At 35.8% G+C, this 72,089-nt stretch overlaps 2 protein-coding genes and 3 long non-coding RNA genes across 10 annotated transcripts; all 5 read right to left on the bottom strand.

The window, feature by feature from the left end:
* Positions 1-16,131: 16,131 nt before the first annotated feature.
* LOC110865586 (EG45-like domain containing protein) lies at positions 16,132-17,814 on the bottom strand. The gene is made up of 3 exons (XM_022114880.2): positions 17,636-17,814; positions 17,124-17,424; positions 16,132-16,318 (listed from the first exon to the last, which is right to left on the bottom strand). The coding sequence occupies exons 1-3, from the start codon at positions 17,754-17,756 to the stop codon at positions 16,312-16,314; spliced, it is 429 nt and encodes a 142-aa protein (XP_021970572.1). The 5' UTR covers positions 17,757-17,814; the 3' UTR covers positions 16,132-16,311.
* An 8,379-nt stretch (positions 17,815-26,193) lies between these two features.
* On the bottom strand, positions 26,194-29,429 carry LOC110865587. 6 transcript variants are annotated; one of them, XR_004861512.1, is made up of 6 exons: positions 29,088-29,429; positions 28,677-28,949; positions 28,441-28,520; positions 28,186-28,255; positions 26,569-26,698; positions 26,194-26,457 (listed from the first exon to the last, which is right to left on the bottom strand). It is a non-coding gene; the product is annotated as an uncharacterized LOC110865587 (long non-coding RNA). The 6 variants fall into 6 exon arrangements; XR_004861513.1 differs by having other exon boundaries at positions 26,194-26,698; positions 28,677-28,766; positions 28,886-28,949; XR_004861515.1 differs by having other exon boundaries at positions 26,194-26,698; positions 28,677-28,766; positions 28,886-28,945.
* A 453-nt stretch (positions 29,430-29,882) lies between these two features.
* On the bottom strand, positions 29,883-31,342 carry LOC110864041. Its single transcript, XR_004861511.1, has 5 exons — positions 30,915-31,342; positions 30,730-30,813; positions 30,495-30,582; positions 30,298-30,374; positions 29,883-30,108 (listed from the first exon to the last, which is right to left on the bottom strand). It is a non-coding gene; the product is annotated as an uncharacterized LOC110864041 (long non-coding RNA).
* A 917-nt stretch (positions 31,343-32,259) lies between these two features.
* Positions 32,260-33,344, bottom strand: LOC118479916. Its single transcript, XR_004861510.1, has 4 exons — positions 33,069-33,344; positions 32,776-32,917; positions 32,430-32,622; positions 32,260-32,295 (listed from the first exon to the last, which is right to left on the bottom strand). It is a non-coding gene; the product is annotated as an uncharacterized LOC118479916 (long non-coding RNA).
* A 5,175-nt stretch (positions 33,345-38,519) lies between these two features.
* Positions 38,520-43,546, bottom strand: LOC110865588. Its single transcript, XM_022114881.2, has 5 exons — positions 43,145-43,546; positions 43,010-43,047; positions 42,208-42,478; positions 41,848-42,134; positions 38,520-39,097 (listed from the first exon to the last, which is right to left on the bottom strand). The coding sequence occupies exons 1-5, from the start codon at positions 43,415-43,417 to the stop codon at positions 38,656-38,658; spliced, it is 1,311 nt and encodes a 436-aa protein (XP_021970573.1). The 5' UTR covers positions 43,418-43,546; the 3' UTR covers positions 38,520-38,655.
* Between the last annotated feature and the right edge of the window lie 28,543 nt (positions 43,547-72,089).

Raw genomic sequence — 72,089 nt, 5'->3', positions numbered from 1 at the left:
ACAGTACATAAGGCTAAGCTTAGGTGTGACACAAGGTGATTGTGAGAGACGTATATAGTCAAGAAGGGATTTGTTCCTCTTATTCGTTGAGAGTAAGATGTCTAAGGCCTGCTAAAGTTAAATCAACAGAGAGTGATCACTCTATGTCTCTGGATTTGACATGACATCTGTAACGAAAGGATAAATGATAGATTCACCTAAATCATTTTCAAGTAAGGGACTTGAAGGGGATGATGTTATTGAATGGGACATATAGTCATACGTATTAGGGGTAGTAAACTATAGTTAGGTGGTCTTTACTACTTGCATCAATCTTCTATGTATCTTGTGCAAGTGGGAGATTGTTGGACTTTGTATGCCCAAGACACATATTAAATTGATGTGGCTAGTACGTTATGATCCAAGTCGAGTCATACCCAAATACAAGCTAGACAAACACTTATAATATTTATTTGTGATATGATCAAACAAATAAATATTAACACTTAGAATATTTAGAAATCGCTTTTCTAAATAATTGCACTTGACAACTAATAAATTATATGGATAATTTATTTTTGAGAGAATATTTTATTTTGTTATTTAATGGGTTAAATAACATTATAAAAACTTGTGAGATATTGTATAAGTCTTATAACATATTTTATAAAAGTTATAAAATATAAAACAAGACTTAATTTGTTATAAAAGAAATTTGTTTTTTTATAAAAAAATCCTACAAGTGGGCCGCCCCCTTCTCTACCCAAGACCTTTTTGGTCCAATGATAAAGCATGCAATTTTGTCATGTTAGATGGATCTTGATTGGGCAAATGGGGTAGCATTTTCTCTCACCTTTATTAAGACTATTTTGTATGAAAAATCAAATGAGATGAACTTGAATGAATGACCAAAAACTCTCTCTAGATTTTCGGTTATGGGGTATTTAATTCAAGGGTTTCAAGTTCAATTTTTCAAGTGTAAGACTTGTTAAAAGATTCTCTAATTTTCGGCCAACATGTGGTTGATCAAGAAGGTTTTTTCTAGTTTGTTTTTCAAGTGCAAGAACTCCATATTTTCTCTCTAAGATTTTCGGCCATGGGTTGTTGATTATGAGGGATTTTTCAAGTGAGTTCATGAGTGTATAAATCCTAGCTAAATCAAAGTGTTTGTTGGAAGGCTTGTGGTATACAAGCTTGAGGTCTTCTACACTTGAAGGTAACCATTCAAGAAGCATCATCATCTTCATATCCTTTACTCCTTGGAAGGTAGTTTTCTAAATACCCTATGGTTGTGTTTTATTTTTGATAGCATGCATGTTCGTATATGGATCCGGGATTGGGTTTTACATATAAAATGGGTTTTATATCTTGAAAGTAAACATGTTTTAAATTATAATTTCCGCTGCGTTTTTATTTTATAAGGATAAAATACTTTGATAAACATGTGAAAAACCCAACAGATAGTACAAGAAACAACCGACAAAATCATTCAAGTCAAGGAACGACTAAAAGCAGCACGTGATCAACAAAAGAGCTATGCTGACAACAGACGGAAGCCATTGGAATTTCAGGTAGGAGACAAAGTATTATTGAAAGTCTCTCCTTGGAAAGGAGTGGTAAGATTCATCAAAAGAGGAAAGCTAAGCCCCAGGTATGTTGGACCTTTTGAAATTATTAAAAGAATCGGACCTGTAGCTTATCATCTACAACTGCCAGAGGAAATGGCTGGAATACATTATATATTTCATGTATCGAATCTCAAGAAATGCTTAGCTGATGAATCGCTGGTAGTACCTCTTAAGGATATAGAGGTGAATGAACAACTTAAATTTGTAGAGAAGCCTCTACAGATTGAAGACAGGAAAGTTAAGAACCTCAAGTACAAGAGATTAGTTCTGGTCAAAGTAAAATGGGACTCCAAAAGAGGACCAGAGTATACATGGGAGCTTGAAAAAGAAATGCAAAGGAAATATCCACACCTGTTCCAGTAGATCTCGAGGACGAGCTCTAATACAAGGTGGGGAGGATATAACAACCCTCCTAAATAATTTTCGACACCCCTAATATATTTAAAGTGTCCTTATATGTATTAAAACATACCCCGTATGCGAAAACCGAGCCCAAACACACTTATATCATTAAAAATTAAATAAAAACAAGATTTTAACCTCGCTCGCGGGTCGCGAACGTGTTGGTTGAGAGCTACGCGGGGTGCGACAACCTTGCCACGCAACGACACCCTGAGTTGCCACGTGGCAGGCTCGTGTCAGGTCTACAGTTGGCGAATCAGCAAGCCTACGCCCTACAACTCTAGGTCACGGGCCGCGTAAGACCTTGGTGTGGTCTTCGCGGGGCGTGACGAAGCTCGAATCAGGCCCTATATATAGACGGCATCGGCTGATCATTCAAACTCGCTCACAATCTTTCTCTCACTCGAAATTCTGTATAATTGAAGTAATATTCGGTTAGTATACCCCCTAATTAGTGAAGCCCTGCCTCGCTGTAAGTATCATAACCCCGGTTACGTATTAGATACGTTGCCCGATTTATCTAGGGTTCCGTAACGGCTGCCGTGGTTCTGCCCGACGTAGTCGTTGGAATGTCGTCTCGGGGAGGGTATTGCTAATGTAAATATTGGGTTATTATACTAACGCGTGTGAATTTGTGTAATTTATAGATAATCACCAAGAAATCCTTAAAGAAAACCCTAAGACAGCAATGTGAGTAATCCTTCTTTTTTGTAAACGTTTTTTGTGAGTAATCTCCTTTTTGTAAACCTTTTTGCAACTATTTTACAAAACCTTTATTTATTTAAATTATAATTAGCAGTGATTGAGTCTTTGTAATTCTTCAATTACTGCCGGTATGTTAGGGTTTTGTATACAAAATGTGGAACACGTTACCATTGGACAAAGAGTTAGCCAATGTGTAATAGGACCCACCAGTCAGGATTGACAGTACTGAATGAGTAATTATGTAGATATAAACATTGTAATCGCTCTAGGTACTGTTAAAAGATAAAACTCTTCTTGATTAAACTGGGACTCACTCACCAGTATTTCCCACTGACAAAATGTTTTAAACGCGTTTCAAGTAACAAAATGTGAAAGTCAAATAGAAGCCAGCTGGACAGCACTGAAGGCTTGGAAAAGTGGCTATAAAAGTTACCTGAATAAAGAAGATGTTTTATTTCAATAAAATAGGGTCCATCCCTATAAATCAGTTTGTAATGAAAACTTGGGTTTTATCCCAATATATTTATTAATATAAAATGTGGTGTTTTACTCTGATAAAATATTTCCTAACTACGATCCTGATGTAATTTCCGCTGCCAAATTGATAAACACCGATACCACCAATACTGATTCTCGCGGCCGCCCGTTCCCGGATAATTAGGGGGCGGGGGTTGTGACATTACGGTAACAGCTGATGTGAAGCACTTTCAGATCATTGGATTGATCAAAATAAATTCCACCTGTATCAGAATTTTGATCATGAATATAATTTAAGTAGTCGTCAGACAAAAGCTTATAGCGCCTGGTAGTTGGATTAAAAAGGATCAGCTCATAGCAAATCCCTTCAATGCAAACTAACAACAATCCATTAAATGACGATATAATACGTAAAAAACTAGGGTGGACATTGTTAGGAAAACTTAAGGTTTTGCTTGTCCCGACATGCAAATTACCAGCTACTATGCTATCAACGACAATTGACGTTTCTTTAAAGGAGGGTAGCTTCTTTTGTAGTGAATCTCCACTTCGGATAGCATGGATCATCCCAAATGCATGACTTGACAGTTCCCTATAAAAAATTTTGGAAAGACATTTCAAACGACCAATATCTTCTGCAGGGAGCCTCGTGAAAATTTCGTCAACACTAATTTGAAACACAATGTTTTCCATTTCGCAGTGAACAAATGCGTGTTTGAAAGCCAAAGAAATTGTAAAGATACTGATAAACAAAAACTTTGAAGATGATTGAGTAGATGGATGAAAGTGACAATAATGAAAGTTGTTTCCCGATGTAGTTTATATACCCAATGAAGGCGGTTATGACTAAATACATCATCAGACTAACTTAGTGTGTAAAGAATATGATGCGACGATGGTTAGGCATTTAATGCAAAACATTTCAAAACTGCATTTCCATGGGAAAAGTATAAAATTAAATATCAAGAAATCCAAAGGACAAATTTTAAACCTTAAAAAAAACAGGTTATCATAATTACACTTAACCTCCTCGTTTACCATAAGACGCCTTTACCATAAGACAGAAGTGACGGAGTGACATGCATTAATTGCAAATTACATATCCCCAGGCATTTTGAATTTGAAATTGCCAGCAATTTCAAAGCATCTGCTAAGTTACACGTTTACCAAAGGAAGGACTTTCAACCTCTGCTGGCTTTAAAGGATAGATATGGGCAGAGGTTTTGAGATGAGGCAGACTTTTAGATATATTTTAAAATAATTTTATATATATTAGGCTTTATGATGCAGTAATGACATAAGAAAAGCATTGTTGGACAGCCTCTCTGGCTGCCACATCAGCTTTTCTTATGCCACATGGGGATTATTTACCATTATCCGCATTTCAAAACTTCAACAATTGTCTTTTAAAAACTCTGTTGAGCAGGATCTAATGTCTATCATCTGTTGTTCTTTAAGATCTGTTGACCCATAGCAGACATTTACTTCTTCAAACTTTCTTCAGACTATGTCTTCATCAGCAGAGGATCACTTGAAACAGATGTTCTCTTTGGGCAGAATTTACCTCTAACAGACATTTAGAGGAGCAGATGCTGTGTATTTGTAATTAAGCGAAAATTCTTCAAAAAACTGCTGACTTAATAGGATTAAAATTAGCAAAAATAAAAGGCTCCACAAACATTAATAGGATTAAAATTTAATTATGGGGATTAAAAGATCAACAATTACATCGAGTACTGCACAACGAAACCTTAAAATCTAACAACACCAAGAAATTTAGGAATCTAACAGCAAAAATTAAGTGCTTTTAGCTTTAACTCCATCGAGTACTGAACTTCTCAAAGTATATCTTTGACAATCGCCATGAACTCCACAACAAAAAAAAAAAACTCTTCATTTAAAGACCAACAGTACTCTACATCCTAAACACATAATTCTACCACTTCAGCGCACACGGATGTTGAGAAGCACTGTTAGGCAACAACAGATGTTGACAACAGTAGCAAGTCAAACAGCCGTTAGATCAACAGATGATGATTTCGAGCAAATGTTCTCTTTTGGCAAACTTTAACTTTGACAGATCTATACAGTGTCAGAAATTGATTCTTTCTAATTCTTCAAAAAATTGTTCAATCACAATTCCACATCAACATAATCTAAATCAAACTCAGAGACAATTTCACATCTACATCAATATCGATCTGCAATACGGAGATGATATAAAAAATTACATAATAATACTTATGCACCTTAAAATGAACAAAAATAAAAGGCTCCACAAACATTAATAGGATTAAAATTTAATTATGAGGATTAAAAGATCAACAATTACATCGAGTACTGCACAACGAAACCTTAAAATCTAACAACACCAAGAAATTTCGGAATCTAACAACAAAAAATTAAGTGCTTTTAGCTTCAACTCCATCGAGTACTGAACTTCTCAAAGTATATCTTTGACAATCGCCATGAACTCCACGGAAGTATTGAAGGCATCACCATCAGGTTTCTGGAAACCAGCTCTCTCGTGAACAGACCAAGATGCAGTACATAACACACTTCTTCAGCTGTTGAAGAGTAGCCCTATCCTCATATACTTAATCCTCAACTTGCTTGATAAAGAGTTGCTTTGAATCATCAGAGCCTACAGAAGTATATACATTCTATACATCAAAATTCCAAACTTTATGCTTCTTTTAATACAAAAAAGGCAGGAAAGAACAAACTGAATCTACTTATATATCTTATTAAATAAAATCTTATCTTACAATAGTAGCAGATCCTTTCTTGCGTTTAGTAGGAACCACTGTGGGTTCTACATCATCATCATCTGCCCAAGTCAGTTATAAACATCATTTAGACATACGCAAAAGTGATTTTAACTCTATATTTAATAATCTTTCTTTGTGTTTAATTTGTTCCAACAATATCCATATTAACATATTCTAAAACCATTATGACTCCACAAATACTTCTACCACTCGTCGCTCGAAGAAAATAGAGCTGGAATATATCAACAGTTTAAAATCCACAAACCTAAAATAACCCGTAGATTATTGTATGAATTTCAAACAACTGTGATTAGACGAAAATATAAAGCGAGAATTAGAGTAGATCACTTCAAAATAAAAAATTCAAGATTTCAAAATTAGAGTAGCTCAAAAAACATACTTTAAGCGATGTTGGAACAATGATGCCGGCAACAACTGTAGAACAATCACCATCATCATCTGCTCAGATCATTCACAATTATCATTTAGTCATAACTCAGATAAAAAAACAATTAGTAAAAATCAAAAACCAAAACAAACATAATTATATATATGACATTACCATCATCAATGCAAACCACATATCCCCAAAACTTGTTTTGAAAGTGGGCCAGAGAGAGCTTCAGTTTTCTCTTATCCTTTATAAACAAATGTCGAGTATTGAGAAGAATGGATTTGAGGGAGAGATACATTGGAAGTGTGGTTTGAAAATTCAAAAGCAGAGAGTGTAAATATGAAGAGTGAAATGAGAAAAAAAAAACTTTTTATATAAGAAGATGATTGACAGAAGTGAGTGAGTGATATGCATTAATTGCAAATTACATATCCCTAGGCATTTTGAATTTGAAATTACCGGCAATTTCCAAACCTCTGCTAAGGTATATGTTTAGACATAAGCAAACATCTGCTAAGTTATACGCTGGCTTCAAAGGAAAGACATGGGCAGAGGTTTTGGGATGAGGCAGACGTTTAAACAGATTTTAAACTGATTTTATATATTAGGCTTTATGATACAGTAATGACATAAGAAAAACATTGTTATACAACCTCTCTGGCTGACACATCAGTTTTTCTTATGTCATTGGGATTTCTCTTTTTATAGAAAGTATAGATAGACTTGTGTGTTACACATAGTTGAATCAATGAAATATCAAATAGTTATATTAGTAAGCAGAAAAACAAAAGAAATAATTAAAAAAGAAATATTAAATTAATAATAGATAAACCGAAAACAAGTCAATATATGTTTTTGAAAAATTAACTTTGATGTACTTATACTTTTTATAACATTTTACGTTGTTTTTTATTTATTATTATTTTAGAAATTTGTGTATTACATAAGTTATAATTTTTTACTTTTTTTTTAATTTATTAATATATTAGAAACGTGTGTGTTACACATAGTTGAATCAATGAAATATTAAATTAAATAGTTATATTAGTAAGCAGAAAAAACAAAAGAAATATTAAATAACTAATTGATAAACCAAAAAAGAAAATATACAATTATATAGTAATAATCATTGAAATTAATATATAATTATATAGTAATAATCATTTAAATTAATATTGATAAATAACCTGTTATACCAAACAATATATATAGATTATAGAGTTAATTGCCAAAATTGTCCCTGAGGTTTGGGCAGGTTTGCCATTTTCGTCCAAAATGACATTTTTGTACCAAATTGCCCCCAATGTTTGTAACTTTTTGCCATTTTCATCCAAACCACTAACTTAGTTTATTTTTCTGTTAAGTTGAGAATATTTGGATGAAACTGACAATATATAAAACCACAAGGACGATTTTGCCAATTTACTCAAACTCTTTTAAGTTTCTAATTTATTTAATTAATTTTTTTACATGTATAATAAAAAAGAATATACATGCAATTTTTATATGAAAAAAATAATAGCTTTGTCACATAATTTTTATAATTTTTTATCCAACCACTAAGTTAATTTTTCTATTGGCGAAGGATGTTTATAATTAAGACATAAATTAATTTCTATTTTTTTATATAGATCAGTTTTATAAAAATAAAATCTACTTAAACCTCTAAATTTTATAGAACTAAAATGCTGGCGACCTTATTGAAAAATGTCAAATAAAAAAATCTTATCATATGTACCAAGTTTGTAATTCATCTTCTACTCTTTTAAATTCGCTCCTAAGAAAAAATAGAAGCCAGTGCCCCCTATCAAACAACGTATTGTTACCAAATTTTAAAATTACCCATCAAATTGTAATTATAATGCTATGAACCAAAAGTTTCTTTACTCAAGCCACTTAGAATAAGTATTAGTTAGTTACCCTCATAATCTTAATTAAATAAATATTTTATTTCTACCAACATATTTCCTAGGTGCTCAACACATTTAAAAAATATGTAACGTTTTACCATTTTTATCTATCTCTACAACTGATAAATACTGAAAGTTGTAATCGATTGTTACGTGTTGCACATATAAAGAAGCTGTAAATTAATTTATGTCTTAATTTATAAAATTTAAAACATCCTTCACCTTAACAGAAAAAATAAACCAAGTTACTGATTTGGATGAAAATTTATAAAAATTATGTGACAAAACTATTACTTTTTTTTTTCTAAAAACTCCATGTATATTTTTTTATTATATATGTAACAAAAATAATTAAATAAAAGAAATTAAAAAGGGTTTGGGTAAATTGCCAAAATCGTCCCTGTGGTTTTATATTTGCCAGTTTCATCCAAATATCCTCAACTTAACAGAAAAATAAACTAAGTTAGCGGTTTGGATGAAAATGGCAAAAAGTTATAAACGTTGGGGCAATTTGGTACAAAAGTGTCATTTTGGACGAAAATGGCAAACTTGCCAAACCTCAAGGACGATTTTGGCAATTAACTCTAGATTATATTATATGACAAAACGATCCATTTGTATTTAGTATATGGATATATTATATACCAACTAATATTTTATCTGATTTAATACGGATAAATAAAGAGATTCATGATCATTTAGAAGTTTCTTAGCTAAAAGGACACAAAAAAATATGTAAATAAGTGAGGATGAGAGGAATTGAAAAGGCCGGTAGAGAATAATGAAAAATTGAATATATTAATATTTTATTTATATAATTTGAAGATAATTTTATATGAAGTTAATAGCTTATTTTTTATATATCTTTGAAAGTTTATAGGAATAAAATAACATATTATTCGTTTCAAAAGTAAAATAGAGATGAGGAACTTTTTTTTGAAACTAAAAAGATGGATAAAGTTTGCAAATATGCAAATCTTGTGACTAAAAATTGATGCTCAATAATAATTATTATTGAATGTTAATTTATTCATTCAACAAACTAATTAGCAACTTTAACTTATGTCGTGAATCAATCAACATCTTAAAACTTAAATTGTTTTTAAATTGAAAACATGGATAAGGATAATCCTACTTTTTGAACAATATCCCGTGTGATTACTGATTAGTGCAACACAAAAAGAAATTAATTATAAAAAATAAGTATTTAAAACAAGTAGGATATAGATAAGTATGAGAGAGAGAAGGGAAAATAAAAAATAGAGTAAATTGCAAGTTTTGTCTTTTATGTTTACATCAAATTTCAGACGTTGTCCTTTTGGCCAAAAGTTTACAGGCGGTGTCCTTAACCTTTCAAAATCTTGCACGTTTTGTCCTTTTGGCCAAACTTCAGTTAAAAAATGTCATGTGAAATGCACATGAGGGTAAAATGGTAATTTCCCTCTCAACTCTTTTAATTCCCCATTTATAACCCACACCAACCCAAATTCATCTCTTTAATTCATCTGTCATCAAATTAGGGTTTTCTTCATCAAATTTTCATGATGGTAATTCTGGTATTTCTGCAACTCGATGCGGCAATTGCAATGCAATGTATTATTCTGGTGTCTCACTACACTTCATTCAAAATTCACCATATACCATCATGTCCCTAAATCACACTCGAGCCCCTTCTCATGTGCCTAATTTTAAGTATAAGTTAGCTGTTCCTTGCAAATGATTATTGAGAATTTTAGAGATGATTACTCAAAATACAATGAATTTGCCTATGAGTAAAATATTTGGTACTTGCGTATTATGTTGATTTAACTATCTTGCATTCATCATCATTAATATTCACTCCTGTTCTTCTGACATACTATTAGGGCCTTCTAGTTTAATACTGGCACAGAAACTAAGCTTCAAATGCACTTATCCTCTTTATCCAGTTACATGATGCCCTCTGTTTTAGTTTATCATTTCACTTTTTGATCTCCAATGCTTGTCAGTTTAGTTAAGGTAACTCATTTGACATGGTAGTAGAATCTCCTTCCTCTTAACTCAGATTATTCGGATGATATGCATCGTGACTTTGTGATTCCTTTGGAAAGCAATAAATGATGGAGGAGATCAACTTCCAAAACTGAAATCCCAGGTAACCATCATGAGAATTTGCTTATTTTTCAGATATCTTTTTAACTTGTGTTCATTTCAATTGAAAAGGGGCGGCATATGTGATAAGAAGATGAATTCAGAGGTTGGTGTGGGTTATAAATGGGGAATTGAAAAGGTTGAGAGGGAAATTACCATTTTACCCTCATGTGCATTCCACGTGATATTTTTTAACTGAGATTTCTAACCAGGTTTGGCCTAAAGGACAAAACGTGCAAGATTTTGAAAGGTTAAGGACACCGCCTGTAAACTTTTGGCCAAAAGGACAACGCTTGAAATTTAATGTAAACATAAAGGACAAAACTTGTAATTTACTCTAAAAAATAAATGACTCAAATGTTCTTATAGGTTTAGTTTATTATATAGATAGATATAGATATAGATTCTTTTTTAACTCTTTAACCAAAAAGCAACTATTATGCAAATTTTCTTGTATATGCATACGGTATCCCATACTTGTCTTATGTGGAACCAATGATACTCAAAATACTTGCAGGGTGAAAAATACAATGTAAATAATCCACCTATAATCAACTGTGAACAAATAGTTTTTATAATTTTTAAAACTCAAATGATAATTTTTTATCTTAATCTTAAACCACTAAACAAAAGAATACCATGGATGGCAATTTATTGACAGGAATATGGAAAACCGTCGAATCATGTATGTGATTAAACAAATAATTACCGACGAATACTTGGCACAGAAACGTTCGGGTTTCGTCACTTTGGGGGGACAAATTACCTACGAAAATCCGTCGGAGCATTTGAGAATAAGATTATCTCTAACTCCTAGGATTAGATGCAAGCCCATACCCGAGGTTAGTTTCTCATGTGTGCATGTTCTACCACGTGTGTACATGTAAAGGTAGTTTATTTGGATTTGTTGCCAAAGTCAGAAATGGAGGGAGTGTGTGGCTGATTTATATAAAACCAGTAAAAGCTTGGGGGAAGGCTAGGCTGACAAACATAAAAGAAGGGTGTTGAATATAAAAGACTCAAGGGTTTGGACTCAGAAGGACTAGACTCAGATGAACTAAGAAGGACTCAAGACTCTTAACAAGACTCGATATTAAAAGTGAGAGAGAAGAGAGAAATATAGAAGAAGATTTTATTTCTTTCCAAGGATGATTTACAACTGAGGGGGAGCCTTCCTTTTATAGACCAAGGAGAGGCCTGATTACATCATCCATGACATGACACATACATCACACTTAATAATACATAGAAAAATCTAGAAAACATGACATAAGCGCTTACATCACTTTAAGAGTGATTAAAGCTTTATTTAGTCCTAAGCACACCATTATCACTTTAAGAGTGATAAGATTTTATTTAGTCCTAAGCACACCATTAGCGAAGCATAATTAGTCTCTTTCTGAATCCGGATCTTCTGCTGGGTCTAAGCCTGATTCCTTGTCATAATCCCATACGCTAATTCATCATTTGTGAGCATGGTAATTCCTTTGGTAATATGCGTTCGGATGTATTCCCTGTGAGCATCATTCCATATTTTTGAGTGTGGGTCTGCGTTTTCCCATGCATTTACTCCATCTAGGACGTCTTTGGGCATTTCTTCTGTCTTGAAACCATTTGCAACAGCTAAGCATTTCCGGATGCTCATCCATTCTTGTTCATTAAAGAGTTTGAATGAGAAAGTTGTGGGCTTATACCTAACCCAAGCATGGATGAAACAAAAGGGGGCATGGTAAATGGCCACTTTTCCGTCTTGGGGAATTGAGGTAGGCGTGAGGTAACATCTGGGTCTTCTGAACACAACGACACAGTACTTTTTGTTAGCTGTTCCTGCAGCCATTTGTCCAGTCCATTGGTGGGCCGGGAGAAACCATTGCAACAGGGTGAATGTATGCTTTTGTTCTTTGGATAATTGATCGAACTGGCTGTCAATCAGGTACTGTAGAAGTTTGGCAGTTTTGAAGGACATGGCAATGGTAAAGGCTTCAAATAAGTACCAGAAGAAACATAGTGCCTCTTTTGGTAGCTTGTACAAATCCCCTATGTGGAAGACATTCATGAAAGGATAATTTGGATGGAAGACTAAACCTTTCATGAACAAGCCATGGTGTTTTAAAGTGATAGTGAGGAAAGTCTTGTAGTTTAAGACTGACCGGTCTTTCAGGGCTTGGTCTGCTATTACCTCAACGATTTCTTCTAGGATCTCCCTTTCTCTGAATTCCTGGTCAAATGGAATGGTTCCTTCTGGGGTGCAGGAGTTTGTGGCTTCCATCATGAAAATTGCTGGTAAGATGTCTTTGTGGTGGGAGTGGTGATGCTGAACCATGTTTGAACCCATGTATTTATAGGCCTTTGGTCTGGACAAAAAATCTGCAAGAACATTGTCCTTGCCCTTGATGTGCTTAACAGTAAACGTCCATTGGGAGAACCAATTTGCCCATCTTAATAATTGCGGTTCTGGAAGCATCTTTCTCTTGAATTCAAGCATTTTTGGGAAAGAGGACATGTCCATTTCAATTAGGAAACTGTAACCGACTAAGTGGAATTGAAATTTCTCGATTCCTTTCTTCACAGCTAAGATTTCCTTGTACGTGGAGTGATAATGCTTTTCTGACTCTTTGAACGTGCCACTTTTGTATCCACTTATTTTCCTGACGCCGTCATCATCTTCTGTAATCAGTACCGCTGCCCAATGTTCATCACTGGCATCTGTCTGTAAGATTCTTTTGTCGTTTGTTGCAGGAATCTTTAAAGGGGGCATCACATCAGCCAGTTGCTTTATTCCCTTTACAGCTTGCGTTTGCTTTTCTGACCATGCTGGTGGATTCTTTTTTAACATGGGGAACAAGTGTTCTGTATGATTAGACAACCTTGGCAGAAAATCTGCCATATAATTGACCAATCCAAGGAACTGTTGCACCTCCTTTTGTGACGTCAGCTTGTCTGGGAAACGATGGAGTTCCTGAGCGATGTGTGGTTGTGGCTGGTACATCCCATTGGTGATTTTCATGCCCAAAAAATCAATGGTCATGACTCCTATCTCCATTTTCTTTTCTGAAAGCATGATTCCATAGTGTTTCACAATGTCATGAAATTTTTCAAGTAACACGACATGTGAGTCTTCATCTTCGGAAAATAGGAGAATGTCATCGATGTATCTTAGGGCATTATCAAGGATTGGTGCAAAGATTCGCACCATTGCCTTTTGGAAAACGGATGGAGCGTTTTTTAAACCAAAGGGCATTACCTTCCATTGATAATGATGGTTTGGGATGCAGAAAGCTGCCTTTGGCCTGTCTTCTGGCTTGATTCCCAATTGCCAAAACCCTGCCTTTAGGTCGAACTTTGATAAGACTTTTGCATTTACCAGCGATTGGAAAAAGGGACTTCTTTTGAGGTAGGGGAAATTTATCATCGGCTAAGAAGTGGTTTAACAGTTGATAATTTATCACTAGCCGTAGTTTTCCCCGGACTTGTTCACTTCTTTTGTTCACATAAAATGCTTCACACGCCCATTGAGACGTTGTCGGCTCAATTAAGTCTTGTTTTAATAGCTCTTGGCATTCTTGTATGGCGAGCTGGGTATGGTCGGGATTCATTCCTGGATGACTGGCTTTTGTCGGGTTTATGTCTTCATTCTGCTTGAAAGGTAGAGAGACAAAGAACGATGGGTTTAGCCATAATGGTGATTTGTGTTTTGTGAGAAACTCTGTATGGCTAGAGGCACAAGATGACTTGATTATTTGCACTTTTATGGTGTCAAGAGAAGTGGGAGAGACCATGTAGAGGCTCGGGAAGGAAACCCACGGGTTTGTGAATTTCTTGTATCTAAGGCCTTCTTCTCCATATCCTAAGTCTCTTAGTCGATATAGTATATCAAAACCAAGTAGCAGGTCTTTTCTATGAGAGTCTGTCCCCAAGAATCTGTGTTTGATTGTGCATGACGGAAATAGCCTTAAGTACACTGGGATACTTATCTTATCTATTATGAAGGGTTCTCTATTGACTGTGTAAAACGTCTGGTTATGGGGCCTCCATTATTCTTCTGGGAGAATAGCAGGATTCAAAAGGGAGGCTGATGATCCTGTATCAAAAAATGCAATTACCGGGATGGGCTTTGCATATGTGCTTGTAAGGAGATGAACTTTTGCGAGAGGTGTCGGTGCCCTCTTGTGTCTTCTCTGGCAGGAGGAGTCTTTGACCATACAGATTTGCTTGGTCTTGCAGATTTGCTTGGCCTTGGTACGCAGACTAGGCACTTTTATTTTTCTTCTCGAGATCTTTATGTGCCGAACCCTTTTCTTTTGTGTTTTCTCCATGTCACACCGTTTTCTTTTCTTCAGAACTGTATCTGGGTCTGTCTCTTGATCTGGTTCACACTGTTTTCTTTTTCCCAGAACTGTATCTTGATTTGATTCTGGATTTGGCAGGTTATCCATAATCTTTCCTCCATTCATTTTGCCTTTGTCTTGTTGGCCCAAAAATTTTAAAAAGGAAGAGGTGTAATTTTCTTCTATTAGTAGAAGAACTCCTGGAGCCTTTGATGAGGCCATGATAGGGCTATCATCAAGGTTCTCTTTTACTTCCTTTTTTGGGCAAGGTGTTTTTTTGACACCTCTGAAGTTTGTGCTTTTCAAGATCCTTTTGGCTTTTATTTCTGCTTGCTCTTTTGACCAAAGGTTTAGAGATGGGGAGTTATGCAGGAATGAGGATGTTGGCAGTGATTGGGGATCAAAAGTTCGCACAAATGGCGTTGTTGGCAGTCTCCATGGATCACCAGCATAGGTGGAAACCCTTTGCTGCTTGTGTTGTCTCTCAAGGTCTGCAAGTTGTGCCTTGAGGAATTTCATTTCAGCTTCTTTTACCTTGTGGAATTTGTGGCCCTGGGGAGTTATGCACTAGTTGGAGGAGTTCATGATGTAGCTCAAGGATTTTGGCTTTGATTTCATAGATGATACCTTCTAGTTCTTGAACTCTGCTTGTTAGATCTTTATGAGCCTTTGTGATATTGTTTTGTTGAGCTAGGATGGTGTTGAGAGCCCTGTTTTGGGCAACAACATTTTCACTTTGCCAATTCAGGGTGTATGCACACGTGAGCACGCATGTAAGGATGACTTATTTGTAGGATGTGGAAACATAATGTAGTTTATGTGTGGAATTTTGATGTAATTTATTTGTAAGAGGTGAAATTTTAATATGAGTTGTTATGATCTAACGTGAGTTTGTGCTAATCCACTAACACGGCAAGGCCTATCAAGACCCAATTGTGTATAGTAGTCATACATATGTATCATGAGGCTTAAAATGCCGAGTATGATTTAATGTGAGTTTGTATAGCCAAAACAACTCACTAACACATGATAAAGCCCAATAATATACAATAATTACACACATGTATCACGAGACTTAAAATTACTTGTTACAACCATATGTGGGTTTGTGTAGCCAAAACAACCTATTGACACATGGTAAGACCCAATAGTGTCTGGTAGTCATGAAGTCAAGATGCACGACAGTCATGAAACTCAAAATAACTTGTTATTAAACGAATCCATTTTGACCATAAACCATTTCGCTCTAAACACATTTTTGCTCAAAATCTGATTGACCAAAATCCGTTCTAACTTGAACCTGTTTTAACCCCGTCGGTCCAATTTAACGCGTGGTATCTATAATTTGGATACCCACTTTTTATAAACACCTCTTAGTCAACAATATCTTTTTTATACTAAACAATATTTGAGATCAAATTGTTTATATATTATTAGGAACAAATCAAGAAATACCATATATCAAATAACCCTTCAAATTTGGACAACTCTCATACATCCTTTTTTGTCAAATATAAATCCAAAAGAATTATACGTACACTGTATCCAAGTAGGCGGACAAAGTCTTCTCTTATCATTTATGGTTTATCAAATCCTGCCAACATTATTTCTAGAAAATTAATAAAAGTCAAATATTTTCTTATTAATGATTTTCCAATTAAAACTTGAGGAAATGATACTTCATATTATAATAATGTATAAGGTTTAAACACAAAGATTTGATAACGCATAAAACGAAAAAAAAATTATAGAGTACGTAATTTTGATTTTCCTTAGGCGTAAATTTTATTTATTATTTTCTTCATGCTAAATTTTGATGTGTAATTTTGATTTATTTCATACGTAATTTTGATTTCATTCATTGGTAACAAGGGCCGGCTCAAAATCTTTTAGGCCTCAAATAACTAAATTGAGCCCCTTTCATATACAATAAAAAAAAAGAATTGCTTTAAATCTTTTTATTTATATATTATCTTTGTTTATGCATAATTATAAATTATAAAATTAAATGTCAACAATGTCAAAACCAAAATCAAATACACATAATTTTCTTTTTTTAGAATTCAGGGCTCTAAAATCCTTACTTTATTTCATTCCTTTTTGAGCAGACCCTGTTCGTAATTACTTTGTATGCTTTATATGTTAAAAATTCTTTGTACATTAATTTATGATAATATTAATAATAATAAGATTTTTCGATAAAAAAAAAAATCTGAACATTTAGTCAATATACTACCGTTGCTGGTAATTTACTAATTTCCCGTTCCACATGTTTTAAAAGAATTGTTTATTTACTCAATTTATATGAAAAAAAATACTTTCCAGGTGGATAAATAAATAAATAATAATATTCTAATAATGGAGGAGAGAGAGAGAGAGAGAGAGAGAGAGAAATATACTGCTGGAATTCGATGTTAATAGAGAGAGCGGTGGAATTAGCGATGGTTCCAAAGGCAGTGTCGGATAAAACCATGGTGGTGCCGGCATACGACGGCGGAGAAGCCGCCGTGAGAGCAAAGTCCACTATTCTTACTTGAATCACCTGATCCGGAACACAAGTCCCCGGCTCAGCAGCACTTATACATTTCACCAAATACTGCCGCCCGCAAGCCGCTCCGTTGTCCCATATCCCGTCCCCTACTGCCGCAAACAGATTGCTCGACGGAAACTGCCCCGGATCATACCCGTAACACGCGGTTGCTGTTTGTTCATCAACACACATCAATATTGGAAAAAAATAAAACAACAATTGTACCCAGTAAAATAATTAAAATAACTGCTATAGCAAAGCTATTAGTAGAGCTTGGGAAGGGTGAGATGTAATAGAAACACAGTCTGCTTACAAGAGATTACGGCTACAAAACTGTGGCCGTAACTATTTAGTTGAATAGAGATAGATGGATTAACTTACGTAAGAATGGTGGGCCGTACTGAGCGGAGGTGCCAACTTCGCCATGGGAGGGGCGGAAGATGGTTAAGAGGAGGAGGAGAAAGAGTAGGAGATACGATGGCTGAAGATGATGATGATTCATGAATTTAGAAGAGAAAGTACGGAGGAAGGATGTAAATGTTTTAACTAATTCTATATATGAGTTGGAGTCAACGGCTAGCTCATTTGTGGATAAATCAACGTATTGTAAGGTTCAAGGAGACTTTTTTTGACGATGAAATGACTGAATTACTTTGATAGAATTATATTGCACTTTTTATTGTGGAATTTTAAGAAATTTTATTAATGATCATTCATTTAAGGGAAAATTATCAAAATAAAGAATGTTAATCTTGTTATGAATTGATATATATTTAGGGGTAGGCTAAACATACTCACTCTTATTACTTTTTATACCTCTCTTTCTATAAAATCACATTAAAACTTTTAATATTTACCCCTATACAAATCATCATTTTAAAAAATATTCTTTTTTGTTACAAAACAAATTCAAAAGTGTAAAAAAAAAATATTACTGACATTTTTTAAAATATTTATTTTTTAATTTTTATTTAAATCATATTTTTAGAAGTTTTGATATATTGTTTCTGAAGACACTTTCTCAAATAGTATTTTTGATTATGTTTCTAAAGGAAAACAAATGGATATGGTTGATTCACAAATATTTTTCTCTTCTTCTTTTAAAAAATATATCAAACTGGTTGATTTCAAAAATATATGTGGATTTTTTTTATAATCAAAAATAGGTCATTCGAAATCAAAAGTCACGTAAAAGCATAAACTTAATTACGAATAATCATCGGTTTTCGACCACGTATCAGATACCCACTTCAAGTCATTCCAAAATAATATAAAAACATTTTAAAATATTAAAATAATAAATATAAGACATTTAAAATACAAACTAGACGAGGAAAAAAAATATAATGTAGACTTTTTTCAAAAAGAAAATTCAAAACTTTTTTTTATTATTGTTTTTATATGAAAAACGTTATTAGTAATTTGTAAAGATGTTCAATAAAAGAAAACACAATCAAAATACTATTTGAGAAAGTGTAAAAAAATATCTGAAAACCTTTTAAAAAAAATATGGTTTTTTAAATAAACATAAAAATAAACATTTTAAAAAAAAAACGTCTATAATATATTTTTACACTTTTGAATTTGTTTTGTAACAAAAAAGAATACTTTAAAAAATATGACTTGTTTAGGGGGTAAATATGACAAGTTTAAATGTGATTTTATGGAAATGGGGTATAAAAAGTAACAAGTGGAGGTACGTTTAGTAGCCTATAAATAGAGGCATATGTAATCCATTTTAGACATCAATAAGATATCCATTTTCCCCGATCTCTATTTCTTATCTCTATAATATTAATAGGCTAGTTGTTACACAACACATTATCAGCACGAATTACTTTTGAAGTTGGACTGTATCAACACAAGACACCATGTCCTATCAAAGTCGGCGAAAGAGATAAAAGACAAAATTGTTGATCTGGTATGAAATCCCTTAATTGTTTTAATTTTATTTCATCTTTTCTCATCGATTGTTGGTATGATAAAACTTGAAAATTAACTTACGCTTTTCTTGATATTTTTTTATTGGTTATGATTTAACATTAAAATCATCATTAACAACATTGACATCATCCTTATTTAACCAGTGTCATAATGTTTTTACTTCTTTGTTTACTTTCCTATGTGTTAACGTATCTGAATAGTTTTTTTTTCACAAACAAACACCTACGAATATTGTAACTAATTTATTACCCCTCTTGGTTATCTCTCTTTTATCATTAAATATTTTATTGGACTTTAAGGGAAGTTTTGGTACACTAAACTGAATAGGTATGTTTCATCAACGGTTTGAAAAGCTGTAGAATCTAGCGAATTTATGCTTTAATTTAGTTGTCCCAAATATGCAATAGTGGAGAGTTCAAATGAGAAGAACTTTTTGGTAAGAAGAAAAAAGAAGAAATTTCAACCAATAAGAATGCTTCATTTTACTTCATTTAATATTTGCATTTAATTTTAATATAAGGGTATATTGGTAAACTTACATAAATCATTAATTTGTATTCTTCCTTTAATAACTAAGTAAATTAAATTTGTAACTCCTTTTCAAAATATATACTTTTTCTAAATTAAAAGAACAAGTTAATTTAAAGTGTAGAATAAATTACTAGTTGTGTAGGATAAATTACGAGTTGTGTAGGATATATTTCGAGATGTGTAGGATAAATTTCGACTGTGTAGGATAAAATTATATAATGTGTAGGGTATATGTAGGAAAATTTTGATATGTGTAGGGTTTGTAGATTATATGTAGGATAATTAATGATTAGTTGACTAATTAATTAAAGAGAGAAAAGTTAATGATATGAGTTATAAATGAAATAGTATTTTACTAATATGCCCTTTCTTCTTTTTTTTCTCACATTAAATTTCTTCTCAAATGAACCTTCCCCATATGCAATATATATTTAAATCTCCATAATTGGTCATTTCGAAACTACTCTAAAGATTTTAATAATATAATTCTACTTGTATGTCAACTAACTCTTGGACGATGTAGTTATGTGTGGTATGTATTAAACGTGAAATTATTTAGATTGGGAATGTGGTATGCCATGATATGCCGTAGTGGATCCATGTTATACATCTTTATAAAAGCTAATAAATTAAGGTGTATATCAGTTTTGGTTTTTGAATTGTAATCAACTTATTACTTGTGAGATAAATTGTTTTTATTATATTTTATGGTTAGTAATTAAATAGCCTTTTATTTTTGTTCTAAATTTTATACAACGAATTACGTTGTTGGGGTTTCAAAGAGACATTACAAATTCTAAATCATTATGTGCTTTTATTATTGTGGTTATGAGTTTTGATATCACTGTGTGCTTTTATTATTATGGTTATGAGTTTTGATTGGTCCTTTAATTAGTTTTGTTATTAGTATTTATACAATTTATGATGAACTATCAAAATACAATTTGTATTACAAGGTGATGTCTAATAGTTCTATTTGAAGATAATCATTAGTGCAATTCTGTTAATGAATTTACAATAATGCACATGTTTATATGATAATAGGTTATAATATGACAACTAGTTAGTTAACTTTGTTGTATATCATTGTTATTGCAATTGTATAAGCCTTCCAATTGTTATTAGATATTTAAATATGTGATTTGATTCTATGAAATATTTGTGTGGTAAAAGATATTATTTGCAAATTAACATGACACTAAAATTCTCAAGATGTCTGTTATATTTTATTGAGCAACAAAATTTATTAGTATAAGAAAGCTCATTTACAAGTAATAAAGATTCATATGTTATTATATGATCGAGAAAGTTGATAGTGACATTTGTTTATGTTGTATACTATTGTGACAAATATGTGTATATATGATATACTTATGATTGGCTATATCATGTTACATTTATGGACAAATTGCATACATTTTCTTACAAGTGATGAAAAAATCTTATTTCATAAGGTTGTATCATAACCTATTTATTTGGTGACATGTTATATAGTCATGCATTGTATAATCTAATGTATATATTATGTTCAAATGTTATAAATTTGGAAGGGGACATCAAAGTGACCAGGGTTGTGGTATATGATCACAAGCTATAAAAACGATTGAATTGTGGTCACGGTTTATATAAAAAGACACCTGGAGTGTCTAACTTCTCAAAGCTTATTATGAGTTTATTGATGCTTGTAAGATTTTGGACTGATAAATCTTAATGATTCGGTCATATAATTGATTTTATGTGGTGAAAAGATTAGTTATACATGTGGAATAAAACAAGTTCCATTGTCAAACATCAAATATGCTTTTATGTAAGGTTTGAAACGACCACCATGAAAGTTGTGTGATTCTAATCAATTCATGAAGTGAATGTGATGATATAATGACCAATATAAGGTCGCGATCATGTATATAACAACTAAGAAAATTGTAATGATGTCACCATGATAGTTGTTTGGTTATAATCCATTCCTTGAACTGAATGTGATGATATAATAATTGGTGCAAAGTTCGTAATCATGGTAATTGAGGAAATTGTTATGATGCTCATGTAATGAGATCAACCATGTTAATAATGTGATGACTATACAATGATCGTTATAAAGGTCATAAGATATAAGATTGATAAATCTTATACGACCCAACTACTTCTCAATTGATGGTAAGCAAAGAGAACATTATTTACAAGAAAAATCGATTAAATTCTTTTCATTTGTCACACTTGAGACCTATGCTACTAAAGTAGCAATATCATTATAAAAGTTATGAAAAAATGAAATAATTTTATACTCATGTGACCGAGTAAATAATGAAAAGCTATGAAGCTTGTTTTGGTTCTACGTCATTCCCAAAAGTGAATGTGATTATATATTAATCATTGTAAATGTAATGATGGACCTAATTGAGTGATGAGATTGACTATAAGAATTGTAATGATGGCCATTTTAATAATGAGATGGACCATCAAAAGTGGCAAACTAAGGAGTGATTGCATAACGTGATGGTTTTAACTTTGAATTATAAATATTCTCTCGTATCATACATTTTGTATTACATACGAGAAAATACTACACATACGATCATAAACCAGAAGTTTATGGATCATAATTATTTAATTAGTTGGCATAACCGGTTAGACCACTCCGAGTCAATGATGATGTGAAACATAATGAAGAACTAGAAGATTCTTCAAGATAATAATTAGCATGTAATGTTTGCTCTCAATGGAAATTATATATTTGCAAAATAAACGAGGGTGTCTATACCTAAATATTCTGGAAGCGATTAAAGGATATGCATATCCCAATATGATACCATTTAGTTTTTTTTTTTTAAATTGATGCATCGTCTAAATGGTTATCAAATCCACAACCTGAAGCTTGTGTGGTTGTGGCTTAGCTAATGTGATAGGAAGTATATTAATCCAGATTAGTATATTTATTTGATAATAGTGAATTTGATTCTCAAGTTATTAACGATCATTGGAATAAGTGTTATTGTTGAGATGATCACTAAACGTCTACTATTGGTTACAAAGCCAATAATCATGAGAAGAGCAAAAGTTCATTTAGGTGCATGTAATTTTATATATAGTACCATCAATTCACATCAAGCCAATAAGTTGTAGTTCTCCCCATACAGTTGGTTTTTGGTCAGGAACCAAAGATGTCTCATCAAAGATTTTGGTTGTGCGACATATATTGAAACTCATCCACCACATCGCACAAAGATGGGACTTCTAAAAAGTTTTAGAATATGTTGGGTATAAATAATCGTCTATGATTGAATGTTCATTGGTTTTCACTTTAGTGAATGAATGTTCCCAACATTAGGGGGAGATAACAAGCATTTGGAAAGTGAAAAGTGAAATGAGTTATCATGTCATCTTGATCCTCAGACTATAAACTATGAATTAGAAGTTCAAAGGTAATTCATTTACCAATATTAAAATACAAATTACCAGACAAGTTCACTGACCTGAATAGAGTGACTAAGTAAGTCACATAATCAACTGCTTATGCTCCAGTCATATTTGTGTCCCAAGATGACAACGACATATTTTTGTAATGAGTCTATTGGACGCCTAAAGCGTGGTAGACTAGTTGATTCCAATAATAAAATTCCTCGAAAATTGGAGCAAGTAATTAAGATGGTCAAGTCGAGGTTATAGTAATATCTCCTGAAGAGACAATAGACATGATGGTTCAAGAAGAACCTCAGGTACCTGAAAATAAAGAGATCTCGATAAGTTGTATCATGTCTAAGATATGTATGGAATCGAAATAAAAATCGACGTCGTTATACTTTTGTATATAATATAGCGCTTAAAATGATTAAATGATAAGGATCAAGATTTAAGATCTGCATATGAATGAATATTAAGAAATGATTGGCCAAAATAGAAAGACGCAAATAAGGCAGAGTTTAGTTCTCTAATGAAATGGAAAGTTTCTGGACCAATAGTCCATACAACTAAAGTTGTAAAATATGTTGGATACAAAAGTGTCTTTTACGCAAATCATGTGAAAATCAAATTAAGTGATATAAGTCAAAATTGGTGGCACAAGAATTTTCACAAAGACCTATGATTGATTATGAGAAAACGTATTATCCAGTGGTGGATGCATTGACTTTTCAATATCTTATTAGTCTGGTAATATATAAAAGAGAATTGACATGCGTCTTAGGAAAGTTATGTATCACTTAATACTAAGTCATATAAAATAAGTTCTCGAGAATATTATGATTATTATATACATTCAGATCTGAATACATATACATGTTTTATATGTTATTGAATTGAATATAATTGGAACTCCCCATGAGTATCCTAAAGCATTTGAGTGCTTAAGAGGTTAATTGAAACGCCTTATGGATGTAATTATAGTGCACAAATACTCTAATAAACATACATAGAAAATATGTACCTGGTTATTATGACATCTCAATGTACACAGTGTACAAACATGGTACAATATGAATTTTGGAGATAAAAGCAAGTGTTCTTGATATTTTTGCATATGATATAGATATCTATGTGTTAAAAGGGCAAGTTTATATAGCAAAACTTCTAAGAGTGAAAGCACATGCATATTTGGATAAGATGGAAAGAATTCCCTCATGGATTGATAATGCTAGAAGCATTAGAGATGTCAAAACCTCAAGAACGTATTATATGAAGTTGACAAAATACGTATGGACTAAATATTCGAAACGAGTGTTGTACAACTCGAGATATTCGCATAAAGAGGGATATAAGTTTGATTAAATTAGCCATGTTCTATGAACATTCTACTTTTAAAAGTTCACTATAATCGCAATTTACAGTAATGATGTCTAGGCATCATTGAGAGAAATGTCGAGCTTTTAGAGGGAGAATTTTTGAATGACCTTGGCACGGTCTAATTATTACTCGAAGTGCAGTTCTAGTATATATGTAATTATATTTTACTAATCCCTCAAGTACATCTAGAAGATGATGTTTGGATATTTTAGTATGGACATAGTTGAACCTTAAAGTATGTTAAAGGTTGTTAAGTCATTTGTTATAAGAAATGCCTATTATCATCTTCTACCAAAGTAGAGATTCTCATTCTAGAAGTACCATCATTAAATGCATAAGTGCATTAATATGTTTTGCTAGCTATGTATGGTTATAATATCTTTTACTTGAGCATATTGTCATGATATAACCTATGTCAAGCGAAGAGACATTGGAATGAGTTCAAACAAGTATTTCAGGTATAAACGATATTTGATTATATTTTACTAACCCATCAAAACAAGTTTGGTTAGTCTTGTAGATGCAGAAATGTAACAAAACACAGTCGTGGACAAATGATAATTTTTGGAAGGAGGCACCTAAAGTCTCGTTAGAAGATTATACAACATTGCTCAACATACAGGATTGCAAATTAAGGGATCAAGCGACAAATCATTCAGCTACAAAATATTTTTCGACTTTCAAGGAAGATGGACACATATCACTTAAAGGATACATGTTAAAATGAGGGGGAGACTTATTCAAGTTGCACTCTTTTTCCCTTGACTAAGTTTTGTCCCATTGGGTTTTCTTAGTAAGGTTTTTAATGAGGTAACACACCTGATCCAAAAGTATCAGGGGGAGAAAATACGCGTTGCACTCTTTTTTCCTTAGCTATGGTTTTATCCCACTGGGTTTTCCTAGCGAGGTTTTTAACGAGGCAGCATCACCAAGCGTATTATAAGTATAATATATTATTTTGTCACGTGGATAGTCAAGGGGGAGTGTTATGAATTATTATATATTAGTATGGTGCCCGCGCGATGCGGCGGGAACGACACTTTGCATTGTGGTATTCGTTTGAGGTAGCTTTCAGATTCGTATGAATGTATTGTAACATCAATGTGATGGATGTACGTCATAACGAAGTCATAGGTTTGTCCACTTTATTGTGGTGTGTATGGTTCGGTCGGTTCGATTATATAACACCTTGACCCAATTAGGGCTGACATGTCTCACAATACAATAAATAAAAGATATTTTAAAACTTATCTTAAATAAACCATTAACTCCAAAGGTTGAAAATCTAAAACCACACAACGGTCTTAATGGAAAAACAATGTGTCTAAAATTATAAAATAGAAATTTATTAAACTCCTTACCAACTCTAGCATTTTAGCTTTCTCTCTTCACGTATTTCCAATGTTCCCGGAATATCTATATCTGTTAAAGAAATAAGTGCAAACAACAAAAGAAACACAACTAAGCCAAATATTAATTTTTTGATATCTTAACTTGTCCTTCCCTATGCATTATAATATGTATAGATTATCATTTGCTATTCATTAAGTTGACAATAACTAATACATTACCACCCTTAGCAATAACAAAAATCAATGTGATATAAATAATTCGCCTACCATATCTCAGATTCTTTAGCAAAAAAGTGTCTCAACAGCTTAATTTAAAGCATATAAGTCTGAAAATGAGATTCTTAAACAATATATACCACACATAATTAAAGAGATCAAGTTGTTACAGAATGAACTAACTAATGAATAACATACTCATACATATGATATTGTGGTCTAAACTTGAGAAAAGAAAAGCATATGGTTAAAACACCGACCCCTTCGGAATACGGACCAAACAACTCCTTGAGATGAATAACATGTGTTGATGCGTTATTTTGCTATGATAAAGTGTATCCAAAAATTGTGTTTGGGTTTTCTTTGCTTCAGCAACCACATCTCAACAGAGGGTATATGTATCAAAGCACCATCAAACAAGATGAATTTAATAGTAAATCTCAAAGATAAAACTCAAAAATAGCAAGAAAACGCAAAAGTAACAATACTCACTTTGTCATAATCATATATGTTATGCAACTGAGACAACATTTGAGAGCATGCTTGTGTGATATCTTCCTTCTAATCCCTAACATCACCGAAAGAGTTTTCCATTGCCCCGCCATGCAATCGCTATTGAATTCTGAAAAATCCCATAACTTGAATGGTTTACTCATGTTATAATTTTGTATCAAACAGGTAAAATACAAATTTACTTAAAAAAGAAATGGGTCAAATGGGTTGAACAACTTCAAAGTTGCTAAAAGTGTACTCCTTAATGCATGATCATCAAAATCATTTTATTCAAAAAATTAGATGCTAAGTGTGTCGATTCATACGCGAGAAGAAAATTTCCACACCTCCAAATACTTAAATAAATCCTGGCCAAGTAAGATGCAACCAGAAAGAAACTATAAAATTATAAACACACATGTTTTATTTAACATAATTTTCACCCAACCCAAATCACCTCACATTGACATTTTCAAATACCGGTCATCATTTCAAAGTCTCTAAAAGCTCAACATTTTACTAATTTAGACTCCTTGTCATTGTCATGGTTTAACTAACCTACCCTTTACAAGGTCGTCATGGTTTAACTAACATACCCTTTGCAAGGTCGTCATGGTTTAACTAAAAGAATTAATAAAACTAAGTGATTGGTTGAAGTTCCACCCCCCACCACACACACACACATTGGCGTAACTCCACCCCATTTGACCTTTCCTTTTTAACCAACAGTTTTGTTTATACCTACTTGTTTGACCCACCTAAATTTACCACCTCTAACCATAACTAATTACTTGTATCTGCTTTAAAAGGCTAGATTTATTTGTTTAAGTGCACCGATAATACATAACAATGCAACATATTATAAGTTTTAAAAAAGGTACTATACCTCACCCTGGCTCTAATGGACCGGTGGCAAAATTGTTCAAGTTTGGGGGACTTTAAATTTTATATATAAGGATAGTCTAAAATATCTAAATTATTAACTTATATTCTTATCTTAAGTTTTAGATGGGTCAAACGGATTAGGTCCAAGGTCCCTCAATGTATATTAGTGAATGTGTCCTCTTAAAGGGCTAACTAAAAACCTAATTTAATATTGTAACAATATTAACTTTTGAAAATCCTATTTAATTCATTATTTATAAAAACAATTTAAGTAGACAAAAACATGGTTTATAAGTCAACCTGACCCATGCCGTGTAACCAACCCGCCTATTTTAACCGACACTTAGCCATACATATTTAAGTAGAGGTGATCTTACTTTGACCTGGTCTTGAATGGCATATTTTAATAGATTTTTGAAGTTTTCAATGGAAATCTCAATCGCTTCTCGACCTAGTAGCTATAGATCCCCATACCCAAATTGCCAATCCCCATTGATCTGAAATTAATAAATAAACTGTTATATACCACAACTGTTACAATCTATCTAATATGTGATGACAAAGATTTAACGAATCTGGACTTTGACTCTAGAGTCAACTATTAGTAGTGCTTTATTAGCTCTGAAAAGAAAATGCTTTAGAGGCGAAAGATTGAAATACGTGCATGTTATTTCACCCAGATCCAGAATCACATTCCAAAATATAACTGGATAAAAAAGAATGATTTGTTACCTCATCTCCCCAGATTAACATGAGCAAATGACTTATCAATTTGGTTACAGTATTGCTGTCATGGAACCATCTGAGATCAAACAAAGGTGGGGAGTGGTTATAACTTGTTGTCGGCAACAATTTGGATTTTCTAAAAATATAGTTAAAAACCAATGGCCAACATTATGTCATGATGGTGAAAAGTTTGGTTACTATACAGATCTAATAATCGCACAAACAAAAACAATTAACAAACGCAGTGATAAACAACCATACCCCATGGATTCTCTTCCCATTAATAGGGCATTATGGTCCACTTGCCCTCTTCTTGGTAGTCTAGTATGTTAGCTTACAACCTATAAAAAACAAACAATAATTCAATCAATTTCCTAACGAATTAATGATGATTAATTCTCAAATGTCCTCTTCTTGGTAGTCTGGTATGATTAATGAATTATTTCTCAAATGCTAAAAAAAGTAACAACAAATTAATGATGATTAATGGAGATTACCAGGGGCTTTAACAACTCGATTTTGATCGGACTTGGTGGATAAAAAAACTTTAGATGAACACGTGATTCCCAGGAATGTATCGATTGACTCTTGATGTTGATTGTGCACAATATCATTGTGAGGTATAAAATAAGATAATAGTAAAAGAACTGTTGTGAAAGATTAAAATATATATAAAAAAAACAACCTTGACTAAATAGATACTTACGTTTTACTAAACCTAACCTGTAATCACTCCCCATGTATACCTGAACTTTCCATCAAGTGTCTTTCTAGGTTGTAGTTCAAGACCAAAGAGAAAAAACAAAAACAAAAACAAAAACAAAATCAAATTTCGAAACCCATAAACCACAAAATGTATAAAGATTAAGAATTAAAACAATCGGTTCAAAAGACATGGAATCCAATACCTTAGAAAGCAACTTTCATTGTCAAGGAATTAAATTCTAGCAGAAAGGGGTGCGAAACCCGGATCGATCGAAAGTTCGATTCTATCTGAACTACTCATTTTCAACTGATGAGAATGGAGCAAGGGGTGGGGATGAATAATTGATTGGAATAAAAAATGAGTTGTCGGATTTTGTTTGATCCGATTTTATGGTTTCCAGGGAGGCTGAAACATTTACCATGGATCTGTCGATGGTGGAAATGTGCAACAGTGGAGATGCGGTTATTAGTACGGCGGTTAGAGATTCCAATGCTTCCTAAATAGAGAGAGAACAAAATAAGAGATAAGATAGGTGGGGTTTGAATTTTAAAATGAGATTTTCTTAGTTAGATGGAAAAGAGGCGTTGAATGGATCTCCTCTTTTGATGGGATTCAAAATGTGAGCACCCATTTTTCTTTCATATGGATTCAAATCAGGGAATATCAAGTGCTTTTTTGACCTTTTTTACTATATACGTAACTAGTCTAAGATCCCGCGAGTTTCGCGGATGGTTTAACACTAACATATAATATCTACTGGCATTGAAGCCCATGTAGATCATCATTTTGTTCTAGGTCTTTCCAAAACTTAGGCTTCACGTCTAAGGGTCGCCAGATAGATACCTTATGCACCAAATATTAAAGCACCAAACAAAACTTTAGAATGAAAAGGTAACATAAAGCATTATGAAGCATGTCGGAACTAAATCACAACATACCACTATATTTTGCGCTTGAATATATGAAAACTCATGATGTATCAACTTAAAATTAGATTTCTAAAATATACATATAAGTTGCCTAACATACAGTAAGTTACCATCCCATTTCAATTTAAGGAGACATTTGTAAACATCATTTAGCTGAATTTGTAATAAACTTATAATAATAAAAAAAACTTTGAAGACATTTGGAAGCTGAACACAAACTGCCGCGCTTTATTGCTCATGCCCACATTTGGGTGAGACTGCAGCTTCTCATACATAGCGCAAGCTTCATTGGATCTGTCAGCACAGGAAACAATTAAATATATGATTCTGACAAAAATATATAAAATAACAATGAGTATAATTAAATATTGCTTAAATGTTATATCTCGATACATAATGAAAGATTAAATAAAAACAAAAAATATTACACCGTATGACGTCTCTATATAGTTGTCACACTTCTAAGCAACACACTTTTCACACCTCCTATTTCTTTGAAGAATATTAATGCACAGATGTGCAAACTACTTCCACCTGATCTTTCTATTGTTAAGAACCACCTGCATCATTTTTGTAAGATTGCAAAGAGCAATTCTAATTGTTATAGCATTCAACTCAAATTTCAACAAAAAATGATAGCTCAATCAATGCATTAGTGTGCAAAACAAATAAACTATTACATGTTATGCTCTCTTACAAACATCAGGATATCAATCACATTGATCTTCGTCCTTTCTTGCTGCTATTAAGGCCAACTATTTCTTGCTGCTATTCAGACCCCATGATGGGCACTGCAACTTCCTAACAGCTGTTAGTAACACCATTAGCAATAATACTTTTCAGCCAAAAAGCTTTAGCAACCGTTAGTAACACCATTAGCAATAATACTTTTCGATGTACTTTCGATGTAGCTACCTTCACAGATCTTAGAGAAGTTTCATATGATTTTGGTGGTTCAATCTCTACTTTAATTCATTCCTTGGGTTTTCCTTCCTACATCTGAATAGTGAATAGAAAAAAAAACAAATAAAAAGTGAATATTTTATAAATTTTACTTAAAAAATATGGATAAATGCAGTGGTTAGGCATATAGACCAAACCTGTGTCTTGAACTAATGTTGTTTTCTTTTCTTGAATTCTCTGTTGACGATGTTCATAGAAATTAAAATCGTCTAACATGCATTGCATGCTAGACTCCTCCTTAAAGATCTTCAACACTTGCAATCCCTATTCTAACTTCAACTAAATAAAATATGTAAATAACCAAACCAAAAGTGGGATTAAAAAAGTCAAAACATCAAACAAATTACACAACCAAATATATAGTCCCCGCTATTGGTAATAGGATTATACTCGTTTTCTAAGGTAATGTGCTTCAACAAATTGTTTGGCAGATCCTTAGCAATATACCACTTAACAGGAAGTCAATCGGGCCATATTATAAGCTTTAGTCAAAATCAACCGGGCCCACCATCTTATCCGTGTGGTACACGGGTTGGACAATTGAAATCGTACAAAACATAAAAATAAAATAAAATACATAAAAATAAGCTGCATATTTAGTAACACCTGATGCTAATGTTAATCTTTTAACAAATTTCCATTTACAAACACATAAAAACACCTAATGCTAAAGATCACTTGCGACTTGTGCATGATAACCAACAAAGGAACACCGAATATCCCATTATATAGATGACCTAATGCTAACAGTCCATAATTTAGTCTCTTAAGACCTAAAATTCAAAGAATTTAACCTCTTAATAATTATGCCTACGCTTTCTTTCATCATAGCCTACGCGTTCTTTCATCATAAGTTAGTTCTTCAACCAATTATCAATAACAAAAACACAAATCCATACAAAATGCAAAAAAAATAGAAGGATATGTAAGAATAACTGATTTTGTAGAAAATGTTTAACAAAAAGTGTGGCGTTGGTCAACCCAACCTATAAGTTTGACAGGTTAACAAACCTCGCCCGTTTTGATCCGTAAGCCAACTCAGCCAGCTTTGACCCGTTAGCCAACACAACAATCTTGCTTAGAGAGAAAAAGGTTAAAGTTACCAAGTTTTAACCCTGAATCATCTACCACTCTTCTTGAACCTTCTGTGAATGCAACCCCATTAGCCACATACGTTCAATAAAATCATCTTCCATGTTTTTTCTTACATATGCATTTGATAAAACCTGAATAGTGTATGAAGTATGAACATATTTTATTAGTAAAAATCAGATAGATGTGATAATAATAGAAAGTAAAGGAGGATTTTTGTTGCATACCTTTTAAGGTGCTAAATCTTAAAATGACATCTTGGTATCTGAAGAGGTTATACATTAATACATTTTACTAAATCAGATTAGTATAAATAAATCTAGTTAAAAACAAATCGTTAAATCAAAGAAATCACCTATGAATACCTAAATCCTTCTATCGGTAACTAACCTGATTTCAATAAGATCAAGTCCAACTGTAGAAGATCTGTAAGAACAAAACAGACTTGTGATAACGTGATAGGATTATCAAAGTCCAACTCTAGCAAATCTATAAGAATGCCGCAAATCTATAAGTATCATTGGATTTAAAAAGTCGGCTAACCTCAAACAACAACTCACATCTTATTCCAAAGGAAAAGTAATCCAAAGTAACTTCATTATGCTTCCACTGATTTCCAAAGTAGATTCATCAACAAACTTAGTGGTTCCTTTAAAAGAGATTGTAGAATACCGTCTTCGGGACCATTTCTACCTCCAACTGTAGTAACAATTATATGTCCAGTTTCAGTTGATCTCCATCCACCATTTTTTCCTACATTTCGTAAAACGCAAGGGAAATCATGTGAGAAACAGAATACAGATCCATTTAAAAAAATATAACATACATTCAAATACAATTTTTTACTAACTCAACAGAGGACAACCTTTTCCAACTTGTCATCTCTAATTTCATCTCACTGATTACCTTTGGTAGTTTGCCAATAACTTCACTAGCTACTGCAGGAATGGATCTTGTTTAGATGATTAGACTTCGAATTCTCACCACCAGTGAATCAGTTTTGCTAATATCTCTTCAAGCTTCTTGGAACTAAAGTGCCATTTTGTTCCTGATAAAGTTATGCCAAACTCAAGTTTTTTTTTTCTATATTTTAATCAAACACAAAGATTTTTATCACACTATTTTACCATTCGGTTTAGTTTGTAAAAGTAAAATTAGAACAACAACCAAAATAAAAACTATACCAACTAAAATTGTACCTTCAATTGGAAACTCAGAGTCACAGAGCATGAAGTTGATATCGACTGGACTATGTCAATAATCAATGTTCGTTGCCGCCAGTGATTCATGGCGGAACCCTAGTCGATGGAAGACAGATCTCACCCTTTGCTGACCACCGATGACAACAACAACAACCACTTTGGAACCACCGCCGTCGCTGGCTACTAAGAAAGCCCTATCGCTGACACCAGTCGTCGGAGAAGATGACCATCTCCCGTCTGCGTCTCTCATCTGCCCCATCTCTCTCTTGTTTCTCTTTTACAAAATTAAATATAATGAAAGCATTAAGATAGGAGAATCATGTAAACCAAAAGACCAAAGAAAACTGACCTTGTTGCTTGAACGGCAGACAACTGGTTTTAGGGTTTCTTTGAAGTGATTTTGGAAAGAAGAGAGAATGAGGGAAAGAGCTATTGACTGAGAATTAAGCGCTCGTGAAATTGAATAAGAAATGAGAGAAAGGAAAATGCCGCCCAAAAAACAATAATCTGGCCAAAGAGCATTGCCACATCAAAGGTCAAAAAGTCAACAATATTTTGCTTTAGTATAAGAGATAGATAATGGGTTTTAACATGTTAATTAGTTGAAAAACTCTTAAAATAATTCTTATTTCAGTCTCTATTATATAATAGTATACATGAATGATTCGGCTTAATTAATTTTAGGTCCTTTGTGGATACAAAAATCAATAAACGATTTTTTATCAATTTGGTTTCCGGTTATTGGTTGATTTAGGTTGGGTTTCGTCTGCTTTCAGTTAATAGTTCAATTATTGTTCACCTCTAGACATTGTTAAACAAACACATCAAGTTTTTATTAATTAAAAAATATAATTATAAAGATATTGAATCCAAATTAAAGAGAATAAAATGCTCATTTTTATGGAGTTCGGTTCGTTTCTTCTGTTTTTGGTTTGGTTTCGGTTAACGATTCAGTTATTGTTTACCGTTAGACATTGTTAATCACGTAACATATCAATTTTTTATTTGAAAAAACTATAGCAATACCGTACTCAAATTAAAGAGAATAAAATACTCGTTTTTATAGTGTAATTTAAAAAAATATTAACATACAAAAAGTTATGATTGTTTAAAAATCGTGAGGGTAGTTAGTTTTTACAGAGGGATAAAATGTAACTACTAATTAGTTATCTATAATTTTGTTAAAGTGGAGGGAATTAAGGGGGTGTTTGGGGTTGAGTTTTGAAAATAGATTATGCGTTTTGAATAATCAGAATCAGATAATTAGCTGTAACAAAACGTGCTGCAGAAAGATAGTGTTTGGATTTGATTATGTTGTTTGATATCACAATAATCAGATAATCAACATTGTTTGGATTTGATTATGTTGTTTGATATCACAATAATCAGATAATCAACTATTTGAGTGTTTGGCAAGTATATATATTTTAAAAAAATAAATAAGTGAAAACGTAAAAAATCAGATTTTGGATTATCACGTTTTCCTGCAGCAAGGGGTGACCTACTTATGGATAATCACGTTTTGAACTCTACAAAACGTAAAAAATCACTTTTTATTAATTTTTTACCACACACTCAAAATAGATTGTTTACGATTTCAAAACACAATAATCAAATAATCAGGCTGAAAACGCAATCCCAAACACCCCCTAAATTGTAATTAAGACGAGGGGATTAAAGTGTAATTAGTGTTTGAAAAGACTAATTATCTATAATATTGTTAAAACCTTAGGGATTTAAGTGTAATAAGTTTAGGGGCTAAAAAATAAATAGTGTTTAAAAGACCAAACTACCCTCATTTTATATAAAGGGGAAAAAGTTCTTATTTTTTGGGTATCTTAAAATGCCCTTGCCTCATGCATTATTTATACTATATTATAATGCATGAGGTAGGGGCATTTTAAGATATCCAAAAAATAAGAACTTTTCCTCCTCTTTATTTATAGAAAGACCCCTAAAATGAGGGTAGTTTGGTCTTTTAAACATTATTTATTTTTTAGCCCCTAAAATTATTACACTTAAATCCCTAAGGTTTTAACAAAATTATAGATAATTAGTTACAATTTACCCTTCCATAACAAACTTATAATTTTTTTACGTATCTTGACATATCTTATAAACTATACTGTTTAAAAAAAATCCAAAGATAGCATGACGACCTACACATTTTTGTCGACGTTTCGGTAGTTGTCTTGTTCAATATCGACGCACGGATTAAAAGGTACAAGTCGATTATGCGTTAATATACAAGTAATTAATACTTGTGATCTAATGTGCCTAATCTACAAAAATGGGCTCAATCTATGCAAACAAAAACAAAAGAAATTAAAAGTACCGTAACATAAAATGAAGATATTATGTGTCACATTTTATTTTATTATATCTTATAAAAACTTAAAACTAACCACAACAAACTTCCTAAATAAAGGGGTGGCAAATCTAAAAAAAATAGTTACTACTATAAATATAGCAGGACACTCCTATATCTATTGCTAAACAAAGTTAAAAAAATGAATCCAGAGTTCTGAATTCAACTGTTGCGAAATGTCAGTTTTGTTATATCGCAGCAGTGAATAATTTTTTTCTTTTATTTACTTTTATGTGAATGTTAACTTATTTGATATTTGCAGATTCAGTTGCATGATGAACATGCCAATTTAAACAACACATTTGTCGAACAAGCTTGTAAGGTATTGATTTTGCTAGTTTTAAGTATTATTTTTGCGTATATCTTTCATATTAACATGTTCGTTATGTTATTATATGTGTGTTTTATTGCAGGATGATGGTGATAAAAGTATTGATATTATTTTTTATGGTGCAATGTTTAGTCCATACAAGTCTAATCTTCAATGTGAATTTAGTGAAGATGTAATTTTAAGGTTTATTTAATCTTTTTTTAACTTTTGTATTCAATTTTTGTCATTTATAGGGATCGGAAGTTTGAGACTCAAAGTAAGAGATCCAAGAGACTCTCTTAATGGAAATAGAGTGAGGTTATTAATTTAGACGATTCTGAGAACAATGACAAAGAAGAGGAATTAGAAGATACAGTCGATTCAAGCACAAACCAGAAAACCCGATTAAAAATACGTCGATTGTCAATTCAGAAACGGACAGATTTCCTGCAGTCTAATATGAAATCTATCAAGTGTTTTTATATATATATTTTTTCATTTTCAGTTGTTATGTTTGACCTAGACGTATGAATAAAGTTTATTTTATATTTGAACTTTATCTTTGGTGTTAATATAATGCAGTTATTAACCATATTAATAAAGTTAATATCCTAAATTTATAAGTTAACTGAACTTATATAAGTTAATATCCTAAAGTTGTAATAAATAGATATTGTAGTTAGATATAGTAAAGCTGAAACTATAAAATATTGCAGTTATTCTTGGATATTAATCTAATAATTTGCATTTTTTAATTAAAAAGTAATAAAGTAATAAATTTAAAGCTAAACTAAAAAACTGAACTTACTATGATATAAAGTTAATAAAAAATAATTATTTTATAAACATTTTTATAACAAGTAATAAAAATAAAATACTCCAGAAATTTACAATCTTTACTAGATAAATTCTAAACTGGGTTGCAAATTTTTAGGAATTATAAGTTCAACTATATTGCTATAGATAATATTAGTCAGTTCTAAAATAATTATTTACCAACTTGACTAGATACATAGTAGTTGATTGTGTCGCATATTTTTAGGAATTATTAGTTAAAAGTAGACTCATATAGATAAGATTAGTTAGTAACTAAAAAATTTGAACTTAGTATGATATAAAGTTAATAAAGATATAAACTCTTATCATCCTATTTTTTATAAAAACAGCTATTAAAATCTTATAAAAATATAATTTTTTTATATTTGTAAAAAAACCGAAATTTAACAATTTAAGTTAAAGCTCTAAAACGTAATTACGAGTAAAATACTATTTTTTATTTTTATAAAAACGAAAATTTTAAACTTAAAGTTTATTCGATGGGTACTATGTGGATATTTAGAAAAAGTTTAACTTTAAAGAATAAAATTATACTTTATAATTTAACCAATAAAATAAACAAACTTTACAATTGTAACAACTTATCTTTTATTTTTTGTCTTTTGATTATTAATTTTTATACAAAAAAAAACAATATTTTTTGTCTTTTGATTATTAATTTATATAAAAGAAAAAAAAATTTACACATGTGTAAACTTATGACATATATCCACCACAATAATGTTATCATAAATATTATACGAATAAGAAAACTACCAGAAATGAGTGTCGCAATGCAAAGTGTCGCCCCCGCCGCATCGCGCGGGCACCTTGCTAGTAATATAGTATAGATTTATTGTGTGACTATCCACTTGTGTTATGACTCTCCATATACTTAACTCTCATCTCTCCATATACTTAACTACCATCTTGTAAGCCTATAAATAGAGGTATATGTAATCCATTTTAGACATCAATAAGATATCCATTTTCCCCGATCTCTATTTCTTATCTCTATAATGTTAATAGGCTAGTTGTTACACAACAAGTCTTGTTTTTTTTATTAAATAGACACATTTTTTTACTTGTCCAAAATAGACTTCGAGAAACCTTGTGGGCTAACTCCAGGTAACCTTGCCGTCTAAACAAAAGGTACCTCCTAAACATGAATTTTTGTGCCAAAAAGTATCGGGTGAGACTAGTGTTTCGCTTTCTGATTGGTCTAAACTTACTAAGTTGAAAAAATATGTCTATATTAGAAAAGTCTTGGTCAACATTACCTATCTTGGTAATCTTTTCATTATTTTATCTTAACATGTTTAGTCCTTGACGTTAAGAAAAGTTAAAAAATCTGTTGACTTTTTGTAAAATGATTGTTATACCCGTTTATTAAGGCTTGACCGCAGGGGCGGACCTAGCATGTTACTAAGGGTAGCCTTCGCTACCCCTTGACGCTTCGGTGGTAGTGTAAATTTTGGAAAAATTTGACGTTTTTTCGATTTCATTACCCATTTTTACATGAAACGTTACCCCTATAAAGATTTTCTAGATCCGCTTTGACATTTGAAAAGAAGAGGACGGAAAAGGATGCCAATACGTTAACAATCTGTTAAGCCTGAACTGATGCCAATCTCGCAGTTGGTGGCTCGGACACGCTACCTAAGCCTCAACTGATGCCAAGCTCGTAGTTGGTGGCTCGGACACGCTACCTTTGATGCAAACAAAGAGACGGATGGAGTGACTTCAAGCAGGGGCGCCCCCCCCCCCCCCCCTCCCGGGTTTCAAAAAAAAAACAGGGGGTCAAGCTTCGCCAATGACTTCAAAAAATAGATTCACATTGAACGAGAGCCAAAGATGATGATGTCCTTATACATCATTGGCTGCAAAATAGATGCCTTTCGTCTCTCTGGTAGCTCATGATTAACTCAAATTAAATATAAATTATTAACTAACATAACAATAACCCTTATAACTTACTAATATTACTAAGTGCAAATATGAACATGATTTCTATCCTCTAAAATTATAAATCTTTTAACTATTCACATTATGCAGTAACTGTGTTTTAACTTTTACATCATGGTGTTCAATCAGCTTAAATTAGAATAATCAACAATATGAAGAGCACCAGATGCAGCTTGTGTAATAAAGTTAACTGTGCTCCCGAAAAAGAGTTCCCAGAACCACAGATCCAACGCAAGAACAGATGAAAATATGAGCAATGCCAGTGTTTGATACCGGTTTAACGGCCAGCCTGAGACTTCTGCCAGTTTCTTCAAGAACGGTAGAGACTTGCTTGTTAGATTTCGGTTCTTGATTGACCAAGCTGTTACCCATTGAACCCGAGAAGGAACAAGGTCGAATTCGTCTTTTAACCTCCTTCCCAAGTCCGGCATGTGCCCGCCACCGTATAGTATGGCAATCTTGTTATGGCCGTTGTCGATTGCGTTTTTGAGTGCTTCTGTTGCAGCCCTGTTTCGCTCACCTATGATCACTGATTTCTCCTCTACATCTGCTGTTACCTGTGTGAAACTGAACACAAAGATAACATTCCGATTAATATGATTACAAGTATTATTATTTCAATAGCATTCTTAACTTACAGACATAATGATATTATGCACTATCAGCTATATTTTATTTCACCCAAGATAAACCAAATCGACCCATTTATCTTAGGTGGTCGGCTCGTATTCTGTTACATTTTGGATGAGACAAAAGGACTACAAATGAATCAGATAAGCTCAGATGTTATATCATATATGTAAAATACACATAACGATTAACGAGCACACCTCTCAATTGCAAAACAAATTTCAAAAGAATGCTAACCATTCCTTTTTGTCATGTGTTCTTGCAGCTTAGGTTTGCTATATGGATGTTAGATGTAATCTTGGTTTTAAATTGCATAATGCGCTCCGATGCGTTTGGTCCAAAAATCTAATGCGTGTGATGCGCTCTTTATAAAATAAATATTAAAAGATTATTTATACATAAAAACTTATAAAAACATACTTAAAAGTAAAACAAATGGTGTAATAAGAAGATAAGAGTTGTGCTTTTGGTTCAACTCAAGCATACTAAGATATTAATTATTGAAAAAAACCGAACACGGTTCATAACATCTGGAAAAAACATAAGAAACAATGTTGCGTGCATCAGAGCGCATTATGCGAAATGCGCGCAATATTCTCGCATCACGTAAACGCAACGCATCAGCTGCGGTGATGCGCTCTCATCAGTGCATCGGGCGCATCACGCATCATACGCACATTTTAAAACCAAAGAGTAATTTACAGTTTCCATTATTAGTACTTGTGTATAGTTGCTTGCGCTGATCTTACATTTTATGTTATATGGATTGCTACAGTCCAAATTGTAAAAAAGAAAAAAAAGAAAAAATTAAAATTGAGTCGGAGATCTCAGCGGGAGCAAACTCTTTATCCATTGTGGGATAGAGGTAAGGTTTGCCCCCAGACCTCTTTATCCATTACGATGAATAGGATTATACTGGTACGCTTGTTTGTTTGTTCTTGCAGCTTAGGGAATTATAAACATAGAACTACAACCGCCCATGTTGATGGTAATGATTTTGGTCCTTGAGATTATTTATTTTGGTCACTATGATGAGAATATTAAGGTATATTAGACTAGACGTCTACTCAGTTGAAATTATTATAGCGTAGAGGGTACACAGTTGAAATTATTATAGCCTATAGGGTTCTCATGTGTAGTATCTAACCCTACACGTACAACCCCATTGTAACCCTTTTATACACAAGTATTAATATACAACAACCCTTAGTGTTCAACTTCGTATCAGAGCCAAGTTTCCCTCATCCCCTAGCCACATAGCACATATACAACCTGCCATGCCATCCCACTGAGTACTAAAATAGCCAGTCCCACCCTATAGCAGTCAACACAGACCGCTTCTCACCATCAAAGATCTAAAACACAACCTTAGGTGTGCCTCAGCTCGCCGGGAAATTAGAAATCCGGCCATAACATAGAATTGTAGACACATTTGATTTTCATGAGACTTTCAGCCATGCAGTCAAATCAACAACTATCAGGGTTGATCTCTCTCTTGCAATAACACATAAACCACCATTTAGGCAATTAGATATTCAGAATGTCTTCCTTTAGAATACCTTCCTTCTCTATACTCTCATAGTTTTATTGACCCATAAGATCATGTTAGTTTCCTTCTCAAGTCCAGTTACAGTCTCCCAGGCTCCGTTTTAATACCTATCTTTGTTGACTTTTTAACACTTTTGTCTATGTCAATGACAACACAGAAGCCATCAACAAGGCCGTTAAACGACCTGGTTAAAGTTTTGTGCCAAAAAACGTCAACTTCCTAAATTACTTTTTGGGTATTGATATTGTTCCCCAAGGTTTTAACATCATATGTTCTCAAAACAAGTACATTATAGAGCTTCTACGCTGGTCTTCCAGACTCAAAGCCTATGCTCTCACCCATGTCTAGCCCACTATCTCTATTTGTCAATGTTGTCTTCTATTATCTAGTTGTTAGTTTTCATCAGTACGTTACACTTTCTCAGGACGATATCGCCTTTTGTGGTTAGCAAGGTGCGTCAATTTATGCATTACCTAACAAAAAAAATATATATCATTGGCTTACAAGAAGGTGCTGATCCACGAAGGGATTAACTATCAATTTGGGTTTTAATCTTATCTCATGGGCCGCCCAAAAGCAACACACAATTTCCCATTACTTCGCCATGTCTGAATACAAAGCTCTTGGTAACACAGTTGCCGAACTTGCCAGGATGTAGGATCTTTTTTATGAACTTGGTGTCGGTGCACCTTTGTCTCCTATCCTATGGTGTGACAATCTAGATGCAGCCTATTTCTCGGCTAATCCTATTTTGCATGCTCGTAAAAGCACGTGAAGTTTATTTTCTTTTTGTTAGAGAAAGGGTTGCTCACAAAGATCTTTGTGTACAATTTATATCCCTAAATGACATGATATCTTCACAAAGTCTTTCCCAACTCCTAGGTTACTTTTTACATTTCTTGTCCTTAGCATGTGTATCCTATGGGGATTAATCGGAATTAATTGGAATTAATCGGGATTAATTGTGATTAATCGAGATTAATCATCGATTAATCGGCTCCTAGTCAGGATTTTTACAACCATGCAAAAAACCTTTTCGGTTCAAATAAGTATGTGATTACTAGTCAACACTAACATTGTTAGAAAGCCATACATTGCAATTGAATGGAGCATCAAACAACAAAGAAACTAGACTTACTCGGCTGTTAATCTTTTTGCCAAAAAGACCTTCATTGCAGCCCCAAAATCAAGCCTCGACAACGCCTCTAGTTCAGGATAATCAGCTGGCTCAGTACCCACATCAGCACAAAGACTGCTGATGAAAAAAAGACCAACGAGCGGCATCGGCAACACACGCGAGGCCCACAACAGTTTAGATCTCCACGGGCCAAGTTCTTCAGGGATTGAAGTGGCTTGCACCAAAGCTTTTGTTGATCTAAAAGTCATATCTCTTGCAAACGTAAAAAAACTCTCACCCTTTTCCATCTGTAAATTATTTACATGAATTACAAATTGCAGCAATGATTGTAAGTTTGTAACTTTATGAACAAGATCAAACCTGAAGTAACTTGAACGTTTCGAAGTCGAGATCAGCATGGTACCAGTTTTCAGGGTCATAATCAAGACAGTCTAATTGAAAATCAAGCATAAGCAGTCTAGCCATCTGGCGTTGGATAAATCCTATGATATTAAAACCCCTTGTCTGTGAGTTTGTGTTTTTCCTTACTGCAGATGGTTTTTTTCGGTTTTCTAAACTTTCCCTGCTAGTCACCATTTCGTAAAGCACACAATCATATGCCTCGAGCTCTTTCTGTAAGGTTGCAAAGTACCTGTTCATAGCATTTTTATCATATTAACTGACATATCTAAAGTCTAAACATTCATAAGTTGAATTTGAAATCATTTACAACTTCCTATTTTGTTGCATTAAGTATTACCAAATAAGTACTACCCACTTTAAGTAGTTTGGGCTTAATTTAGAAACGCGCGAGGCACTCCAAGGCATTTTGGTCCCAAGAGCTGAGGCACGAGTCACACATCTATGTACAACCAAATAAGCTTTATCTTACATATAAAAACTATTTATCAAGTAAACTTTTCATAATTTCTTCATCCAGTCCTTTGACCCAGATCGACATGACGCGCGCCCACGCCACCCCTGACGCGTTTACCTCATCACAGAAATTTAACAACGGAAACCGCTAAACTTATAACAGATAAAAAAAACATCTTTGAGCAACATAACTAATCAGACTAAAGCATACAAAACATGAACACATAATCCAACATCTGATCAACACACTGCATATTAATTTAATATCAAAACATAATTTCTGCATCAACATATCAACCAAACTTACTCTTTATCTGCAATGTGAATAGTAGAAACCAAATCAACCTACAAAACCAAACCAAAACAAAACTCACCATCAACAGGTATGTAAATAGCAAGATGGGTAAACCTTATTTCCGAAAAATCAATTAAAGAAACAGACCTGAAAAAGGGGGTGGAGAAGAGACCAGGGGAACCTTTTCTTGTAACTAACAACGGCGGTTTGTAACTCACCGGAATCTCCTTTCTTAAACCGCATGTAATCTGCGATTGAATTGTTTTGTAGGAATCGATCTGGGGATCCGACATCTTGTTCGATAGATGAAGAAGATGGTGTTGTTGTTGGGTTGAATTTGAGGAGGTTGTTGAGTCTAAATTTGTGGGGTTGAAATGGAGAAGATGAAGATAGTATCGAGAGAGAAGTAGCAGACGCCATAACTGCTAAGGTTGCTCTGCGCAGACCTCTCTCTATGGTGTGTGAGGAGTGATAAGGTAGATGATATTTTGGGGTGTTTACACCATTTTTTTAAGTCCACAATATAAGAATATAACTACCGGCCTCTTTAGTGACAGAAATTTAAAAATGTATATACTAAGAAGGGTTCTAATATTAACATATACCAAAAACTTATTTACACATGGTATATATGGCCCGTATACACCATATGTAAATAATTTGCCTGGTCGTATACAATGTATACGAACGATGTATACGGGCCGTATAACCGTATACGGCCCGTATGAAACGAAAATTTAGATTTTACCCAAAGTATTTAAGGGATTTAAGGTGTCAATCACACGAGACATTTTACAGTCGTTAGGTGGTCAAATTTTTCTAAAAGTAGAAAAAAATAAAACATTAACAAGTAACAAAGATTGAAGAACAAAAAACGTGTCGTATGACTGTAATAAAAAGGAAGGGTGAGGCATTTGATGAGAGTTGTAAGGAGAAGCGTTTTAATCAAGGGTGCCGTCATTACAACCACTTGTTTTCAACGGGGATGTAATGCCATGATTCTGCTAGTGGTCGGGCTTCCAATGCTCACACAGGGTGATAAACAACGCTGATATAAACACAAACCAACTGCTTTGTCTGGAGTCGTCGGGAAAACTTTTTCCTTAGGGGAGGGTGAGTAGTATGAGTCTGAGTCCATTGTGGTTCGTGAATGTTTCGAATCATCATAGAAAACGTGTCGGGTTCTGCTAGAAGAGTATCAGGATTTTGTTGGTTTGTTTCCAGGTAGGGTTTAGAATGTTTGAAGTATTCTTGGTTCAATACCAACTCTTCTGAAAGACAAGAATACAACGTTCATGTATCACAAGGAATGACCGATCTAAGGCAGAGAACCTGATTTAGATACACAAATTCATCACCGGTTTCTACAGCACAAGCACATACACAATTTGTTGGAAGAACCCGACACGTCTTCTGCTAGTTACTCTTTTCTTCGATTTCAACAAATCTTTCAAGGTCTTAAGTGATGGACAATTGGTTAAAAGATGTAGAAGAGTTTGTGTAGAGATCTTTATGTACAAATTTGCATCATCCTTATGGTTACAAATGAAGTATTAAAAGATGTTAGTTTCATTTGAATATGAAGATGAAGATGAAGATGAAGATGAAGAAACGAGGGTTTATTCTTTTTAATCTATTAGAATGATCCTGATTCTGATTTAAACAATGGAATTTGCGGATCAACAGAAATAACTGAAATAACTCGCCATTCTCTTACACCTGTATACGTTGATTGTGGATTTAACTTGCAAGAATTGGGTCTGTCGCATGATAGAAGATACATATCGTCCGTTCAAGTTGAGCTTCCTGACGCAATTTGTTGGAATTTGTGGATTTCGGCTGGTTCAGATCTCGGAAGTACTGAACAACAGAAATAACAGCTTCGGTTTCATCAACCGGTTTTTTGACAAATCATCTGCTTCCTGAATCTGAATCTGAAAGTTAACTAGACCCCTCAAGTTGTCATTCGTAAAAACTAAGCGTCTGGAGAAGAGTATGTTGATATGGGAGAGTTGATGCAATTTTCCAAGCATTTTATCGTGTGTTGTAATTTTAATGAAGCAATGAAGATTGAATATGCAAACCGCATCCGTCTTCTGTTATGATTCGAAACATTCCGAATAACTAGCAGAACCCGACACGTCTTCTGTGATGATTCGAAACATTCCGAATAACTAGCAGAACCCGACACGTCTTCTGTGATGATTCGAAACATTCCGGATAACTAGCAGAACCCGACACGTCTTCATAGCCATATTCCCACTCACAAGTTGTTGATCTTTGGGTAGTGATTTACTCCCGAACAAACCATGCCCACCTTGACCAGAATAGATAAGCGTATCACTCGATCCACTTACATTCGAATAACGCTGAGAATCCACAACGCTTATGGCCAGATTCTTTCCTTCAATCTTGGCAAAATCAATGCCTGCTTGATTTATTATCACGAAAGTACTGAACAACCGAGATAACAGCTCCGGTATTTATCACCAACTCAACTTTAGTAGTGTTTGTTTGAGAACCTGATTCAGATACACAACGGTCTCTTTGCTTCGTCCACTAGAACTATTTGTGTATGCATTCTTTTGGTAGTTAACAACGCTAATTAGAAAAAAAATCTGTAAAATTAATCATATCGACTGCTATAACAGGATGGATGTGACACACAGATAGATAAGCTGTCACAGTTGTCAAGACTGTTTGTCGGGTTTCCAATGCTCAAACAGGGTGATAAACAATGCTGATACGAACACATGTGTTTCGAAATAGGCTTTGTTCTTGGTTTCCCATAGTCACAAAAGATTGTGGTTTGTATTTCGCATAGCCACCATTTCCGTAGTAAAAAAACGGTTGTGGTTTGTATTTCGCATAGCCACCGTTTCCGTAGTAAAAAACGGTTGGGTTTGCACATTCAATCTTCAATACTTCCTTAAAATACCACTAGTAGAAGAACCCGACACGTCTTCATGTTACGGAGAATGTTCTAGAAATTGAAGGAAAAGGAAAAGATTTGTTGAAATCGAATTTGACAACTATGACAGCTTATTAAAAGTAGCAATCACCTCCAATCATTTCCTGGTCAAATCACACACTATAAAGTTTAAAGTTATCGTGTGTTGTAGTTTGGAAAGATGACCGAATAGAGATCTGAATAACAAACTGTGGAGAACTTGTTTGTGTCGGGTTCTTCTGCTAGTTACTCGATCAACGGACTGATCGGTAACGTTACTCTACTTGTGCTCCGATTTAAGCGGCGTGTTCCGATCCACGTTGTTAAAGGTGATGAAGAGTTTAGAAACCCTAGAATGATGGTGTTTTTACTGGAAAAACGTGATACTTGAAAAAACATCCTTATATATGACCCGTATACAGTTATACGGGCCCGTATACACTTGGTAACATCAAAAACCTCCCAAAATAATTCCATTTTTACGTTATACAAATCGTATAAACATGTATACGGCTCGTATAACTATATACGGGCCGTATATAGTAAAATAAAAAAAAAACATTCTCTGCGCATTTTCCTATTCAAAAACATTCTATACGGGTCGTATATTTTGTATACGGCCCGTATACACTAGGGATGTGAAAATAAGATATAGGGGGTGTGGGAACAAGGAGAGCCATTAAGAAACCAACCCAAACCCTCAATTTTTTGATTTATAATACTAATAAAAAATATACTTAATGTCACATCACATTCTCAATCTAAAAGAAAAGCCTACTTAGACTATGGGGTATGGGGCGTGGGTTGGGTACAAACGCCCAAGTCACCACCCCGGGTGGCCTTGGGTTTCGGTGTGGCCCCTTGGGCGGGGGTTAGGGCTGGCATATCGTGTATACCCGTACCCGATAAGACACGACACGATAAGACACGATACACGAAAGGCCATACACGAACACGACACGATAAGATTTCGTGTCCTATTTTTCAAACATGAACACGACACGATATACACGAAAATTACATGTTAATACCTGTTAACTAACACTAAAATAATCACATATTTAGAACCTGTTTAGTGAAACAAAACTCGCCAAAAGTTCACAAACAGCTTAAATAATCCATAAAATACCGAATACTTAACAACTTTAAAACAAAAATCCATAAACGGCAAATCACAAAAGACTTAAATAATTCAATACATCCATTAAAAACAAGTTCAAAGTTTCCAAGTTCCCATGGTTCTCTTCTTAGATCTTTAATTCCAACAATTCAAACCTGCACATAATTGTACTCATATTTAGCATTGACAATTGGACATAAATTGAGTAATTTTAATTTATCAAACATTACTTGAAACATTTGGAGTAAGTACCTTTGATTGTTCATTGTTTTTTAGCAACACTACTCGAAGCATTTGGAGTGGTTACCTTAGAATTGTTCATTGACTGCCTTCTTTTTAAGTTTAGTGAAGTATTGCCACACAATAGATCTTTCCTTTCGTTGTCTCTTTACTCCTGATTTGTTATCATCACTATCCTTTGTATCATCTACCTCCACAGAGTGAACTTCATCATCTTCCACGTCCATATTCATTGAGGTGTCATTTTCTAGATCAACTTTGATAGAATCTGACTCCACCTACAATAGAGAAAACAAATAAAGTTACACAAAAAATAATACCAAACTTGAACCGAAAGCCATAAAAGTTAGATAAACATACATAGGACTTCTTATCCTTCTTCTTTCCCACCTTCCTTTGAGAATCACTCATTCTTAATCTGCAATAAACATAAACAATAAAAGTTCACAATCATTTACAGAAAGTTCACAGTCATTTACAGTCATTTACCATAAAAGTTCACAGTCATTTACAGTCATTTACCATAAAAGTTCACTCATTTACAGAAAGTTCACAGATATAAGCTAAACGGCATCAGTTTAGTAAAGCCAATCTCATATATAAGCAAAACGGCATCAGTTTAGTGCATAACTGCATCAGTTTGTAAAGCCAATCTCAGATATAAGCTAAACGGCATCAGTTTGTAAGATGTGCATACTGTGAAAAACTAAACGGCAATCTCAGATATAAGCAAGATGCCAAGATGTGCATACTGCATAACTTAGTTGTGAATTCCTACTAAACGGCATTCACTGAAACAGATATAAAATGCATTTATTTTAACCAGATATATATTGCATAACTCAGATATAACCAAACACTGAAACAGATATAAACATAAACGACATTCACTCAGATATACGGCATTCACTGAAACAAATATAAAATTACCTTTAAATTGCGTCATGGATGAGCGGCGGTGGATGACTGACGGTGGATGCAGGTGTGGTGGATGACCGGCGTGGTGGATGACCGGCGTAGTGGATGACCGGCGGTGGATGACCGGCGCGCTGGATCTAGATGAATGGATGATGTCGGCTGAACTTGAGAGAGTTAGGGTTTCTTTTTTTTTTTTTTTTTTTGAACTAAAGAAGACAGGGTCGTTCCATACTTCCATCTATATTTAAGTAAATGAGGGGTATATTTTTAATTTAATTAAAATTAAAATCTTAACATGTCTTAACAGGTATATAACAGGTAAACATGTATCTAACCTGTTTAGACACGAAAATTAACAGGTTGTTTCGTGTCTACCTGTTTAGTACACGATACCTGTTAAGGTCATACATGATACCTGTTAAGGTCGTGTAGGTTCGTGTCGTGTATTCGTGTAAAATTGCCAGCCCTAGCGGGGGTTTCAGCCCGGGCGTTGGGCGGGGCTATCAAGATGACATGGCGGGATCTCATTGGCCAAGACAAGTAGCCGTTTGGGCTAGCCGTTGGCCAACGGCTATGTGTAAAAAAAATTATTTTTTTCACTATAAAAACTCACACTTCTATTCATTTTTTTACCACAACTACTCCACCTCTTCTATAATCATCTCTATCTTATTTATAAAAAAAATCTCATCCAACCACAATACGAAAAATAAATCCTCATAATCGTGGTTTTGACCCAAACAATCCGTGGGCATTACAAGAAACACCTAGCCCACCATCCAATCGTCCAATTACTCCCTTTTTAATACACTCCACTATGCCAGATATGGCTGGTTACGCATCGTTTCTCTCGAATCGTTTGTATACTAACTTCCCTCACACCGACGATTCTATACCTAGCCCGATTCCATAAATGCCCATCAACCTTTCACAAACGCCCTTCAACCTTTCCCAAACTGAAACCGTCCCCGAAACTCAACCCCCTATCGATGGTCCTTCCGCATCCAAACCCATCAAGAAGAGAAGTCAGAAGAAAAAAACCGAGGCCGAGAAAGCACTTGAAAGCGCCAAACGAAAACAACAAAGATGGGTCCTTAAAGAAGAAGTTGCATTGGCTAGGGCTTGGATTCAGAAATCTCTACATCCAACTTTAGGTATTTTTAAAAATTTTGTAGCCCTTATTTTAATATTTATGTTTTTTATTAGAGTAAATTACGTTTTTGACCCCTGTGGTTATATCATTTTTACTATATTAGCCCAAAATAAGAATTTTTAACATATATGCCCCCATGGTTTCTATAACTAACCATTTTGGCCCCTAAGTCTAGAGATCATGGGGGCCAAAATGGTTAGTTATAGAGACCATAGGGGCTAAAATGGTTAGACTTATGGACCAAAATGGTTAGTTATAGAGACCATGGGGGCATATATGTTAAAAATTCTTATTTTGGGCTAATATAGTAAAAGTGATATAACCACAGGGGCCAAAAACGTAATTTACTCTTTTTATTATATAACTTTGTAATATATTAAATGTTGTTTTTATTAAAATAGGAAATTCTCAACATAGAAACCATTTGTGGGACGCGATCAGTAAAGCATTCCATGAAGAATTGGAAAGGGAGCTTTATCGTGAAAATGATAGCTTATCCTCGAAGTGGACCGAGATAAGCGGGCAACTCACCAAATTTAGTGGTTATTTATATAAGGCAAAGCAAAACCCAAAAAGTGGTGAAATCGAAGCTGACTTTGTGACAAATGCATTGGTTACATACAAAACGAATGTGGGGAGCGACTTCCGTTTCATGCATTGTTGGGACATTTGTAAGTTCCATCCCAAGTGGGCGAATATCCCCAGTGGTAGGGAAACTAACGCGTCTTCCAAAAGGTCAAAGACACCCTCGTCCCAAGCCCAATCGGATGCACAAGATCAAGAGTTTGAGGACTATGTGGATGATTCGCCAAACCGGCCAAAATACGGAAGAGATGCCGCAAAAAGGCGCGCTCAAAAATCAAGATCGGGTACGCCATCACCTTCAGTTGGGAGTCCGGGCTTGCGTAGGGGAGTATACAGCGATCAGTTAGAAGACATTGCATGCAAGTTAGATACATTTAACGTATTCCAACAACAAAAGGCAGAAATTCAGAAGAGCAAATAAGCTAGGGATGCCCTGAAACAAAGACGAGATGATATGAAATTTCTAGCCCAGTCCGTCGATCACCTATCAGGTGAAGAGTTGGAACTAATGTTGGAGACGAGAGAAGAGATAAAGAAAAAATATTCCAAGCACTAGGAATTTTTTTATGTAATTTCCTTTATTTAAAAAACATTATTAAAAAATTTAAATTTGTTTATAAAAAATATAAATATGGAGGTTTGGGCTGGCCACGCCCCAAACCCCCGCCCAACCATACCGTCTTCAATGTGGGTCAGCCCAGCGAAGCCCACCCAAGCAACGTGTCGGGCCACGCCTCATACCCTCCCCCCCCCACCATACCCCACGGTCTTAATGCCACATGACATTTTTTTCTTCAATTCACTATTATTATTATTATTATTATTAAAATCCTATAAATTAGCAACATAATTATGCTTAAGGTTGTTGTACTTTTAGCTTTGAGAGTTTTTCAAAAAAAAAAAATTGGAATTTTCCTTTTTAACCCTAAAGTTTTAATCTTTGACAATTTAAGTTTAAAAATCTTTGTTAATTTAACCCCTTTGATTAATTTGATTTTTCACTTCTAATTCAAAAGTTTCCATCTTATACAATTTAACCCATTTGGTTAATTTGATTTTTCACTTCTAATTCAAAAGTTTCTATCTTTTGCGATTTAACCACTTTGATTTTTTTTTTTTTACTTTTTGTAACACCCCAGTGTTTCGAAAGTCAAAGTCAAAGTCAAGATTGAAGTCAAAGGAAGAAAAAATCGCTAATTTATTAAAATTAAAATTAATTAAAATCCTATAAATTAGCAACATAATTATGCTTAAGGTTGTTGTACTTTTAGCTTTGAGAGTTTTCAAAAAAAAAATTGGAATTTTCCTTTTTAACCCTAAAGTTTTAATCTTTGACAATTTAAGTTTAAAAATCTTTGTTAATTTAACCCCTTTGATTAATTTGATTTTTCACTTCTAATTCAAAAGTTTCCATCTTATACAATTTAACCCATTTGGTTAATTTGATTTTTCACTTCTAATTCAAAAGTTTCTATCTTTTGCGATTTAACCACTTTGATTTTTTTTTTACTTTTTGTAACACCCCAGTGTTTCGAAAGTCAAAGTCAAGATTGAAGTCAAAGGAAGAAAAAATCGCTAATTTCGATCTGTCTCTCCTTGCTCAATCCCCGTTTTGACTTCTTTGACTTATAGTTAGTCTATTTTATGTTTTATGTTAGTTGTATTATGTGGAGTACTCAATTATAATCGATGTAATCGAATATTATCGATATGAATCGCTTTACGACAGTGAATAATAGGAAGTAACAATGCGATAAAGTTATCTAAATGCTAAACGAACTAATCTAATCAACATCGCACTCGCAACTCGAAACACGCATTTTGGATATTGTTATACGTGTGTGTGTGTGCCTTATGTGTTACTTGTGCATTTTTATTTATGTGTGGTAATCAATCGAATCGCAATCGCAAAACGAATACGAAATAAGGATGTTTGTATGTTGATATAGTATGATAATTAGTGGAGAAGAGATAGTGCGAGATATGAGTAGTTGGGATTAAAAGTAATTTGACTAGGAAACTCCATCGCATCGCACCGCTTGCAATCGAAATCGAAACAGCAAAACTCGTTGCGCAACACGCTCAGATCAACGACTGATCGATCAGGCGACCAGCCAATCGACCAGACGTTCGATCGGACTGCTGTCCAATTGGACAGGTTGTCCGATCAAGCTGCCCAGCCGATCAGCTAGTCCTTTCCTCTTTTGGAACTCTATAAATACCCATGTCACTTTCATTCTTTCCACTTTTGGAAACTCTCTGACCGAACAACACGCTCTCCTCACCTTTTCTCAGATTTCTCTCAATTCCGGTAAGATCTTGTCCTAAATCTTGTACTTTCTTGACCTACACGCACTCCTACACCTTTCTATCTTTTAAATCCTACCTTTTAACCGTGAAATCATCAAGATTCAAGTGTTCTAGAATGATGTCATCATGTGTTCTTGAAGAACTTCATGTTTTGACCTCAATCCACCAAGAATAACTTGGATCTAACCGATTTCTACATAAACAAACAAAGATCTTTCATAGATCTAAACATATTCGCGGTGAAAATGGTTGAAAGATGGTTTTTCCAACTTTCTTTCAACTCTTTTACACTCAATACCATCAAAACCGATAGAAACGGAGCTTGTACCGATTTACTAATCATTCTGGTGGTTGTGTGGCCCAAGATCCAGAATTCTATCCACGAGGTTCACCGATTTTGGGTTAAGCGTGAAACACCGTCCTGAACCGTTCACTAACCGGATTTGGGTGATTCCTGTCCGATCAGGAGAACCAAGTAGTGACGAGGTTTCTGTTGTTTGACTCGTCATTAAAATACCTCGATAAAACGACAAACAATCAAAACAACCAAGTGTGAGACGAACAAGACGACCAGGACAAGGTGCTGTCCGATCGGACTGCTGTCCGAACGAACAGTGAGCCGAACGAATAGTGAACGGCTAGCACTTGGGTCCCACACTTAACCGACTTGTTTGAAGTTTGAGTATTGAACAAACTGCTAACCGATCAGACTACCATCCGACTGGATTACTCTTCGGATCATGAGATACTTGACTTTAACACTTAATCGTTTTTCAGCATGTTCAATGCACTAGGAATGCCACCCGATCGAAATGCCGTCCGATCGAGTGACACCTTGCTGAGAACTTGTACTCACTAAAGTACCTAGCCGAACGGGTTGCCAGCCGACTGAACGATCGTCCGATCGACCGACCTGAAAGGTAAAGATACTTCAATGTTTTCAAAATGCTACAACGAAAACCTCAAAAGTCAAACCATCAGACACAAACACATCCTTTCTCAAAGGAAGAAACAATCCACTCGAATGGCCATCCGATCGGACAGCCGTCCGAATGGATTGTCACCCGCACGGTCAGCTATCTGATCGGACTGCCGTCCGATCGACCAGCTGTCCGACCCATCAGCACTTGTCTCCATTTTTTGCGTCTCTTATTGTTATGCTATCATTCTGATCAGGCTAACCTCACTCTCAAGCGCTCCCTTCAATCCATCAACCGCTGTGACTATACTCGATCCCTTTTTGCTTTATGCACTTTTGGGTGTTACATACGTTACTTATACAAAATCACAATCGAACACACTACGTAATACTTTAAATGCTAACTGTTATTGCATGTTATACGTGACTTAATGAATGCTTGTTTGTTATGTTTACACATGGAATGCTGTCTACCTGCCTTAACGGCGATAGTACTATAGTTTGGACTCAGCACCCGTCCACATGGGGGTAGTTAAGGACAATTATTTGCATGGATTACAGTGGTGATCATGTATTATGAACTGCCTTAGGCAGCCAACCCGCAGTCATTGGTATCGATAGGTTCATGTCGATAACTAACATGCTTCGTTTTCCTCTGTGTACGTGCTGGTTATGCTTAAACTATTTCGAACTCTATATGCTATTATCAAACTTGTATACTCGCCTTTACACTATGTGTATTGAATTTATTTTAACGTATGTGACAGGTGTTTAGGATGCATATCTGCTAGGAAATCGAGGCTAGAATAAGGCTCTAGAGTCCAACAAATAGTTGTCTGTACAAATGAAATCAAGGGTCTCTAGAAGCAGATAAACAATTGCTCTATTTGAAAAATCTGAGTTGTCGGAACAGAATTAATTGCCTAGATTTTGGTCTGTAATAATTTATTTGCCTTTTGAGACATGGTATGGGACATGTTATTTTAAATTGATTGTTAATGATAATTGTTATGGAAACTTCTGGACAATATATTTCCCTCAGTGCCATGCCCCGATGATTCCACCATCGGTTGGGGTGTGACAGATTGGTATCAGAGCCGTAACTATAGGGAATTAGGCAAGACTCGACCTAGTCCGGGTCGATGTCATAGAGACCTAGTCTATAGTTAGGAACCAACAGACCGACTTGTACAAACCTTTAAGAGTTTGATACAAGCTTATGTGCTATATCTCGCTATTCTCGCCTATACTACACTATCACTGCACTCAAATTTTCAAATGAAGACAAGCGCTTAAGTCGAGAATAGGTGTGAAAACCACAAACTCTCGACTAAAGCTTGCTTGATCAACCCGCATTTTTGTTTACCAACGAGGGGAATTATGCCAAATCAGGAGTGAAATCCATATTTTGATGAATAATCTCGTCTATTTTATTAAAAACAAGGAAGAAGTTGTTAAGCCATGGGTGAAACCCTAACCTTGACGACTTGTTCTTGATTTTACAACACTCCCACCAAGGCCTCGACGGACTCCAACGACCTGAACTCACGATATGACTAGAGGGATGAGTGCCGAATGCCCAAGAATCGAGGCAGAGGCCGATCCTAAAAGTCAAAATGTGCATGACAAGTCCTTGAGAATAGTCTAGTCGCTTTGGTTAATCGATGTCTAATAGCCGCTGACAATCTATTTCTCGATTTTTACGTGTTCGATTCTGAGCCTGCAACTGCTGACTCTGAAGACTCGTTGATTTATTATGTACTTACCTGTTTATGTGCTTTAAATTTTGAAACTTATTCGATTTTTGCCCCCACTTCGATCAACACACACAACTCGCCTTGCTTATCTATCTCAAAACGTTAACAAGTCGCTACTACCATGAGGGAACGCCATGCGCTATACTAAACTAATCGCTATGCTAAACGCAATCGCTATATTCGAACGCTCGCGAACTTGGAATAATAGGTTTCTGTATTCTGACTGCCTCTGTGATTACATGCGTATGTGTCTCTGTGCTTCTGTGCCTTACGTGCTTACGTGCTTATGTGCTACTGTGTTATATGAATCTGTGATTTCGTGCCTATGTGTTTATGTGATTATGCGACTATGTTCCCAAGCTTTAGTAAGAATTAACATGTGAGGTGAGATCCGATTATGATGTGTCTGAGACCTATGACAATGTATGTTGCAGACAATGTCAACTGGACCGTCATCAGGATCCCGTCACCCACCACTTTCTCGCCAAGAAAAGAGAGACAGACGCCTTACTGCGATCATCGCTAAGCAAGTAGCAAAGGCTGTGAGTGATGTCTACGAGAACGTCAGCAAATCATCTGAGGAGTCTTGAACCGAAGCTCCTAAAGTTACTACCAAGACTGCTTTCAGCTTCAAGCAGTTCAAGGCATGTGGTCCGAAGGAATTCACTGGTGAAGATGGCCCAACAGCTATGTTCCAATGGTTCGATTCATCGAAGTCACTCTCCGCCAGAGCGGATGTCCTGAAAATCTCCGTACCCTAAACGCTACCGGCGTCTTCCAGTCTCGCGCTCTAGACTGGTGGACGGCCGAAAGAAACAAACGCGGGGATGATGCAGCTTATGAGCTGACTTGGGAAGAGTTGGAAGCCATCATGATGGATGAATTCTGCCCTCCCCATGAACGCCAAAAGCTAGAGGACGAGTTCTGGAATATCAAACAGAAGGAAGGTGACAACGTTGCCCTGAATGCTCGCTTTAAGCAGCTCAGCATTATCTGCCCCGATCAAGTCAAGACGTCTGAAATGGCAATCAAGAAGTACATCCGAGCTCTACCCGACTGTGTTGCCGATTTTGTGCATGCCGCAAAGACAGCAACGATTGAAGAAACTTATCTGCTTGCCGCTGAAATCAATGACAAGTGGGTAAAAGCTGATTTTTGGGATAAGCCTTCCAAGTCTTTGCATCAAGCTACCACCGCACCGACCGCTGAAACCGCGACTGCTTAATTGTCAAAGTACTCACGCCGTAGGAAGAAGAACAACAACAACAGCTCCAGCAACAAGAACTGTGCTATCACTACCACTGCTGCTCCTCTGCAAGCCGTACCGGCTCAGCAGCAGTCCCACCACCGTCCAGCACCAGTCACTCATGCACCGCTAACAAAGCGTGCATACACAGGCCCCCACCCGGTTTGCCCAACATGCTCATATCATCATCCGGTGGGTCTTGCCTGTCGCTTTTGCGTCCACTGCAACATGTACGACCACTTTACTGTCAACTGCCGTACTGGTCCCCGCAACACCGCAGCTCCTGCCACTGCTCATCAAGCTCTGCTTCCAGCCCCGCAAGGCCATCAAGCAGCTCAGGCACCCGCGATCAACGCCCGAGTCTGCTTCGCATGTGGTGATCCTAACCACTTTGCAAACATGTGCCCGAACAGGGTCGTGAAACAAAAGCCCCAGCAGCAGCAGCAACAAGCCGCACGCGGCAGAATGTTCAACATCAATGCGCGCCAAGCCCAGGATGACAACAACGTGGTCAATGGTACGTTCCTTGTGAATGGTATTTATGCGTCATGTTTGTTTGATACTGGAGCCGATAATTGCTTTGTGTCGTTTGAATTCGAGAAGCTCCTTAGTCGTAAGCGTTCCCATCTTCCCTCGACATTCGAAGTTGAAGTCGCTACTGGAAGAACTGTCGCCGTAAATTATGTTCTTCGTGATTGTACTCTTGAGCTCAACAATCACATCTTCCCAATCGACCTTATTCCGATGCAACTCGGAAGTTTCGACGTCATAGTAGGCATGGACTTTCTTCGCGAAAACCATGCTGAAGTTGTGTGCTTCGACAAGATGACTCGATTCTCGCTCGCGAATGGTGATTTATTGTGTGTTTATGGCGAAACTGCTTCGAAAGGTCTCAAACTCATGTCCTGTGTCCAAGCTAGCAAGTATCTCCGCAGGGAATACACGGCTTTCTTGGCTAACATTGAAGTAGCGGAAAAGGAAAAGAAAAGGAAGGCAGAAGTGAAAGACATTCCTGTGGTCCGAGAATTTCCTCAGGTATTCCCTGTTGATTTTCCCGCATTACCGCCAAGTCGTGATATCGACTTCCGTATCGACCTCATTCCTGGAGCCAACCCTGTTGCCAAAGCTCCTTACCGACTCGCGCCGTCCGAAATGCGTGAACTCTCGAACCAACTCCAGGAACTACTTGAAAAAGTCTCTATTCGCCCGAGCACCTTTCCTTGGGGCGCGCCAGTCCTCTTTGTTAAAAAGAAGGATGGGTCGTTCAGGATGTGCATCGATTATCAGGAGTTGAATAAGTTGACCATCAAGAACCGCTATCCCCTGCCCCGCATCGACGATTTGTTTGATCAGCTGCAAGGTGCTACGTGTTTCTCGAAGATCGATCTACGCTCAGGCTATCACCATCTACGCATTCAGGAGGAAGATATACCCAAAACCACTTTTCGCACTCGCTACGGCCACTATGAGTTCGTTGTTATGCCTTTTGGTTTGACCAACGCACCCGCGGTTTTCATGGATCTGATGAATCACGTGTGTAAGTCATTTCTAGACCGTTCCGTCATCGTGTTCATCGACGATGTCTTGATCTATTCCAAGTCAAGAGCCGAACACGCGCAACATCTACGTTTGGTTCTCGAGCTACTCCAGGGAAATCAACTCTATGCTGAGTTCTCCAAGTGTGAATTTTGGCTAGAGGAGGTTCAGTTTCTGGGTCACATTGTCAATAGTTAAGGTATTCATGTCGATCCCACGAAGATTGAAGCAGTCAAGAGTTGGATTACGCCAAAGAACCCGTCTGAAGTCCGTTCTTTCCTCGGACTAGCGGGCTATTATCGACGATTTATCGAGGGATTCTTAAAGATCGCTGTGCCGCTTACCGTTCTTACGCATAAAGACAAGCCTTTTGTTTAGGGAACCGAACGAGAGTCTGCTTTCCAAACCCTCAACCACATACTCTGCAATGCTCCAGTTCTCACATTGCCCGATGGAAACGACGGTTTCATTGTCTATTGTGATGCTTCCAACGTTGGTCTTGGTTGTGTTCTTATGCAACGGGACAAGGTTATAGCTTACGTATCTCGTCAGCTCAAAATCCACGAGAAGAACTATACAACCCATGATCTCGAGCTAGGCGCAGTTGTTTTTGCGTTAAAGATTTGGCGACACTACGTATTTGGTACCAAGTGTACGATCTTCACCGATCACAGGAGTCTACAACATATCTTTGATAAGAAAGAACTTAAAATGCGTCAACACCGATGGGTAGAACTTCTCAACGACTACGACTGTGAGATTCATTATCACCCAGGCAAAGCAAATGTCGTTGCCGACGCTCTCAGCAGACGGAGTTATTTGCTCAGCATTCACAATACCCAAGCCCAATACGATCTCGAAACTCTCATCCGCGAAGCCCAACATGCCTGTTTTAATGAACGCACACTGAAGAAGGAGAGAATCTATCACGATGGAGCTCAGCTCATAAGTAAATCCAATGGGATTTTCTATTTTCTGGGCCGAATTTGGATCCCTAAGCGGACCTGTGAAAGATCCTGATGGACGAAGCCCATAAATCCCGGTATTCTATTCATCCCGGTGCCGATAAAATGTACCAGCATCTTCGTTACAAGTACTGGTGGCCGGGTATGAAAAGGGATATTGCTCTCTATGTTGGGAAGTGCCTGACTTGTGCAGGGGTCAAGGCCGAACATCAAAGACCTTCTGGCTTACTCGAACAACCACCGATCCCTATGTGGAAGTGGGAGAGTATAGCTATGGACTTCATAATCAAGCTTCCACACACGTCATCTGGCCACGACAGCATTTGGGTTGTTGTTGACCGTTTGACCAAATCAGCTCACTTTTTGCCAATACGGGAAGACTACAAGGTAGAACGATTAGCCCGAATCTACACCGATGAGATCATTTGTAATCATGGGACGCCTCGTGACATCATCTCTGACCATGATGCTCGGTTTACCTCGTGACTGTGGGAAACGTTTCAGGCGGCTCTCGGTATGACGCTTAACTTAAGTACCGCATTCCACCCTCAAACCGACGGTCAGACTGAGAGAACGATCCGTACTCTTGAAAACATGCTCCGTTCGTGTGTTATAGACTTCGGTGGTAACTGGGATAAATACCTGTCGTTAGTCGAATTCTCGTATAACAACAGTTATCATACCAGCATCCAAATGATACCATTCGAGGCTTTATACGGAAGAAGATGTTGATCGCCTATTGTACGGCACGAGATCGGTCACTCGCAATTAACCGGTCCTGAGCTATTGCAAGAAACGACTGACAAAGTCCTCCAAATTCGAGACAACTTGTTGAAACCTCGAAGTCGACAGAAAAGTTACGCCGATAGAAGACGCAAGCCCCTTGAATTTGACGTTGGCGACTACATACTCCTAAAGGTATCACCTTGGAAGGGTGTGGTCAGATTCGGCAAGAAAGGGAAACTAGAGCCTCGATATGTTGGACCTTTTAAGATTCTGGAAAGGAACGGAAAAGTCGCCTACAGACTCGAACTACCGGAGGAACTTAGTAATGTCCACCCGACTTTCCATGTGTCAAACCTCCGAAAGTCCCTGGCTGAGCATGATTTAATTGTACCTCTCGATGATCTCCAAATAAACGAAACACTACACTTCGTGGAGAAGCCGGTCGAAATCATGGATCGCCAAACCAAGCAGCTCAGACGCTCGGGCATTCCTATTGTGAAAGTCCGATGGGAAGGCAAACGAGGCGCAGAGTTTACTTGGGAACTCGAAAGCGACATGAAGGAGAAGTACCCGCAGTTGTTTGTTACGGCTTCGGCCTAATTTCGGGATGAAATTCCCTAAACAAAGGGAGGCTGTTACACCCCAGTGTTTCAAAAGTCAAAGTCAAAGTCAAGATTGAAGTCAAAGGAAGAAAAGATCGCTAATTTCGATCCGTCTCTCCTTGCTCAATCCCCGTTTTGACTTCTTTGACTTATAGTTAGTCTATTTTATGTTTTACGTTAGTTGTATTATGTGGAGTACTCAATTATAATAGTTGTAATCAAATATTATCGCTATGAATTGCTTTACGACTGTGAATAATAGGAAGTAACAATGCGATAAAGTTATCTAAATGCTAAACGAACTAATCTAATCAACATCGCGCTTGCAACTCGAAACACGCATTTTGGATATTGTTATACGTGTGTGTGCGCCTTATGTGTTACTTGTGCATGTTTATTTATGTGTGGTAATCAATCGAATCGCATTCGAATCGCAATCGCAAAATGAATACGAAATAAGGATGTTTGTATGTTGATATAGTATGATAATTAGTGGAGAAGAGATAGTGCGAGATATGAGTAGTTGGGATTAAAAGTAATTTGACTAGGAAACTCCATCGCATCGCACCGCTTGAAATCGAAATCGAAACAACAAAACTCGTCGCGCAAAACGCTCAGATCAACGACTGATCGATCAGGCGACCAGCCGATCGACCAGCGGTTTGATCGGACTGCTGTCCGATCGGACAGGCTGTTCGATCAAGCTGCCCAGCCGATCAGCTAGTCCTTTCCTCTTTTGGAACTCTATAAATACCCATGTCACTTTCATTCTTTCCACTTTTGGAAACTCTCTGACCAAACAACACGCTCTCCTCACCTTTTCTCAGATTTCTCTCAATTCCGATAAGACCTCGTCCTAAATCTTGTACTTTCTTGACCTACACGCACTCCTACACCTTTCTATCTTTTAAATCCTAGCTTTTAACCGTGAAATCATCAAGATTCAAGTGTTCTAGGATGATGTCATCATGTGTTCTTGAAGAACTTCATGTTTTGAACTCAATCCACCAAGAATAACTTGGATCTAACCGATTTCCACATAAACAAACAAAGATCTTTCATAGATCTAAACATATTCGCGGTGAAAATGGTTGAAAGATGGTTTTTCCAACTTTCTCTCAACTCTTTTACACTCAATACCATCAAAACCGATAGAAACGGAGCTTGTGCCGATTTACAAATCATTCTGGTGGTTGTGTGGCCCAAGATCCGGAATTCTATCCACGAGGTTCATCGATTTCGGGTTAAGCGTGAAACACCGTCCTGAACCGTTCACTAACCGGATTTGGGTGATTCCTGTCCGATCAGGAGAACCAAGTAGTGACGAGGTTTCTGTTGTTTGACTCGTCATCAAAATACCTCGATAAAACGACAAACAATCAAAAGAACAAAGTGTGAGACGAACAGGACGACCAGGACAAGGTGCTGTCCGATCGGACAGTCAGCCGAACGACTGGTCAGCCGAATGGCTAGCACTTGGGTCCCACACTTAACCGACTTGTTTGAAGTTTGAGTATTGAACGAACTGCTAACCGATCAGACTACCATCCGACTGGATTACTCTTCGGATCATGAGATACTTGACTTTAACACTTAATCGATTTTCAGCATGTTCAATGCACTAGGAATGCCACCCGATCGAACTGTCGTCCGATCGAGTGACACCTTGCTGAGAACTTGTACTCACTAAAGTACCTGGCCGAACGGGTTGCAAGCCGATCGAATGACCGTCCGATTGACCGACCTGAAAGGTAAATGTAGGATCGGTGACCTGACCCGAATGAGTCGTTCAGAGGGGTTCTACTCTGTTTCAGGTGCGGAATAACAAGAAACAAAGCTAGAAACAGCTGATTCTTCACTTTAACTACTGATTGTATTGATCGAAATGCAATTACAAGTAGTCTTCACACCGCAGCACCTCGGCGTGGAATACAAGGCAACTGTTACCTGATTTCGCTCAAGACTACTATATATAGTGCTGTGATTTCGCCCCAAGATACACATAACCATATGAGCGAAATCCCAACTTGGAGTTTTGAGCGAAATCCCAACTTGGAGTTTCGAGCGAAATCACCTACCTACGACCCTAGGAGCGAAATCAGCCACTAAAACCCATACCACTTCCTATTTTCTCGTAAATCGTGCCCTAATCTATACAATGCAATCTAAGACTCGATACAAGACGAAGTCGACTGATGTAGTGCACCAACAGACTCCCCCTCAGATGTTGACGAGTCGTCCATCGAGTCTTTGACAATGTCATGTCTTCATTTCTTCAGTCTTGATCTGTCTCTGGGCTTCTCTCTCTCTATCTTCATCAACAGACTCCCCTTTAACAATATCTTACTTGAATATCTTCAGACTCCCCCTCTCGATTTGCTAGCATTCCTTTGTTCTTCAGCAACATCTGCTTCAGGATCGTTGTCTGGCTCTCCATCTCACAGCTTCTCTGGATCGATCAGCCTGGCTCTTCATGTTCCAAGATTGTCGCCTGGCTTTAACTTTGTCCATGGAATCGAAACCTGGCTCAAACTCTCTTCACAGCGTCTTCAGGATTGATCAGCCTGGCTCTACAGGAGATTTTACCAAAATTATCACTTGGCTCTCGTTCTGCTCACGATCGATATCCTGGCTCAAACTTTGTCTTCAGAGTCTTCAGGAATCGGAAACCTGGCCTTTTTCAATTAGAGTCCTCAGGTATCGTAACCTGGCTCTTGTCTAGCTTAGATCTCATGATTGAATTAACCTGGCTCAACTTAACCTGCAAAACCTCTACCTCAAAGTAAGATTTATATTTAACAATTTGAGTATAAACGTATGCACCATCATCGACTCCCTCTCATAAAACTTCCTCTTTGATGAACCAATTTGATTTAAAAAACAAATTTTAACATTCAAAACACACTCCCTCTCACAACAATGTCATCATGTTTAGCACTTGGAATTTTGAAAATCAGCTCTCCAACATCAGTTGTCGAAAATCTTTTTGACTTTTTCAAAAAATTTATGCTAAAACACACACAAAATTTTTTTGGATTTTCTGAAAGAAAGTAAATGACACCACTAGTAAAATCAGAAAATGCAGAAATGAAATATTTACAAACAATATTTTTGTGAGTTTGCGTAAGAGGATCTTATCAGTATCTGAGACATGTCACTAACACCGTTAAGCTGCATTACATTTTAAGTTTTAAACAATTCACCTAGATTGTCAGTATATTTGTCCACTTAAATTTTCACACAAACTTCAACTATTTTGAGATATGTGATTAATGTCTTAAGCTCTTGAACTTATTCGTGTGTCATACTACTTAAATATACTCCCGTATCCAGATCCCAATATTCAGTCTTACAGGTGAGTATACCACAGATGATATCTGTTCAGGGGTTAATTGCGAGGGCCGTGAGAGCTCAGGTCGATACTTCCGTATACGCAAAGAGATGACGGCTTCGACTTTTCGGTGTGTCCCCTTTAGAGGATCTTTTGATTACAACAGCAGCGACTATCAATTTTATTGTTTCATCAGCTTGCTGAGGGCGAGCTTATATTTCAAAGCTTTTGCAGAAAGCATTATCCGGGGACTAGGTCAGTATTTCCATACAGCAGAAGTCCCGGGATAATACCCCAGATATCACTGAGCATAAAGACCTAGTATCTCAGAATAAGGGACCTTTCAAACAAGATTTCAGGGGTTACCTATATATCCAAGAAGTTGTTAACCCATAGAACAAGCAAGTTTGAAATTTTTAGTTTAAATATCGTCACAATTTACTAAGTGTGCAAAAATCTACTGGCATATCCTCAGTGAGATTGGTTATCACATTTTATCTTTACATTTCTTTAGCATGTTGTGACAGTCTACTGATGTACTATCATTTCCTCTTTTCACAACAAAACTCATTTTTAAATTTTTTTTGTTTTTGTATTTTTCAAATTTTCTAATGTTTTTGGATTTTCTGAAAATTTTCTACTCCCCCTAAAATTCTAACACATTAAAGATAAATTTGAAAACAACTAAGCTCTTGACCCAATTGTAAAACCAAACTGTACAAAAACTTGACAACTGACATCGAATTGCATCAATTCGCCATCCACTAGGCATAATCAATCTGAGCTCCCCCTTTCAACAAACCATTTTCTCATTTAGATTTCAAAACACTTAAGTTTGTTTTAATCAAAATGATTTTTCCGGAAAATGATTTTTCCGGAAAATGATTTTTTTCACCTGTTAAGTACAGGGATGTGGTTCATCGTCTTGTCTTTGTTCATCATGTGTAGTAAATCAAGTACAAATAAATGTCCCTGATTTACTGTTTTGCATTCAAGCAACATCTGTACCAATTGTAAAATCACAAACAATACCACTTGTAGGTATAACCAAACAATACCAATTATAGGAATGTTACGTCTACATGAATCATTTTACCAATTAGGATACCAATTCCTGCTTCGCACTTACCAACCTGGAAGCTCCGGCGTAGTCCTTTAACCTGTAAAAATTTAAACATTTTTCAAATTGATTCAACTCTCATAAAACATGAAAGATGCCGATTCCTGATCCATGATATAAACTTGGGATCTCCGGCATAGTCCTAAGACTTTAAGGAAAACAAACTTCCATCCAAGTCTTTTCAGACTTGATGGTTTTCAATTCTTGCGCAGTAGGGTTGTATGTTGCCTTTTTAGTTGCATAAAAATCTTTAACCCCTCTGCTTTCCCATTCAGCATTTTTCCAAAAATTTTCTTAACATTCCCATTGAACGTTTTCTCGACATCAAACTTAGTTTTCTCTGTGTAAAACTGATTCGAGATTTCAACCTTACCAACCTTTTGTTTAACCTCTTTAAATTTCAGTGATGGAAACTCATCATCATTTACCAAAATTTTTCTTTCAACCTGTGGCTCTTCTGGCTTTGTGGAACCAGATTCATCACCGACTTTCTCTTCAACCTTCTTAACAACCCACACTTGGTTGTTCTTTTCATTCTTTTTACAAACATTCTCTTTAGAACACTCACCAATCTCATAAGTTGAATTTTCAAAAATTTTAAATTTCTCGATTGGTGGTTCAACATCAACAACCTTTTCTTTCAACTTTTTAGAAACTACCTGTTTTGTTTTGACATTTTTCGGACAGTTCCATGCAATGTGACCAGCTTCATTGCATTTGTAACAGGTTCGAGTTTCCTTTGAATGAAACACTCCAGTTCCATTCCTTTTCTTCTCAGCAAGAAACTCCTGGTTTGACTGTCTCTAGAACGGTTTCTTCTGTTCATCCTCTGCACTTCCACCTGACACAAATTCTGTTTTTATTTTAGAATTTTTCTCATTTTTATAATTTTCTGGTGGAACAAATCCTAAACCTTTCTTTTTGTAGCTACGATTTTGGTTAGGTTTCTTTTGAAAAGCAGGACCAGAATTGTAACTTTTTTTCTTGTTTAAACGTTGTTGAACTCTTGAAGTGTATTTTTTAGGTTTTTCAGTAAGATTTAAATCTTTTATTTCAGAATATTAATTTCTGTCATTTTGAAAACCTTTTTGATCATGTCAAAACGAACACTTCTTATTGGAAACTCTTTATCAGAGTATAATTTGTCCGAATCATTTAAAGTGTATGCAACTTCAAATGTTTCATCATCCAAATTTGCTTTTGATAACAAAAATTCTTTACTATAAGACCGTTTAACCGACGACTTTAGACTGTTGACTGACGAATTTGACCCTCCAGAATCAGACTTTGACTCGGACTCCTCATCAGTATCCAACACCTGATCGACCACCTTTTTTATTAACTCAGACTCATGATTAGTGTCAGACGAGGTAAACGTGACGTCAATGTTTTCTGGTAATTCATCAGTTGTGTCAGTTTTTAGCTTTATATTGACAGCTTTTTCAAGTTGCTCCTCATTTGGTTTTCTAGGAGAATACCCTTCCCAGATTGGAGGCGGACACTTGTTATAGCTAATAGTCGGTTTCTTACCAGTATCCTTTTTCTTCTTTGGCTTCTCGTCTTGAAAAGCTTCCATACCTGCAACAGTTGGGTAAATGAGATCAATGAGATAATCAGAACTAGAATAACTTTGTAATAAGCGTCTAATTCTCTCATTCTCAATTTTCTCTGTCTCCAACTCTTGCTTCCACTTAGCACTCTCTTCGATGTAGAAATTTATTGCTTTCTGCTTTGACATCATGACAGCATTCATCATCGTTACTGCTTGTTCTCTTTCTGAATTTGTCTTTTAGAGACCAGTTACTGTTTTGTTCAAGACATCGTAAGATTCTTTCACATAATTGAGGTTGAACAGCAACTGCTCCTTCTTCTTCTCATACTCAGCAATTATCTCATTCTTTGCTGCACATTCCTTGCATGCTTCCAAACACTTCATACAAGGCTTGACAACTTCAACAATCTTTTCAACTTCGATTGTTTTCACCACTTCAACCACCTTTTCTGCCTCAATCACCTTCTTATCTTCAGCAATTTCCTCAGTAACACTTTCAACTTTCTCATTCTGAACAACATCTTTAATATTCATTTGTTGTTGTTCTTTAGTAGCTCGTTTCTCCTTCAGTTTCTCCATGCGATCTGCAAAATAGAAATGAAAACTTTCAGGAGAAAGATGAGTTTTAGCAACATTAATATGTTTTTCTTCCTCATCATCACTACTGTTATCATCTGGAGGTGACTGATCAAACTGTACAGATTTTTCAGAACTATCATCTGATAAACCAGAATCAGATGGTGTTTGAACACAGACAACTTCTTTTTCTGAGCTAACATCATTTTGTACACTCTCATCTGAACTCTGTGAGTTTTCATCAGCACTTTCTGAACTTTCATCAGAAACAACAGACTCTTCTTCCACATTCTTCACAGTCTCACCGATAGACTTCATCCATGTGGCAAACATGTCTGGTTCTATGATAATCTTAGCGATGAAAGCTTTGAACTCTCCTTTTTCATCAATAAACATATCCCAGCTGAAGCCTTCAAGTAGTCTTTCATCATCTTGACCGACTAAACATGCTTTGCTTTCAGGTGATATGTAGTTGTTCCAGTTGAAGTCTACCAAACACGCTCTCTTGGAATCCTCAATCTTCCTACCATGAGCCGACTGTGATTCTTGTTGTTGACCAACCTGTTGATAAATGGCTTTCCGGTAGTAATCATCTTTTCCGAACGGATTCTGAGCACCACTAGCTTCCCTGTTCTTGCATTCTGGCTTGAAATGGCCTTTCTCCCCGCATCGAAAACAAGTAACTTTAGATTTATCAAAACCTAAAGTAGATACATGAGCATCGAGAAAGTCATTTCTCCCAGTGATAAGCTTGAACTTTTCAGCTCGTTTGAGAACACTCGCTAGACACCATTTGATATCCATCAGTTACATCTCTTCGGCGTCTATTTGATCGTAATCCTCTTTGGTGAGCATAGGATTTCCGATCCGACCATCAACTAGACCTTCATATGAAAGAAGTACAGAACCGAGTAGAGCCATGTGGTCTTTTGCAGTTTCTTCCGAAAAACTTTGGCTTTCTGGAAGATTTAGAGCGATGTTGCACTGGATCACATAACCATTTCCTGTCTTTGTGCTCTGAGACTGAAAGCTTGTATTTGACTCTTTCGGATTGACACTTGGAAATGATGAAAATCCACTGCTGCTTTTGTTTGAACCCTGATCAGCCTTTTCTGTTGAGTCTCCAGCACTAAAAGCAGTCTGAATTTTCGGACTTCTCTCAGCTTTTGGAACCGGAACACTACCTTTGTAGTATATCTTTACGTCCTGTTGACCACTTGGACTGTTCATCCTAGCGATCTTCTGCTGTTTCGGATCCTGAATTTCAATCTTTTCAATAAATTGAGAAATCGTTAGCCCATCATAAACACCCGTATTCTTCAAGATCATCAAATACATTCCCCACTCTTTTTGCGGTAACGCATCTGCCAGCTTGTCTACCCACTCTACACGATCTTTTGTAATACTTAACATTGACATTGATCGCACCAAGTGGCAGTAACGTTCAATCAGCTTCTTCGTATCCTCTTCCGGTAGACTGCTAAACAAATCAAACTCTTTCTTGAGCAACGCTTTCTTGCTCTTAATCATGTTCTCACTACCCTCAAATTTGACTTTAAGTGCATCCCAATTGATTTTGCAGTTTTGTCATGCTGTAGCAGAATGAAAATGTCTTCTTTGATCGCTTGTTGAAACAGACTGATCATCATCTTTTCGGCTTTATACATAACCCGTTCTTGATCAGTAAACTCTGATAGATCTTTGATAACCTGCAAATCTGTTCGAGGCAACACATATTTCTTCAATATACATTCCCAAGATCTAAGATGATTTGCCTGAACCCAGTTCTCGAATCTGTCTTTCCACCCGTAGTATTCTTCGATACTCATCAATTTCGGGGGCTTTTGTGTAGTTCCCGTCTCGTTTTCTAAACTCATGGCTTGAACAATGGCAGCTGGACCAGACGGTGTTGCAAACGCGTTATAGAACTCGGTATCCATGATTTGTCAACACGTTGTTCGAAAGCAGTTACTTTGAAGCGAAACTAACAGATACACAGCTTTCGAGCGAAATCAGTATACTGGAGCGAAATAAGAAGACACTCTGGAGCGAAATAACAGATTATGTGTCACTGGAGCGAAATTACAAGATTCACAGGAGCGAAATCAATATGCACTTGGAGCGCAATCCCAAATTAATTCTCTTGGAGCGAAATTAGACTAAACTTGTCTACTGGAGCGAAATTAGATTGATCTTTGGAGCGAAATTACAGTCTTTAAACCCCAGGAGCGAAATCAAGATGTTCCCAGAAACGAAATTAACAGAATAATGACCCTGGAGCAAAATCTGATATGATCTATGAGCGAAATCTGATATGAACTTGAGCGAAATCACATATTGTTCATATGAGCGAAATCAAATCGTAAGGTAATTTGGTCCATTTTTAGTTTGTATTTAGGTGTGAAACATTCCAGGGTTTGTTAATGTCCAATTATCTATTTTCTGTGAAATTTTGATCTGGTTTTGTCCGATAAAACTTCCTGAAATGATGAAAGAAGGTGTAGAAGTAAGAAAACTTGATGAATTCCAGCTAATCTCTGCAGAACTCCTCCTCCTGAGCTCTGATACCAATTGTAGGATCGGTGACCTGACCCGAATGAGTCGTTCAGAGGGGTTCTACTCTGTTTCAGGTGCGGAATAACAAGAAACAAAGCTAGAAACAGCTGATTCTTCACTTTAACTACTGATTGTATTGATCGGAATGCAATTACAAGTAGTCTTCACACCGGCAGCACCTCGGCGTGGAGTACATGGCAACTGTTACCTGCTTTCGCTCAAGACTACTATATATAGTGCTGTGATTTCGCCCCAAGATACACATAACCATATGAGCGAAATCCCAACTTGGAGTTTCGAGCGAAATCCCCTACCTAAGACCCTAGGAGCGAAATCAGCCACTAAAACCCATACCACTTCCTATTTTCTCGTAAATCGTGCCCTAATCTATATAATGCAATCTAAGACTCGATACAAGACGAAGTCGACAGATGTAGTGCACCAACAGTAAAGATACTTCAATGTTTTCAAAATGCTACAACGAAAACCTCAAAAGTCAAACCATCAGACACAAACACATCCTTTCTTAAAGGAAGAAACAATCCACTCGAACGGCCATCCGATCGGACAGCCGTCCGAACGGATTGTCACCCGCACGGTCAGCTGTCCGATCAGACTATCGTCCGATCGACCAGCTGTCCGACCCATCAGCACTTGTCTCCATTTTATGCGTCTCTTATCGTTATGCTATCGTTCTGATCAGGCTAACCTCACTCTCAAGCGCTCCCTTCAATCCATCAACCGCTGTGAGTATACTCGATCCCTTTTTGCTTTATGCACTTTTGGGTGTTACATACGTTACTTATACAAAATCACAATCTAACACACTACGCAATACTTTAAACGCTAACCGTTATCGCATGTTATACGTGACTTAATGAATGCTTGTTTGTTATGTTTACACATGGAATGTTGTCTACCTGCCTTAATGACGATAGTACTATAGTTTGGACTCAGCACCCATTCACACGAGGGTTGTTAAGGACAATTATTTGCATGGATTACAGTGGTGATCATGTATTACGAACTGCCTTGGGCAGTCAACCCGCAGTCATTGGTATCGATAGGTTCATGTCGATAACTAACATGCTTCGTTTTCTTCTGTGTACGTGCTGGTTATGCGTAAAATATTTCGAACTCTATATGCTATTATCAAACTTGTATACTCGCCTTTACACTATGTGTATTGACTTTATTTTAACGTATGTAACAGGTGTTTAGGATGCATATCTGCTAGGAAATCGAGGCTAGAATAAGGTTCTAGAGTCCGACAAATAGTTGTCTGTATAAATGAAATCAAGGGTCTCTAGAAGCAGATAAACAATTGCTCTATTTGAAAAATCTGAGTTGTCGGAACAGAACTAATTGCCTAGATTTTGGTCTGTAATAATTTATTTGCCTTTTGAGACATGGTATGGGACATGTTATTTTAAATTGATTGGTAATGATAATTGTTATGGAAACTTCTGGACAATCTGTTTCCCTCAGTGCCATGCCCCGATGATTCCGCCATCGGTTGGGGTGTGACACTTGTAACTCAAAGCTTTTCATCTTTTGCAACTTTGGTCCCTTATACTTTTCATCTTTCGCGAAGTGTTGTAATCTTGGCTTTAGGGGTTTTTCAAAGAAAAAATGACTAGGCATATGGTTGTTGTAACCTTGGCTTTGAGTGTTTTAAAAAAAATTAATTTTTTTTTACTTTTCACCCAAAAGTATTTTATAAACTACTTTCAACCCACAGCTATTTGTTTTTTTACTTTTAACCCAAAATTTTTTATGTTTTGCAATCTATCCTCACAACTTTTTTACTTTTAACTTTGATCCTTTATAGTTTTCATTTTCCGCAAATTTTTCGTTTTATGCTTCGTTCTAAATTTTGTGACTTAACACATTGTAACGTGCGTCTTTGGTTTAACGTTTTTACTTTTCGTTCTAAATTTTGCGAGTTAACACGACGCAACATGTGTGTGTGGGTGAACGTTTTTACATCGTCTATTTTTTTCCCGTTTGACAGATTCAACATAACGGGCAGGTCATAAATCGACTTAGTTATAACTAAAGAATCCCTGCCGCATTGCGGCAGGTCGTAATTCTAGTTATTATTAATTAATACAAAACAAAAACAAAAATCCTTACTAATAAATATTTTAATGTTTACTTAGATAATGATTATTTACTTTTGACTTATCTAAAATATATAATTAGTTATTAGTAACAATCTACTTATAATCAACAATTTCAAATAATGCCAATGTGACAACATCCTTTTTATTCTTTAAGAGGATTTTTTTACTATATGTTTAAAAAATCTATTAAATAAATTATTATTTTATATTACAAGGCCGAGCCACTTGGAGTGGTCAGCCAAACCACTCTAAAGAGTCAGCCAAGCCACAAGCCGACGCATCAGACTTTTGATACGTCAGCCGCTGACCACTCCTTTCATTTGGACACGTGGCGACATCCCATATGCGGACGCATCAGACTCGGGAGCGCCCTCTCCACCGACGCCTGAGGGTGACAAATTTGAAAAGTGGTTTGGTCAACCGACATTTTCGTAATTTCCCCCATAATTCAATTCAACCACAACACCTGGAACACAATCCCTCCTGTTGATGGGCCTTTATTCATTCTGGCAATCTGAATATTAAAGTGAATTATATGCTAGTATAAGATTATAGCTTAGACCATAGGTAATGGTTAATGCCCACTAAGGGGCATTTTTCACCACATCATCATCATATAGCTTAGATCATCATCATACAGCAACTACGAACAATCCAACAGCTTCAAATAATCTTAAAGAAGATCGGCTTATGCAGCCTGGCTAATACATGAACAAATTGCACAAGAGAGCACAATCAAATTTGGGGGAGACAATAATGAAACCCTTCTGCACATAACAACCTTTATATAACCCCCAACATATG

Source organism: Helianthus annuus, chromosome 6, assembly GCF_002127325.2.
Source record: "Helianthus annuus cultivar XRQ/B chromosome 6, HanXRQr2.0-SUNRISE, whole genome shotgun sequence".
NCBI lineage: Eukaryota > Viridiplantae > Streptophyta > Magnoliopsida > Asterales > Asteraceae > Helianthus > Helianthus annuus.
This window is presented reverse-complemented; position numbering and strand designations above follow the sequence as displayed.

Excerpts from the sequence above, each read along its gene's own strand:
- LOC110865586 (XM_022114880.2), bottom strand. The coding sequence starts at position 17,756 with ATGAATCATCATCATCTTCAGCCATCGTATCTCCTACTCTTTCTCCTC. Across the intron at positions 17,425-17,635 it reads GTACGGCCCACCATTCTTAC|CAACCGCGTGTTACGGGTAT; the intron begins GTAAGTTAATCC and ends ATGAACAAACAG.
- LOC110865588 (XM_022114881.2), bottom strand. The coding sequence starts at position 43,417 with ATGGCGTCTGCTACTTCTCTCTCGATACTATCTTCATCTTCTCCATTT. Across the intron at positions 43,048-43,144 it reads TTCTCCACCCCCTTTTTCAG|GTTGATTTGGTTTCTACTAT; the intron begins GTCTGTTTCTTT and ends TTGGTTTTGTAG. Across the intron at positions 42,135-42,207 it reads AAACGTTCAAGTTACTTCAG|ATGGAAAAGGGTGAGAGTTT; the intron begins GTTTGATCTTGT and ends AATAATTTACAG.